This window comes from Crinia signifera, chromosome 2, assembly GCF_055691185.1.
Source record: "Crinia signifera chromosome 2, ASM5569118v1, whole genome shotgun sequence".
In the NCBI taxonomy this organism is placed as follows: domain Eukaryota; kingdom Metazoa; phylum Chordata; class Amphibia; order Anura; family Myobatrachidae; genus Crinia; species Crinia signifera.
In genome coordinates this window covers 10059173-10131261 of record NC_139218.1, presented here as the reverse complement: position 1 = coordinate 10131261, position 72089 = coordinate 10059173, and positions in this window count along the sequence as shown.

Sequence of the window (72089 nt, the reverse complement as noted above, 5' to 3'; positions counted from 1 at the left end):
TCTTATATCAATATATTTGTCATGGTAGAGTCATTTCCTTTACCTCCAGTGACATCTCTCAGCCGTATCAATTACATTAAGTGATACTGTATTATCTGATTCACCGATGACTGCAGCTTTCAGAAAGTGCATGTACCAAGCTGTGACCAGAAGTCATTGCTGACCGGGAACAGATATGGGAGAGATATCCAGGCTGACCCCCAGTACAGGACGGCTCTGGCCCCGGGTGTGGTACAATTCACCGACAGTCGGGATTCCGACAGTCATTACTCAGGTGTCGGAATACCGACTGCACAGCGGGGGGAGCGCAATGAAGCCCCTTGCGGGCTCGCTGCGCTCGCCACGCTACGGGCACGGTGGCGAGCTGAGCTCGCCACCTATTTTATTCTCCCTCTATGGGGGTCGTGGACCCCCGCGAGGGAGCAGTCGGGATTCCGACGTCGGAGAAATGACTGTTGTAATCCCGACTGTCGGGGAGCCATCCGGCACCCCTGGCCCCCATCACAGCAAGATGACGGAATCCCTTCCACTTACAAAATAGTTCATATAGAGAATCATCTTACACCAGGTGATTAGGGCAGAGGTGTCACTAAGGGGGTGTGGCCATCCAGGGAGAAAACCTGCTTATGAGGCAAATACACAGGATATCTGGGCTGGGTGGACATCGATGACCGATATTCACTGACTATCGATGGTTTACTTGTGATGATAGTGTTTTTACCATTTGATGGCATGATGATTCCAATGTTTCCACCATCAAATGGTCATGAACCAATGGTGTTGCGATAGCCTTGTTTCATGGCTGATGCCCTCTACATCGGGCATCATCAGTGATGGATTATCCAAGGGGTGACAGGGGCGGTCGCCCTGGAACCCCCACACAATCGGTGCCCCCCTCCTCCCCTGGTACCTGGCCAGCGTGGAGATCCGGGCAACGGGGTCCATGCAGCACTGGGGAGGCAGTGGGGTCCCCGAGGCAGACGGGAAGTCAGCGGCTGGGTCCCTGAGGCAGATGGGAACTAGTAGCGCCACAGGCCTCCGTCGGGGATGGGGGGTGCTACCACATCATTTTGTTGTCCAGGGCCCCCCACACCCAGCCCTGGGCTGCATAGTGATTGTTGAAGACTGTCTTAAGGTGCCCATACACATTACAATTATTGTATACAATATCGCATCTCATCGCAGCTCGGTTTTGCGATGAGATCAGATGAGATGAGATCTAGTACAAAAAGTATGTGCTGCACATACTTTTTGTACTAGATCTCATCTCATCTGATCTCATTGCAAAACCGAGATCGGATGAGATGCGATATTGTATACAATAATTGTAACGTGTATGGGCATAGTCTGCTTTCAACTAAAGATGGGCAAAGCGACTCACTAAAGAGAGACATGTGCAGAGAGAATTAGATTTGGGTGGGGTTTGTACTTCAAACTGATATCTATATTGCAGTGTAAAAATAACGCAGCCAGTATTTACCCTGCACAGAAACAATAAAACACCCAAATCTAACTCTCTCTGCACATGTTACATCAGCCCCACCTGCAGTGCATATGGTTTTGTCCATTAGAGAGTGATTGTGCCTTTGCGAGTGAACTAGAATAACCCCCAAAGAGAGTAGGTGTGAGGTCACAGGGCCTGAGTAATGGGCTATGAGGATGGCTTTGATGAAGAGGTATATTAAAAATGAAGTGGTGGATGCCCAGAGCAGTGGGGCAGCACAGGAGATATCCTGGATTTGATGGTGAAAGGAGGTGACTGGAGCGGAGGTGATACAGTCAGTGGAGGAGAGGTTGGAAGACATAAGGCTGGAGTAGGCTAGAGGGCTTCACACGTGAGGGTGAGGAGTGTGAGCCTTATGATGACGAGGAAGGGGATCTATTGGTGTAGTTAGCAGATGGGTGAGTTCCCCAAAAAGCAGAGGAAGAGGTAAATGAGAATGGCAGCAGCACTGAGCATAGATTGAAGCAGTGAGAGGAAGATCAGACTGGAGAAGGTTGTAGTAGTCCAGGTGGGAAAGTAGAATTTCTATAGCATCCATGTTAGTAACGGTCTGATTCTAGTGATGGAGAAGACAGATTCTGGAAATAGTGCTGGGCAGTAGAAGTGAGTGGGACGGGAGGATTGTACTGTCAACAAAAAAAGTGGGGAGAGTTATTGAGGAGGGGTCCTGGATGGGGGAATACAATAAGCTTCCATTTGGACATATTTAGTTTGTGATAGCCAGGAGGAGATACAGGTATGAGACAGGATGGAGGGATAGAGGTAAATTTCGGGTGTCGTCAGCTTAGAGGTGGTATAGGGGGTCACAGAGAGATAATATGTGAGGTGTATGGTTTTTCCCTCCACCAGAAATAATTAAAACAATAAATAATTTAGAATCAGAGTCGATAGTTAATTACTGTCAGGCTGTATACTACCCAGGAGACGTGAACACAATTGCGCCGCCCTTACCCAAATTTTTCAATGAGGCCCATTGATGCCCCGCCGGGCGTTCCATTTAAATAGTGCTTATTAAACAAATGAAACAGGTTCTGACCACAACACATTGTTCAATATCTGCTGGTAAATTATTTACTGGAAAATGTAATTACAGTATTTAATTATGGAAAATGTCAGTTTTTTTTAAACATAAGATCGCCGTCGGAATCATTAAATACCCGATCAGCAATAAATCCGTGTGAAATAAGTAGTAACCCTGTTGTGAGTAGCCGGCGATGAGATGGGTGACGGAGAGCGGCAGGCTGCTCGCTGGCACCGCACCAACATGCTGGAGACACAAATATTCCCCCTCTCTCTGCATTTCTCTAATTAGTGATTTTAATTAGAGTTTTGCTGCTTTTTAGTGCTATGTGGAGCTGTAACAGAGCAGCCAATAAGAGGGGAAATAGAAAAGTGTTTTAATGGTTAGCGGAGCCTGAATTTATTTAACCTCTTATCGGCTTTCAGAAACTGTGTGAATTATGTTTCATTCATTTAGGCTGTCTGTTAGCAGGGGCGGGCTGGGCCGGGGGGCAGAGTGCCATATGCCCCCCGGGCCGCTTACCCACCCATTGGCTGCGGGCCGTGCTGCGGCTGGATCAGCTTCTCCAGCCCTCCTGCACTGGCCGCGGCTTACAGAACACGGCCGCGGCTACAGGAAAATGGCCGCCGGCAGGGGCTGGCTGGCAACTTTTAGCCTAGGGGGCAAGTCCAGAGCACTGGCCCATAATCAGCCAAGTCACCGTCGGAAGGAATGCTTTTGCGCGCCGTAGGCGCGCCGAAAAATTAGGGGCGTGGCCTATCATAAGGGGCGTTGCCTGTACCATGATTGTATTGTGTACCTGCAGATTGCACATTTTAGCGAACCTTGTAATACCCATTACACATAAAGCCACATGCCGTAATGCCAATTACACATTATGCTGAACACCATGATGCCAGTTACACATTACGCCCAACACTGCGATGCTAATTACTCAATACACCGCACACTGTGATGCTAATTACACATTATGCTGCACAACTTGATGCCCATTACACCCCATACTGTGATGGCAATTACCCAATGCTCCCCACACCGTAATGTCCATTACGCCCCATACCATGATGCCCATTACACCGCACAATGTGATGTCCACAGTGCCAGATATGCCCCCACAGTGCAAGATATTCCGCCACAGTACCAAATACACATATGCCCCCACAGTGCCAGACACAAATGCCGCCACAGTGCCAGATATTCTGCCACAGTGCCAAATACGCATATTCCTCCACAGTGCCAGATATGCCCCCAGAGTGCCAGAGACACATATGCCCCCACAGTGCCAGAGACACATATGCCCCCACAGTGCCAGAGACACATATGCCCCCACAGTGCCAGAGACACATATGCCCCCACAGTGCCAAATACACATATGCCCCCACAGTGCCAGACACATATGCCCCCACAGTGCCAGATACACATATGTCCCCACAGTGCCAGATACACATATGCCCCCACAGTGCCAGATACACATATGCCCCCACAGTGCCAGATATGCCCCCACAGTGCCAAATACACATATGCCCCACAGTGCCAGATACACATATGCCCCCACAGTGCCAAATACACATATGCCCCCACAGTGCCAGATACACATATGCCCCCACAGTGCCAAATACACATATGCCCCACTGTGCCAGATACACATATGCCCCCACAGTGCCAAATACATATATGCCCCCACAGTGCCAGATATGCCCCCCACAGTGCCAGATACACATATGCCCCCACACAGTGCCAGATATGCCCCCACACAGTGCCAGATATGCCCCCACACAGTGCCAGATATGCCCCCACAGTGACAGAAACACATATGCTGGGGTGAGGGAGGGGGGGGGGGGGGAGAGCGCTTACCAACTCGCTAGCTGCGGGCCGTGCTGCGGCTGGATCAGCTTCTCCAGCCCTCCTGCGCTGGCCGCGGCTTCCAGAACACGGCCGCGGCTACAGGAAAATGGCCGCCGGCCTCCTGCACTGAGAACATGTCCTCAGTGCAGGGGGCCGGCGGCCATTTTCCTGTAGCCGCGGCCGTGTTCTGTAAGCCGCGGCCAGTGCAGGAGGGCTGGAGAAGCTGATCCAGCCGCAGCACGGCCCGCAGCCAATGGGTGGGTAAGCGGCCCGGGGGGCATATGGCACTCTGCCCCCCGGCCCAGCCCGCCCCTGGGCCCGCCGGCCCCCTGCACTGAGGACATGTTCTCAGTGCAGGAGGCCGGCGGCCATTTTCCTGTAGCCGCGGCCGTGTTCTGGAAGCCGCGGCCAGCGCAGGAGGGCTGGAGAAGCTGATCCAGCTGCAGCACGGCCCGCAGCTAGCGAGTGGGTAAGCGCTCTCCCCCCCCCCCCTCCCTCACCCCAGCATATGTGTTTCTGTCACTGTGGGGGCATATCTGGCACTGTGTGGGGGCATATCTGGCACTGTGTGGGGGCATATCTGGCACTGTGTGGGGGCATATCTGGCACTGTGTGGGGGCATATGTGTATCTGGCACTGTGGGGGGCATATCTGGCACTGTGGGGGCATATATGTATTTGGCACTGTGGGGGCATATGTGTATCTGGCACAGTGGGGCATATGTGTATTTGGCACTGTGGGGGCATATGTGTATCTGGCACTGTGGGGGCATATGTGTATTTGGCACTGTGGGGGCATATGTGTATCTGGCACTGTGGGGCATATGTGTATTTGGCACTGTGGGGGCATATCTGGCACTGTGGGGGCATATGTGTATCTGGCACTGTGGGGGCATATGTGTATCTGGCACTGTGGGGACATATGTGTATCTGGCACTGTGGGGGCATATGTGTCTGGCACTGTGGGGGCATATGTGTATTTGGCACTGTGGGGGCATATGTGTCTCTGGCACTGTGGGGGCATATGTGTCTCTGGCACTGTGGGGGCATATCTGGCACTGTGGGGGCATATGTGTCTTTGGCACTGTGGGGGAATATGTGTCTCTGGCACTGAGGGGGCATATGTGTCTCTGGCACTGTGGGGGCATATGTGTCTCTGGCACTGTGGGGGCATATCTGGCACTGTGGGGGCATATGTGTCTTTGGCACTGTGGGGGAATATGTGTCTCTGGCACTGTGGGGGCATATGTGTCTCTGGCACTGTGGGGGCATATGTGTCTCTGGCACTCTGGGGGCATATCTGGCACTGTGGAGGAATATGCGTATTTGGCACTGTGGCAGAATATCTGGCACTGTGGCGGCATTTGTGTCTGGCACTGTGGGGGCATATGTGTATTTGGTACTGTGGCGGAATATCTTGCACTGTGGGGGCATATCTGGCACTGTGGACATCACATTGTGCGGTGTAATGGGCATCATGGTATGGGGCGTAATGGACATTACGGTGTGGGGAGCATTGGGTAATTGCCATCACAGTATGGGGTGTAATGGGCATCAAGGTGTGCAGCATAATGTGTAATTAGCATCACAGTGTGCGGTGTATTGAGTAATTAGCATCGCAGTGTTGGGCGTAATGTGTAACTGGCATCATGGTGTTCAGCATAATGTGTAATTGGCATTACGGCATGTGGCTTTATGTGTAATGGGTATTACAAGGTTCGCTAAAATGTGCAATCTGCAGGTACACAATACAATCATGGTACAGGCAACGCCCCTTATGATAGGCCACGCCCCTAATTTTTCGGCGCGCCTACGGCGCGCAAAAGCATTCCTTCCGACGGTGACTTGGCTGATTATGGGCCAGTGCTCTGGACTTGCCCCCTAGGCTAAAAGTTGCCAGCCAGCCCCTGTCTGTTAGTGACTGTGTCAGCCACATATGACCCACTGGGTGTGGTATGGGGCTCCGACAGTGGGGATCCCGACAGTCAGTATCCCGACATCGGTATCCCGACTGCCGGTGGTCTGACGAGTGCAAAGGAACCCCCCTCGCTACACTCACCACGCTGCGGCCCCAGTGGCTCGCTATGCTCGCCACAGGTTATATTCTCCCTCTATGGGGGTCGTGGACCCCCACAAGGTAGATAGCCTCTGTGAGTTGGGATCCCCCCCATCGGAGCACCGGCAGTCAGGACTCCGACGTTGGGATACTGACCGTCGGCGCGTCATCCGGCACCTGACCCACTGACACTATTGCCAGCGGCGGATCCTACTTTCTTTTAGAAGGGGGGCTGCAGATTACCCCTAAGCCCCCCCTTCCCTAAGAGGCACCTGCTCAATAGATCCAACAGCCCATAGACGCTGTGAAAGGCAGGAAGTGGCTTCCACTGAGCGGGGTGGCAGATTTTACCTGGTGGGCTGCATTCCTACAACCCTTAGGCATACCTCCCAACTGTCATGATTTTTGTGGGACTGTCCCTCTTTTGCTTTTTTGGGACAATCCCACGTCCTGCCCGGAGCTGGCAGTGTCCCATGATGGGGGGAGGGGGGGGGGGGTTGGTGTCCCCCTGCCCGACACTCTGCCACAGTGATTAGATGCTGTGCACATCCACAGGGGGGGCAGGGGGCATGGCCAGAAGCTCACAGAGGCGTTGGCCATGCCCTCACAGCGGCTAAAATGAGGGTGTGGCCTTGTTAGAGCAACCTTCAGCCTCCGTTCGCCGCATGTATCTATAGAGCCTGCGGTGCCCATTTTGGGACGGATATTTTCAATCGGGCCAGTTGAGACGGGACAAAAGACAAGTATCTGCAGGTCCAGGCAGTGGTAGCCATAGCCCTCGTAGACCCCCAGCACCCACCTATGCCTCCAAACCACCACGGGGTCTGTGGGGCTATTGCTACACCACTGAGACAGATAGATAGATAGATAGATAGATAGATAGATAGATAGATAGATAGATAGATAGATAGATATTAGCATGTGACAATATACAGTATGCGATATCAGCACCTGACTAATGTGACACAACCTCCTGATTCCGTCCATGTCTGCTCAGTCAGGCAATAGATACAGTGTACAGTATAAGGCGGAGGATGGGACACAGGAAATCCCGCGGCTGTGGGATAATGAACTCCAGACACAATGTGTCACCATAGTAACAGCATTCCTTATATTTAGGGTTTACTGCTATTGTCTTGTAACGATGATTGTTCTGGGGAGAAGCAGAACACTAGAGGAAGGGTAACAGAATAATTGCCAATTACCGTCCCTTATACCTGCGACAGAGCTGAATGCAGCACATTAGGGGTCAGGAATGACTCTGAGGCGGCTTTCACCATACAGGCCGATGACTGCAAATAATAAGAGATCATATACTACTGAATGGAGTCATATAGTAACACCTGGGGTGGAGATTGGGATTGGCCAGGTTCCCCCAATCATGTTTAATAACTTCCAGGTACTTAAACAGGTCTCTAATAAGCTCCGAGGACTTTCCAATAAATCTTAGAATTGATCCTTTATTATCGGGAAGTGCCACAGATCTAAATGGTATGATACGTATGATAATGGCTGCTTCAGCCAATCAGCTGCTGCCATGTGCTAAACAATGTCAGGAGCTGATTGGCTGGAGCACCCTTTATCTAATGAGTGATAACAATATAACTCATTGATAAAAACGACCTTTAAAGTTTCCTATGCATTGGATCGACCTCATGACTAAGGGGCAATGGGGGTTTCAGGAGGGGCTGTGAGTCAGTTTTGGGTGATAGTTGGTGGCAGTTGGTGCGGCCCCCACTTTGAACTTTGGGTGCCCCATTCAGTTAAAGGATTTGCATCTGACGTACAGTATGTGGTACACATTTTGATGGTGGCGCAACAGACGATATTACAGTGTATACGGACACTTAAGGTGCCCATACACTGCTGTGATGTCTTGCAGCAGTGAACGGACACCCGATACCCAGGGTGTCTCGCCCAGGACCTTCCAGGCAGCAGGGACGCATTAGGAGGGAGGTCCCAGGACGGGTGGTTGGACGGGCAGCAGGTCCGACCACCTGGTCAGGTCTGATGCGCAAGGGACCGCAGAACGGACCCAACGGCATGTCAGGGGCAGCCGGTTTGGTCTGATTTAACGGGCCGATTGGAAATCGGACCAAGTCAGCTCAGTGTATGGAGGCCTTTAGAGTCCTTGCACTGGCGTCTCAGTCCTTGCACTGGCGTCTCAGTCCTTGCACTGGCGTCTCAGTCCTTGCACTCAAAATTTCACACAAAAGTAGAACTTTCCGCAAACCATCAGTAGTAGGAAAAGCACAGTTACTAACAAAAAATGGTGTGTATTGATGTAGTGTGGTGTATAGGTGTGATAAAGTAGTGTGGTGTGTAGGGGAATCTAGTGTAGCAATGTTCTGTGGCCTGTAGGGAGATGTAGTGTAGTGATGTAGTGAGGTGTGTAGTGGTATGTAGTTTTGTGATGTAGTGTTGTGATGTAGTATGGTGTGTAGGGGCTGTAGTGTAGTGATGTAGTACAGTGTGTAGGGAGATGTAGAGTAGTGATGTAGTGTGGTATGTAGGGGGATGCAGTGTAGTGATGTAGTGCGGCATGTAGTGAGGATGTAGCATAGTGATTTTGTGTGGCATGTCGTGGGGATGTAGCGTAGTGATTTAGTGTGGGTGTAGTGGGGATGTAGTGTAGTGATGTAGTGCGGCATGTAGTGGAGATGTAGTGTAGTGTAGTGATGTAGTGGGATGTAGCATAGTGATTTAGTGCGGCATGCTGTGGGGATGTACCATAGTGATTTAGTGCAGCGTGTAGGGGGATGTAGTGTAGTGATGTAGTGCGGCATGTAGTGGAGATGTAGTGTAGTGATGTAGTGGGGATGTAGCATAGTGATTTAGTGCGGCATGTCGTGGGGATGTAGCATTGTGATTTAGTACAGCTTGTAGGGGGATGTAGTGTAGTGATGTAGTGCGGCATGTAGTGGAGATGTAGTTTAGTGATTTAATCCGACATGTAGTGGGGATGTAGCGTAGTGATTGAATGCGGCGTGTAGTGGGGATACAGCGTAGTAATGTAATGCAACGTGTAGGGAGATGTAGTGTAGTGTAGTGTAGTGTGTTGTGGCATGTAGCGGGGGGTGCCGGACGGCTTCCCGACAGTCAGGATTCCGACAGTCAATACTCTGACGTCGGAATCCCGACTGCTCCCTCATGGGAGATAAGTTGCAGAGCAACAAAAAAGCGTGCGCTAGCTAGGGGTGTGTTGCGAAGCAGCTACTTAAGAGGGGTGAGTGACCTCTCAACAGGAAGATAGGAAAAGGAAAAATAAAAGTAGCACTACTACACCAATTAACATGCAAAATATACCATTTAATAACATATAAAACAATTTAAAACACTTCAATTAAAGTGAGGAGGATCCGTTCCTATGTACACCGCCAATGATGTCCACATAAACTCCAATGTTCCAAATCAGACTCTGGATAGATGAATTAACACAGTCCCCATATGAGGGTGGTAGAATTTTATAGTTACCACAGTGGTTGTCACCTGGAGATTATGTTCCTAATCAGTGGTCGAAGTGGGGCGGTATGGGACGGTATATCATACCGTCACTTTTTCTTCCCCCGACCCGGAAATGCTTTTTTTTTTAATATGTGGCTGCAGGTAAAGTGTGAGGGGAGCAGGAGAAGGCAGCCGCCTCACCCAAGATGGCGGCCTCCTGAGATGAAGGGGGAAATTTACCAATATGGATTCGTAAAAAATAGGTGTATTCGTAGGCAGAAATACACCTATTTTTTACACATTTGTATTTTCGGGATTTACAATCCCAAAAATACAACAATTCGTATTCCTATTGATGGGACATTCGTATTTGTATTTACAAATACGAATGTCTACACCATCGATAGGATACGACAGGAATCACCATTCAAAAGAATGGTGGTTCCTGATGTACTAAGCAGCCGTACTGACAATACGGCTGCTAAGTGGTGTGAAACAGCCATGCAAATATGACAGGAAAATACACCTTCATTGTCCTGTCGTATTTGGCTTTAGCCTGCACGGATCAGTCAGATCCGTGCAGGCTTTAGAGTAAAAAAAAAATAGAAAATTAAATAAATTTTTAAAAAAAAAACGGCGTGGGGTCCCCCCCACAGCCGTAACCAGCACCAGGCTGAAAGAGCCGGGCCGGTAATTAAAAATCAGGGAACCCGGCAAATAGGGGTTCCCCGATTTTTAACAACCAGGCTCCAGGTCCGGGGCTGGTTCCTAAAATATGGGGGACAAAATGACTAGGGGTCCCCCGTATTTTAAGAACCAGCCCCAGGCCAAACCAGCCAGCAGGGTAATGCCACAGCCGGGGGGAGACTTTTTATACAAGTGTCCCCGGCCAAAGCATTAACCCTCTGACCAGTCAGCCTGGCCAGGGGCCCTGGGGGAGTGGGGACCTCCCCAATAAAGGGGTCCCCCCCCTCCAGGACTTACCTGACCAGGCTGAAGCCTGGTGCTGTCCTCGATGCCCCTGGGCATCGAACTGATCTTGGAGTAAAAAAAAGATGAATAAACTATTGTTTTAAACTGTGGAACTATGAGTCCCAGCAAGCCTCCACTGCAAGCTGGGACTTGGAGAACCACAAGTCCCAGCCTGCAGGGCATTAAAGGGCCCGCTGGCACTTGTAGTTCCACAGTAAAAAAAATAGTTAAATAAATACACACTGACACCTGTAAAATAAAAGTTTAATACATACATTACACACACACTGATACTTACCTATCTTGATCCCGTAGGTAGATCCCAGAGTCTTGATCCGGTGCCTTGTCCTGGTTCCGGATCATGTCGTCATTCTTCATCATGTCGATCTTCATGTCGGCGTCAGGTCCGGGTCCGAAGAAATTTATGGTGGACCTGTGGAAGGAAATCCAACTCACCCAGGTCCTCCATGGAAGTTCTTCTGGCTTGGTCCGACGTAGTCCAGGCCTTCTTCCTTCTTCTTCCATCTTCTTGCTTCTTATTCACGCTGCCGGCGACTCCAGCAAAGCTCCCCGACTGTCAGAGCCGCAGAGATCCTTCCTCCTCGGCGTCTGTACTAAGAATGAATTCTGGCCAATCAGGAGCCGCCTAGCGGCCAATCAGGAGCCATGAAAGTCGGCTCCTGATTGGCCAGTACACCTATTGTGTGTTTTATTTCAATGTAATTCATTTCTCACCTTTACCTCTCACTACTTCACCTCTCACTACTTTATCTCTCTTTTTTTACCTCTCACTTAGGGCCTTATTTTGGTTCATTCTTTCTGACAAAATCCTTCTTAGATGGAAAAAACCATGTACACTGCAGGGGGGGCAGATGTAACATGTGCAGAGAGAATTAGATTTGGGTGAGTTATTTTGTTTCTGTGCAGGGAAAATACTGACTGCTTTATTTTAACACTGCAATATAGATCTCACTTTGAAGTAAAACCCCACCCAAATCTAATTCTCTCTGCACATGTTACATCTGCCCCACCTGCAGTGCACATGGTTTTGCCCATCTAAGAAGGATTTTGGCAGAAAGAATGAACCAAAATAAGGCCCTTACTTACCCCTGCTATCTTTAGCAGCCTCTCCAGTGTTGCAAGTAAGGGGGTACGGCGTGGTACGGAGTACCTGTAAAAAATATGTTGCAGGTACGCAGTACCACTTACCCCCTGACCCACTGTCAATTCTATTTTTATTTTAAGTCTAAATATAATGCATCCGCAGCCCGCCCACCCAGCGTTATGATTGGTGCTGTATGCAGCTACCGGCTACTGCTGATTTAGCCTGTCACTCTGACCGGCATCAGCGGCGCCGACAGCATGAAGAGCAGGCTCCACTATTGTAAGCACAAGCTGCCTGGCTCTCCCCCAAGCAAGAGCCAACCCACCCCCAGTCATTCCCAGTTTCTCATTCCCTGACTCCTGATGCCACACCATGTCATTTAGTCACTCCTCTAGCTTTGTGTGACCACGCCCCCTCATGACACATGGCCACGCCCATTTTTGGTGGAGGCTATCAGTACCACCAAGAAAAAAATTCTACTTGCACCACTGAGCCTCTCTCACTAACCTATCCTCACTTTATACCACTATATATTTCTTTCAGTCTTGTGTTGCCCTGGGGTCACTCGGCTGCACCATTTTGGGGTGCCCTGTGCCCAAGATTTGTACCCCCCAAAATGTAAGGGACTTGCCCGACTAATGAGGTCACCTGGACGCGGTGGGCAAGCCGTTACTTATGGCCATAAATAAGCGAAGAACCTTGCTAAAAAATTTAAATTGGGAGTTTGATTTGTGCACCTGCACCTTTGATTTTGTATGCAGCTCCAGAGTCCTATGGTCATTCCTCTGACAAAGCTGCAGGGAAACGCGTCAGGAGCATACCCTGGACACTTCACCCAGCACTTTTATCATACCATCTTTTGGATCCGGACCAGCCGCCCTCAGTGATTTTCTTGCCACCCTTCCAGTCTCCTTACCATCTCTGGACCACATCACCCATGTTTGGAGAATCTCATGCTGCAATGCAATCCAATTAAGAACATAATCTCCAGGTGACAATCACTGTGGTAACTATAAAATCCTACCACCCTCATATGGGGACTGTGTTACTTCATCTATCCAGAGTTTGATTTGGAACATTGGAGTTTTTGTGGACATCATTGGCGGTGTACATAGGAACGGATCCTCCTCACTTTAATTGAAGTGTTTTAAATTGTTTTATATGTTATTAAATGGTATATTTCACATGTTCATTGGTGTAGTAGTGCTACTTTTATTTTTGCTTTTCCTGCTCCCTCATGGGGGTCCACGACCCCCATAGAGGGAGAATAAAATAGGTGGCGAGCGCAGCGAGCCCGCAATGGGCTTCATTGCGCTCCCCCCGATGTGCAGTCGGGATTCCGACGTCTGAGTAATGACTGTCGGAATCCCGACTGTCTGTGAATTATACCACACCCGTAGTGGGGGTGTAGCGTAGTGATGTAGTTCGGCGTGTAGTGTAAATGCAGTGTAGCGATGTGGTTGTGAGGCCATACCCACTTTTCCGGTAGCATGCACTTATCATGATGCCTGCCAGTTTGCTGTGGACCCACCCCCGCTGGTACTGTACATGACTATGGCGCATATGTAACATGGCAGTTAGGAGCAGATTCGCTGGTACTTTACCTTCCTCCTCTTTATCTCTCTAAGGCTTAGTACATCTCCCCCTCTCTATGGGGGTTATTCTGATCGGTGCGGCCAAACGTGCGTACGTTCCATATTAGCGTACGCTCTGCGTACGCGGCCGTTGAGGTTAAGTCCACCCACAAATCAGCCGCATACGTACGGCCAGAAACACCGTCGAAGGGGAGTGGCGTACAATTGAGCGTACGCCAACGTACACGGACGGACCAGCCCTTAGACTCCGACAACTGGCGTACAACAGAGCGTACGCCACCGTTTACGGACGTCTCTCGTCCGTCTTCCCACCGACTTCTTGCGGCTATCTGAGCGTACGCCACCTTGCACGGACGGGTCGCTATTGTTTTCAATGGAAAACTCAGCTTATGTCACCGCTCGTGAGAGTGAGCGTTTGTCCGTGCACGCTGGCATACCCTTCACATATATGGACCTGCAAATCTTGCCTTTCAACTATAATTAAGACAAATAATTAATTATTCTAATTGTTATTCAATTATTGTTTTCTATTAACTCAATTGTCTACCTTAATAAAGACCCTAATAACACAACATTTTAACCCTCATTACATGTATATTTGTTATGTTCTAATGTGGCATTTTAATCACTATCTATGTGTCCCCACATTGCTTTTACTTTTAAATAAATTTATGTTGGTGTTTGTGTGTATGTACTAAATTATGTCCATAATTAGTTTGTCCAAAATGTGTAACATGTATACCTACCCTGATGTTATGTGTGATGTTTTAATCTAACAACAATAAACATTCATGCATTTTCACTATGTGTTATTTAACTCAAAAACACACACATTCACACATCAATCGTTACCCCTCACCTCAAATCTCCTATATATTTGGCTACATCTGTCACTCAAAGTGGGTGTCTGTGTCTATAACGCTCTGTTCCTGGACTCTCCTCTTAATGTGTGATTGCCTTCATCTGTGCTGAACACCTTTCTGAGAAATTAACCTGTTTAAAACAGGTGATGGCAATCATACATTAAGGGGAAGTCTAGAAACAGAGCATTGGGTCATGTTGGGAGGTATGTGACAGAGAACCAGCCCAGTGAGCCCACAGACAGTGCCAGACACCCACTGCCTTCCCATGTTGCCCAGCACTGCTACTCCACAGCCACCAGGTGAGCGCCCCCCTCCCGCGATTTGCGGCAAAACCTCCCCCCCCGCGCCCCCCCCCCCCCCCCTCCTGCGATTCGCGGCAAAAACACCCGCTCCCCCGCAACCCCCCCTCCCGCGATTCGCTGCAAAAAGAACCCCCCCACGACCCCTCCCGCAATTCGCGGCATAACCACCACCCCGCGACCCCCCCCTCCCGCGAATCGCGGCAAACCCTCCCCCGTGACCCCCCCCCCCCCGATTCGCGGAAAACAAAACCCCCGCGACCACACTCCCGCGATTCGCGGCAAAAAGAACCCCCCCGTGACCCCCCCTTGCACGGTTGGCGGCACCCCCCCTGCGACCCCCCTTCCGCGATTCGCGGCACCCCCCCCCCCCCGCAATTCGCAGCAGCCCCAGGATTAAATGGCACATGCAAAACACTGACATGGCTATGGTCGACAATGAAAAAGGTTGACATGAGTTTTTGAAGATTTATTTTAAATTTTTTTAAATTTTTTCATATTCATTGTCATGTGTCGACATGGACACCAATGAAGTGGCACACTTATGTCAACATTTACATGTGCTGACCTTTCTGTGTTAATTTTATCTTGTGGCGATTCGCGTCACACCCCCCCCCCCACAACCCCCACTCCCGCGATTCACGGCACACACACACACACCTCCCCCGCGATTCTCGGCACCCCACCCCGTGACCCCCCCTCCCGTGATTCACGGCACCCCCCGTGACCCCCCACCTCCCGCAATTCGCGGCAACCCCCCACCGGAACCCCTGTGAACCCCGCCCTCCCGCGATTCGCGGCACCCACCCCCGCGACCCCCCCTCCCGCAATTCGCGGCACCCCCCCGTGATTCGCGGCAGCTCCAGAATAAATTGCACATGGAAAACACTGACATGGCTATGGTCGACAATGAAAAAGGTTGACATGAGTTTTTGAAGTTTTTTTGTCATTTTTTTAATATTTTCATATTCATTCTCATGTGTCGACATGGACACCAATGAAGTGCCACACTTATGTCAACATTTACATGTGTTGACCTTTCTGTGTTGATTTTTTTCTTGTGGCGATTCGCGTCACACCCCCCGCAACCCCCCCTCCGGCGATTCGCGGCACCCCGGCACCCCCCCGCGACCCCCCCCCTCCCGCAATTCGCGGCAACCCCCCACCGGAACCCCCATGAACCCCGCTCTCCCGCGATTCGCGGCACCCACCCCCCGCAACCCCCCCCCCCTCCCGCAAATCGCGGCACCCCCCGCGATTCGCGGCAGCCCCAGGATTAAATGGCACATGCAAAACACTGGCACGGCTATGGTCGACAATGAAAAAGGTTGACATGAGTTTTTGAAAATTTATTTCATTTTTTGAATGTTTTCATATTCATTGTCATGTGTCAACATGGACACCAATGAAGTGCCACACTTATGTCAACATTTACATGTGTTGACCTTTCTTTGTTGATTTTTTTCTTGTGGCGATTCGCGTCACACCCCCCCCGCAACCCCCCCTCCCGCGATTCGCGGCACCCCCCGTGACCCCCCACCTCCCGCAATTCGCGGCAACCCCCCACCGGAACCCCTGTGAACCCCGCCCTCCCGCGATTCGCGGCACCCAACCCCGCGACCCCCCCCTCCTGCAATTCGCGGCACCCCCCGTGATTCGCGGCAGCTCCAGAATTAAATTGCACATGGAAAACACTGACATGGCTATGGTCGACAATGAAAAAGGTTGACATGAGTTTTTGAAGTTTTTTTTTTTCATTTTTTTAATATTTTCATATTCATTCTCATGTGTCGACATGGACACCAATGAAGTGCCACACTTATGTCAACATTTACATGTGTTGACCTTTCTGTGTTGATTTTTTCTTGTGGCGATTTGCGTCACACCCCCCCCCCCCCCACTCCCGCGATTCACGGCACACACACACACACCTCCCCCGCGATTCTCGGCACCCCACCCCGTGACCCCCCCTCCCGTGATTCACGGCACACCCCCGCGACCCCCCCTCCCATGATTCGCCGCAACCCCCGCCCCATAACTCCCGCGATTCGCGGCACCCACCCCCGCGACCCCCCCTCCCGCAATTCGCGGCACCCCCCACGATTCGCGGCAGCTCCAGAATTAAATTGCACATGGAAAACACTGACATGGCTATGGTCGACAATGAAAAAGGTTGACATGAGTTTTTGAAGTTTTTTTTTTCATTTTTTGAATGTTTTCATATTCATTCTCATGTGTCGACATGGACACCAATGAAGTGCCACACTTATGTCAACATTTACATGTGTTGACCTTTCTGTGTTGATTTTTTCTTGTGGCGATTCGCGTCACACCCCCCCCACCCCCCCCGCGATTCTCGGCACCCCACCCCGTGACCCCCCCTCCCGTGATTCACGGCACACCCCCCGCGACCCCCCCTACCATGATTCGCCGCAACCCCGCCCCCGTAACCCCCCTCCCGCGATTTGCGGCAACCCACCCCGCGACCCCCCTCCCGCGATTCTCTGCAATCCCTCCCCTCCCGCGATTCGCAGCATCCACCCCCTCACAACCCCCCCTCCTGCAATTCGCGGCACCCCCCGCGACCCCCCCTCCTGCAATTCGCAGCACCCTCCGCGACCCCCCCTCCCGCGATTCGCGGACACCTAAGTTGCAATACAGGGCATCTTTCATACAATTCTAACCATATTTCTCATATACAAACGTTCACAAATTATGGGGGCGCAGCCCCTTACGACGGTGTGAAGAGCGCCGTAGGGCGCGATGAATCACCTAGTTACAAATATAAGTGATATTACACATCTGTATGTACCTGCCTTTACAAACCCTCAAATATATTTATGAATAACAACACAGGAAACTTCTAACTGTAAAAAAACTTGTATTTTTTTCAACAACAATTTAAAACAAAAAAAATTATTAAATGAGGGCCTCCAGTTGTCCAAAAAGAATGGAGAGATATAGGAGGGTCAGGAAGATTTCCCTCATTATCCGGTCCACCTCCTCCTGGTGCTGTTCAGTGTCTGTAGTGAAGGGAAAAAAACATTATATTTAATATATAATATACACAAATGTTTGTTGTATTTGTACATAATAAGAAGTTGTGAGTTAAGTGTGAAGGCCACATACATTTTTAAACTACATTGAAGATGGGTATGCTGTAAACACGGTCCTAAATACTATTCTGTTGACACACATACTGTACATATTACATAACATTAAATAAATTACTCCTTCTTGGATGAATGTATGCTGTATCCCAATTGGTAGTTTTGTTTTGGGGGACTCACCTCTAACCTCACAATTAGGCTGTGCTATTTAAGGGTTATGACATTGTTGCGGCTTAAGCACTCCTTACTATTTTACATTTAGGACATTGCTGTACAAATTATAGGCCTAAAGCTATGTTTATAAAGCATGCATCCGCATGGCCTCACACACTATTAACAAAACAATCTATAAATTTATGTTGCACATCATGCTGTGAAGTGGAGTTACACAACACCTGGACCCACATAACTACAACACCACTAATGTCGGATATGTCATTGGATGTACTGTTATGCCACACCTCATGGTCGCCAAGCAGTGATATGTTGCAACTAATGTTGATGTTGGATACACATATGTGGTTGTTGTGATTGTTTATGTGTAGAAATGTGTAGGTAAACATTAGACACATTATTTACTTACGGCTAGTTGAGCCATCCTGCTCGCCGCTGGTTGGGTGTCCAGTGGTTGGGGGGGTCAGGAGCAAGGGGGATGGGATTAGACTTGGGAAACAGGTAGTGGGTTGGAGTGGGGATTGGAGAGGTTTGGGGGTGGGTGGTGGGGAGGTGTAGGGGGGTTGGAAATGGGGTGGGGAGGGGGTGTTGGTGGGTGTAGGGGTGTGGGGGTGGGTAGGGGTGGGGGTGTGGGTGGGGGTAGGGGAGTGGCTGGTGGAAGGGGATGTAGAAATGGGGTGGTCACCAGCAGGTCCCAATGTCTCCTCCTCTTCCTCCTCCTCTTCCTCCTCCCGGGCTTTCTCCTCCCGGGCTGCCTCCTCCCGGGCTGCCTCCTCCTGGGCTGCCTCCTCCCGGGCTTCCATGCGTGCCCTTGCGCGTCCTGAAATGTTCATGTTGATGGCATAGAAATCGAAGGTTTGGTTTCATAAAAATGGGGGAATGAAAAATTCACATTAGTCATGCTCATAACCTTACAAATTATCATTTCTGTTATATTTCATACATTTATCATGCTAACTAATTGATATGCTACACCCAAAAACAGAGCTACTACATATACCCCCCTATACACCCCCTATACACCCCTTATACACCTCCTATACACCCCTTATACACCCTCTATACACCCCTATACACCCACATACCCATGAACATATTTATAAAAAGTACAGAAATCATTGCTAAATACGCAGACATACTAGTAAATAAAAACTTACATCGGGCAATATGGCGGCGAATTGAGCATAGCATCACTGGCTGCCGCCGGCGCAGGTCAGACCAGCGCCGCTCCACTTGGGCCAGGCTTCTGCGGATGCCGGTCCGGGCGTATATTAGCCGGCGGGCAGCATTATATGCCCGCCGCTTGTCCATGTTGGACACATATGGGCCCCTGGACCCCAGGCGCCTGTCCATCACCTCAACCAGGGCCACCAGCTCCTGGTTCGAAAAGGCGTTAGCCCTGGTTGAAGACATATTGGCAATGGCGCAGTTATTAATTGCAGGTACATATATAACTTTTGGTGCTTGCTGATTGGTCTAAAAACTTGTTTGTTTAGTATTAACTTTATTAATCCTTCTTACATTAACAAACTGGATGCGAATAGAAACTTACGCGGACCGTTCTGATATACACACACCATAACCAACAGTATGCTTTCAATTTATAGAGAGCCGTACTGTATATACAGTGTGCTGAAAATAATACACGCAACCGTCTACTAATAAATACGCTGCTAAAAAAGGCACAATACAACATGTTGGTGTATGACAATTTCATACTCATTACATATGTAAGGAAAGCATTATAACGTGATGTTTTGAAATGTGATTCAGAAAGCATACACAAACTCCAACAGATACCACCTGACAACACTCATCATTGGAATGACAGGTGCACACATTTCACCATGTAGCACACAATGGTCCACAACCTGTGTATGTGCATGTACAGGTGAATGTTCAGGTGCGTTGAGACCTGCGTAATTTAAGCGGGAATTATCGCCGGGAAATATCGGCGTAAATTAGCTACTACATTGCGGGAAAAATATACGCCCCCTTGTTCATGGCGGGAGATTACCATATAAATATTCAGGCAGATGCAGGCCAGAATTGCTGCAAACATGTCTAGCTCAGATGATTCCGCAGCTGAGGACGCTCTACAGAGAGCAAGAGCAGAATCCTTGCTTGAAAGGTTGAGGCACAGGGAGCAGGAGAGGACAAGGAGGACCCAAGATCAAGGGGGCCCCTCACTAACAGCCACTACTGCAATGCCACCAGCTACACAAGGGCCAAGCAACCAGCCAGAACAAGAGGTTGCATCTCTCCAAACAGGTGTGACCCAGCAGGTGCATGGTGAGAGAACTGGGGCCACCAGAAAACGAGCTGCAACATCTAGGGCGAGGACTGAGCAGGATACCACCACCAAAAAGAGAAACCCTGCATTTGTAGAGGCAGAATTGAGAATTTTAGTGCCCAGGGCACCCGAATGGATCGAATTGCCAACCAGGAAGCCGGGTGCCAGTGCAAAGAGAAACCTTTGGGACAAGATCACAGAGGAAGTGAACCAGGTGTCACCAGTGGTCAGAGATTGGCTAGCAGTGAAGAAAAGGCAAGTGTGTTTCTCCCCCTGATAATGTCATATGTGTGTACATATGTTACATGTATGTTTTGAGAATAATAGAAAGGTGTGTTTGTAGATAGTGCTACACTTCAATGTCACATGTGAACACAACCATGTCTAATAACCCACATTTATATATGAAACATGCACCATTGGTGTGATGTGAGGTTATGGGCACAGTTCTGCTCATGTGAAGTATGTGATGGGACAACAGAAAGTGTGTTGTTGAAAAAGAGTTGTTGTAACATGTTCCATATGATGCTACTGAAACAAGAATGACCAAACTGTGCACATGTAGCTGGTGAGAAACTACACATCCCAGTATGCCTTCCCATAGTTAAATTACTCCATAATAACCACACTGTCAAGCTATGGTGGAATGTGTAGTTTCACAACAGGTGGAGGTGCATAATTTGGCCATGGATGATGTCATTTCTGCGTGATCTATGTATGTGCATTTAGTGGCCTAATGAATGAGATGAGACACCGAAATGCCTCATAATGGAGACATTAATGTGTGTGTGGGACACATATGGCTAAAAAACATAAGATCACCCACACTAGGAAATGTAACGTAGTCATGATGTTCACTAGCACAGTGGTGCACATATCTCATGGTGATATTTGTATTTTTTAACTTGTAGGTGGTCAGACTTCAAAACTACACTGAAGAGGAAGATGACTGACCGGTACAACCACAGCATGTCCACCGGGAGGGGGCCTATGCCAGATCATTTGGAATATACCCCCCTGGAGCAGGACGCCTTGGATGTTATTGATGTGGCCGAGGTCAGGGGGATATCCAATGTGGATAGTGAGCTCCCGGTGGAGGTCTTTGCTGATGATTTTGATGGTAAGTCACAGTAATGCATTGTATTTGGAAAGATATTTTTTAGTGCGTATGTGATGGTGACATTGTTTTCAATTATTATCCTAGAAGAAGCAGAAACACAGGATGAACCGGCAGCATCTTCCTCTGCAGAGCCACAGGTGGAGCAAGTGGTCCAGCCTCCACCAACACGACACCCCCAGCCACAGGACACATGGGATGCCAGGTGGAAGGTGATACTGGAGAGGATGGAGCAGCGAGGGGAGGAGTCTGCGGTCTGTCAGCAGAAGGTTATGGAATTTCTGGCAGATTGGAAGACCACAAAGACACAGCAGTGTGAGGCCTTAAACCGGATCAATGACACTCTGGCGGCTGGCATGCAAAGCATTGTCCAGCAATTCAGCCGCCAGAATGACATTCTGGTGGAGCTGCTCACCCCCGCCAGGTCCCTAAGGGACAATCCCCCATCTGCTGGCCCACCCCAAGCTGCTCCCCAACCTTCCACCTCTGCTGACCCTCCTGTGTCCAGTAGGGGAAGGCCGCGCAAGCCATCAGAGCCAAAGGCCCCTGTCCCCAAGGCCCCATCTAAAAAGGGGAAAAAAGGGCCCAAATAATGACACCTGGTTCACTTCCTCTGTGGTTGGACCCCAAATGTTTAAATTGCACTGGACATCCACTTCCTGAGTTGGCCATCGATCCATTTTCGTGCCATGGGCATTAAAGTTCTTATTTTGACCTCTAGAAATGCAGGATAAATTTTTGGTGGTGTGTATCATGCTTAGTATTCACCCTGGTTGTTGCAGTACGTATTCTGGTGTCCACATTTCTTTCACCATTGCATTTGCAGGGTAACACATGTTATATGCAACCTCTTGTTCTGGCCGATTTTTATTTTTGTGTATATTTTATATTTTATTTTTATTTATGACATTAAAGTGGCAAATAAGCTGTGATGCTGAACAGCAAATAAATTAATTTTCCCAATTACAACACAATTGTTGTATGTGTAATTTCTTGTGTGAAACAAATAATACATTTATGTGTACTTACTGACCAGGGTATTTTTGAGCATTTCTTGAAGTGTGGTAGAAGTTTACCATGTGTAACCCTCTCCATGGCCATTCACATGTTCATATCCAACTTTTCCCTGCTAATTAGTTTGTGTCAGCACATGTGCAGAGCAACTTAATAGGTGAGAAAGCAGTTTGTGTGCAGGTGAGGTAGCTCCTACATTAGTAGGTAAAAGCAGGTCCAGAACAATGATTTCCTCATGGAGTGGGTGAAGTACACAAACAAGGGTCAAAAGGGACATTTGTGTAGGAATGCATATGTTAAAACATTGCTGAAACATCCTTTGTAGGTGTTAGATGTGGTTTATGTTATTGTATCATAAATACGAAACCTATGTTTGTATTAGAGTGAACACGTTGACACATGTCGACTTGTGTAGATTGAGTGTGCTACTGTGTAAAGTCTATGAAAGCACGTAGTGAATGTGTATAACTGTTTAACAAATACCTACCTTAGCATATATAAGCAGGTCTTACAAAGATTCTTACCTTAAATTAAACAAACCTTTAAATGTCGAGAAGTATAGAAAGATAAGCTTCCAATGTGTTTGAGTGCTGTGTGTGGCTTGCAGGTAGTGAAATCATGGTTTTGACTTAATAGACTGCAGCATTGCTTATTACATTCAGGTGTATGTGTTTGAGTAGTAATCAGCGTAAATTAGCAAACCCAGGCGCACGCTGTCATGCGGTATCTGTAGGGGTGGTCTGAGGTGGCGGTTGGCGGCCGCCTGTTTTGTGTCCGAAATGAACGGTGCTTTAGCCGATCGAGCGGTAGTAGCACCGTTCATTTTTGGTGCACACCCCCGTGTACGCCCATGTTTACGCCCATTTTCCCTCATTATTTCGGCCGCTCCCCTCAACACGCCCCTATGCCGCCCCCAATGACCGTACTCTCGCGTACAGGTTTTTTCGCACGGAGAGACCCGTCCGTAAGCGTTGTGGAGTGTTCGCGCCTGCGCATTGGAGATGGTACGCATACGCAGATCATTAAAAACCCCGGAACGTACGCGTACGGCCGGCCCGCACCAACCAGAATAAGGCCCTATGTAACAAGTCACTACTGGGACAGAGCTGATATCGGTGGTTGTGTGGGTCGGGATAACATATGTATAGAGGACACATAACGCCAACTGCAAGTGATTCCTGGTACTTCCATTTCTCATCCTGGCGCGTTATAAGCCTGGTAACACATGCCAGCTATACGCCGGGACTGGCACTGGATTCCGACCATATGGCGAAGCTGCCTGCACCAAAGCTATGAGTTCCAAATCAATCGCACTGTGCAGTCTATGGGGTAACAAACAAAGCTTCTAAAAATGAAGAGTTGCAGTTGCCCATAGCAACCAATCAGGTTTTGTCTATCATTTCTGTTTTGCATCCTAGAAAACGTTAGAAGCGTTAGTAAATTTACCTCATACTATGCGTACTTTTTATGATGATCCAGGTCATGTTAATATTCCAGGTAGTGATCATGGCTTCCAGTGAGCAGACCCTGAGACCTGTGCGAGCCGTAATAGTATGTAAATCCGTGAATTAAAGCCACCCGTCATAGGCACCGGCAGCTTCTAAGGCCAATGATAAGCGTTTCCACGGCGACCAGCATCCACGCCACCTTCCTGCTGCCTGCATCACTGACCCGTTACCATGGAAACAAATGGATGCCACAAAAATACTAATGACACCCAAGAAGAGTCGCCTGGTGATATTAGCGCAGCCTCTACGTCGTTGTGGAATGTTTTTACATTGCCGGAGCAGTTTATCGCACACACATGGCCCCCACTGCACACATGGCCCCCCGCCGCACACATGGCCCCCGCTGCACACATCGCCCCCCGCCGCACACATGGCCTCCCGCCGCACTTTATACTGTGTCCTCAAAGCTTCAGAAATCAATAATACAAACAAAACACCCCCAGATTGTGCACTCACACCAATAAATACACGGGATAAGACCTGAAAAGAGTGAGTCACCGTGTGCAAGAATCAAGGACAGTGCTTAGGAGACGTGTATTGGAGAGAAGGGGGGTGAGGACAGGGTTGAAAAATATACATATACAGTAGATATATATATATATATATATATATATATACACTAAGCATGCAGAAAGGGCTGTACTAGTGTCCTGTAAATCATATTTATGGCTCAATATACTAATGAGACCTTTAGAGTAGATTACGTTGATACGGAGTGAGGTAAGCGGAGCGATGAAATCACGTGTACGCTCATACTGTATATCATCAACTTCTGCGCACGCTTTTATATTTCGTTATGGTACATAACAATCTGCTGTGATAAGAGAGAGCGAGGGCTGCCTAGGCATGAGGGAATATAAGAGTCTGTGCAGTGTGGGATGGTATGACAAAGATAGAAATCAGAGTGTCACTTACCCATAGAGGTGCAGTGTAGATGGGGTAGCCAATCAGGTGTAGAAGGGGTGGTAGCTTAGGTGGAGGTATATAAGAGGTAGTCAGGTGACACATCTTCCTCTTGAGTCTGGATTTCTACAGCAGCAAGGCAACGGTTAAGTACAACATTTTACATACACCTCAGTTTCTAGCGTTACTTCTTTAATAGTGCTCCACCGTTTGCCTTACTGCCCAGGATGCGTAGATCACAGCCCCCCCCCCCCCTCCCAGACGGCTGGCAGATGCCTCCCGTCTTCTCTGCCGAAGCCTCACGTGGGGGTGGGCGGCAGGCGGGCGCTGTGCCCTTAAGCCAAGTCCCGGCTCCTAGCATGTTCCCCTCCCCGGCTCTGGCCTCCAGCGAGGCTGCGGGGCGGGGAATACATACAGCGGCATCCGCGATCGGGTCCCCTCCTCTCGCCACTCTAGAGCTGCCGGCGTCTGGCTGCGTCAGTCAGGCGGGCGGCGCGCTCGGTCACGCCACAAACCGGCACCTCGCCCGGCAACCCATACGGATCCCCCAGCACATCCATCCCCCTCCTCAGCCCCACCGCGGCCGAAAGTACTGTGTCTCGGGCGGCGGCTGGGGGGGAACAGGTGCACAGCGCAGTGGGCGGCACCAGTGATTTCCTCTCACGGCCCCCCCCCTTCCCAGACTGGCACCCTGGAGGGGGATTATTACATGCCCATTATAACTGGGGGAGCCAGGAACCGCCGTGACAAGGGGTTACTGCAGCCCTCCAGGGGACCAGGCACAGCAGCAGGGGAGCACTGCCTCCCCCTGCAGGCTGTTTTTACCCAGCATCCATGCCACAGACACCTGGGGGTTTCACTTTTGGGGGTTTCCCTTCTGGGCATGGGTTCCAGCATACCCTCATTCTGCCAGCCGGGGGCTCTCAATACCAGCTACCCCGGCTGGCCCCCTCCGGACAAAGTGCAGGGTGGGCTCCCCAGCAGGGCCCCATAACGCAGTACGGCGCACTCCCCACCCGTTACCAGGGTTTCACACAAGGTTCACAGCAAGGTGTTCAATCTGTGGGTGGCCGGCACACGCCTGCAGCGTGGCCATACCCCTTACAGCCTGCGCCCAACATGGCATTGTATTACCCCGCTCGTCAGCGGTCCCCCCATTTCCGGGTCAAGGCCTGGGGGGCCCGCCGTTTATGGGGGTGGGTGGTCAGCCATACGGCCAATCCTGAGTAGCATCACAGCAGCTACAGGGTTATGGCCAATGTTCCCTCTAATTTTACGAAGGCTGTGTGCGGCAAAAGATTTTGGCTGTGCAACTTTGGAAGGAAATTTAAATTTTTGTGTGTCACTTATATATAACTGGAAAATGACGTTCAGCATTTGTGTTAACTTTACTTCAAAATGATATTGAAGATTTAAACATTCAAAACACAGCACACAATGTAGTTAATGGGTGGAACACACATTAATTGAGTCCACAACTGCAAAAGGGACCACTGCTGCTTTGTGCGCTCTGTTGTAATGTCTGTGCGCACGCTCATCGAGTTGTGTGCGCGCGCACGTGCGCACAGCTTAGAGGGAACACTGGTTACGGCTCGCAAGTGGGTTCCTTAGTCAGAGTTTTCCCCTATTGCTCCACACCCTCAGGCCCCAGTCCTTCCCGCCCCCCCCCCACCCCTTCTCTGCCCAGGTATAACATGCACAGCACAGTCTCTCAATTACCGGGGGCGGGTGTTGTACCAAGGGTATCTGGGGATTTCGCTAACCATCCCGCATGTTTCCCTCGAGGTATCAGCGGTAGCCCATCGGGCGGTTCCGGAGGAGGAGCGTCCTGCACGAGAAGACATCTCAAGGTGGTCGGTCCATCTGGTACTGCTGGTGGTTCAGGCATACCGTCCAAAGGTCATCCCGGACAGAGTTCTGAACAGGGGACGCAGGCACAGCGACTCTGGCTCCAACAACGGCCGAGCAGGTAGAGGCATCTATCGGGGGTGTCCTTGGACACGCTGCGACACAGCTATCAAGGGAGATCCCTCCGGTTGAAACCCAGGAGACGGAGGCGACATCGGCAAGGGCACAATCTTATGCGCTTGTCCATACTTCGGTGGAAGTCGCCCCAGAAGCGGACCCTGTATGGGCGGGGACATCCCAGGGAAGCGGGTGGCCTCTATGGCACTGGTGAGCATGATGACAATCTTCTGTTCTCCCTCTTGCTATTCCTCCGCTAGCAGCGACAAATTGGGTACCACTAGGCGCCCGCGCAAGTTTGCTAGGCTAGTGGCACGCTCTGTAGCAAAGCAAGTGGGAGAGGGCAAGCGCACTAGGAAGAATAGGGCCAGCGCTGGGCCCCTCCATCATCAGACATGGTTCTCTGGATTAATACCACAGTTGCCATGGGTCTTCGTAAAGGGATAAAGGGCAATATTGTGAAGGGGAAGTTTGTTTACGGTCACAGGTGACATTAGAATAGAGTGCCACTGGGCCTTAAGCAAGTGGAGATATGGCCGGAGGCCATCGGCAAGGGCCAGCCCAAAAGTAATTTCCAGGGTGAGAAGGGTGCGAGGTGTTTTGCGTTCAATGATGCTAAGGGCGACAAGGGCGCAAGGTGTCATTGGCTACACAAATGGCGGGCTCGCGGAGCGGTGCACCCCACCATGACGTGCCCGGTGAAGCCAGCACTAGCACTGAGTAAGGCCCCCTCAATCTTTGTACATTTCGAGTGGGCGCGCCGTTGGCGCAGTTGCCCAAACAGGGAGAGCCTAGTTTTCTTGTTGCAGGGTTTTAGTTGCGGTCTCAGTTTACCCATACCTAAGTCCGTTAGGGTGGTTACCCGCAGGAATTTGAAGTTAGCTGAGGTTTTTCACGAGGTGGTTCGATAGTAGGTGCAGGCCTAAGTTGAGTTGACAGGATGGCTGGCCCTTTCCCCCTGAGCCCTTGCCCAATATGTGCTTTCCCCCTTCGGGAGTGTTGCCTGAGAGGGCTCAGGGTAATACTCCGGGGCCCTGGGTTTGCCGCGGACAAGACTGAGGGCCCCACATGTGTCCTCTCAGACCCAGGCATAGAAATCGACACGGCCGTCGGCTGCTGACGCCTGCTGGCGGACAAGATTTATAAGCCCTGGGGCCTCATTTGGGGGGCTTACAAGGTAAGAGGGCCAGGCTGCATCATGTCCAGTCCCGGCTAGGTTTCATCAATTTCGCATGCTGAGTCATCCCCATATGGTGGGTTGTTGCCGCGGGTCGGAGCGGGCTACCGCTGGCGTCAAGTACCCCATTGCACTGTTAGCCTGTCCCGTGAGATCCGTGACGACCTGGTCGTCTAGTGTACTTTAACCGTAAGCTACTGTGTGCCATCCTCTAAGGCTAGGCTGCAGCTGGTGCAGATGCCACTGCCTCAACGGGTTCTGGGCTATATGCCGGGCGAATGGTACTCGGCCACGTGGCCCCAGTCATGGGTTTACCGGGGTTCACGGCCAACTTGATACTGTTGAGCCTTTCCCCATAATCGAGGCATAGGAATTGTGGTTCACCTGGCTAGAAAACCAGATGACAGTGTTTTGGGGAGATAATCTGGATGTGGTGCATGCCATTAGCAACCAGCGCAACTCATCCCCTCAGGCTTTTGTATTTGCTTAGGCACCTTGTATTGCATTGTTTGCGCAGCAACATACACTTCATGGCTTGGCATGTTCCCGGGGTGGACAGTGGCATGGCATACCCCTGGTCACGGTTTAACTTTGAAAAATGTCATGAGTTGACACCGGGCGCCTCGCCCCTGGGGGCTCACTTGTCTAGGTTTCTTTGTGGCAGATTGTGGAGCAGACAGGAGGGAGTTAGCCTTTTTAGCCTTTGGGATCCCTGGCTCCTTCCACCCATATGTGGCCGCTCAGCGGGATTGGGTGGCTGTTCGGACGTCCCCGGAGAGCAGCAGTAAGTCGGTCGATGACCGTTTGCTGGCTTTCGTGTGGGGGCACTATGGTGCTGGCCAGTCTGAATCTGCCATGGCTGCGGCATTAGCCGGGATATAATTCCATGCTAAATTACGGGGTGAACGGGACCCCACCAAATTCTTTGTGCTAGCGGCGGCTTTGCTGGGTTGGGCGAGAGAGCAGCCAATGGCAGCGAAGTCTCGCAGGCACATCGATCTGCAGATGCTGCAGAAATTGATAGCCTGTGTTCAGGGTATAGCGGAGAGCGTAGAAGAGACGTCACTGCTTCGGGTGGCGTTCTCTTTTGCGTTCTTTGGGGATTTTAGGGCCAGCGAGCTGGTAGCGGCCAGCAAGAGTGCCACTAATTCAGGTGCGGTTCGAAAACATGGTCTTCCAGGACGGGTCGTCCTTTGTAAGCTCCGCCGGTCTGAGACCGATCCGTTAGGCGAGAAGCCGCTGGGTATCCCTAAAGTCCCAGCCGGAAGGGGATATATGCCCCGTGCAGTTGGCCACGGCGTATCTGCCTCAGAGGCCTGCTGCTCTGGCACAGTTCCTTGCGCATGCTGATGCATCGCCGTTAACGCGTTTCCAGTTCACTGCTGGGTTGAAGCGTTGTGTGGCTGCGTTGGGTTTGGAGGTCGCCGTTTGCTGGACGCATTCGTACTGTATTGGTGCGACCACCAGCGCAGCTGCGGCAGGACTTCCGGTGAATGCCATACAAAGCTCGGCCGCTGGAAGTCCTCCGCGTATAAATCTTACATATGTTTAGCTAAGGTTTAGCATGCGCCTGTGGCGCGGATCCAAAAACATTGTTTACACTCGGTTTTGGAACGACAGCGTTCCGGAATCGAGGGTGTGAAGGGAATTTTTTACTTTTTCCTCCAATAGTGGGCTGATTACAATTGGCTTCCCCCCTCAAGTCCACCGGAGGTTTTTTAAGGTTTTCCCCTTCACTTGGATTCTAGTGTACTAATTTATGTTGTGCATTATATGTCTAACCCCACGTTGTGCATTGTACAGTTTAAGTTTGAATGCTAACTGGTTAGGGTTTTCTTTTTCAGCCCTTCCCCCCCCTTCAACGACTCATGCCACTGTCTGGTTCGTCGGGCATTCATACATTTTCTGGGCATCCAATCATCAGTTAGCTGTCAGGGCCCGGGCAGAGCTAGGGGCGAAGGCAGTACATTGGTTCGGTGTCAGGGGTCTCCGGTGGAATAGTCTTTTACCATTGTTGTCAGACAAAGAGCGTCGTTGGGGTCGCCCGGATGTTTTGGTGGTACACCTAGGGGGTAACGACTTAGGCCAGGAAACCAGCATAGGCCTTATTTTGAGGATCGAGGCTGATTTTAAGACTCTGGTGGGCCTTTGGCCTGGATTGCGGATAGTTTGGTCCGACATAGTGCCTCGGTTCAACTGGAGAGGCTGCTGGAACCCTAAGGTTAACTTTGCGGTCTCCAAGGTGGTCACGTCCATGGGAGGCACAGCGGTTAGACACCCCTCTTTAGCACTGGAGACCCCATCTTTCTACAGAAGTGATGGTGTCCATTTGTCAGAATCAGACATGGCCGTTCTCCTTCAGGACTTGTTTAGTTGTTGCAGATAGGGGATTAGGTTTGTTTTACTCTGGTTGCTTTAGTTATTGATAGGGTTGGCGGGCTTGGGTTCTACAGTAATTGTCTTTAAGTGGCAATTTTTGAACCCAGCTGTGGCGGGAGGGCGCTCTCGATCAGCAGTCCTGTTTGAAGTACAGGAGGTCACTGTGAGGTATTGCCACCCTCTGCCAGGAAGGCTGGTGAGTTCTGCCCCCGAGGGAGGACGCAGGACACTTTTAGAACTGTCCTCATCATGCCCTAGGAGGGGCGGCAAGACAGTCACAGCGCAGGCTGGCTTTGAATTCAATGGGGGCGGTTCATCGCCCTGGTTACAAGTTGGGGCGTTGTAGTCGCCGCCATTGCTAACGTTTTATGACTGGCTGGTCTCCAAGCGCTCTCTAGGCCATCCTTTTTCAATAGGGTCATACCACAATAAATACCCTTGACCTTTTAAACTTATGCAGTGGTTGTCCGTGTCGTTATTTCAGGTCATGTGTCCGTGTGAGTTATTTCAGGTCATGTGTCCGTGTGATTTACTTCTAAGGGTAATCAAGGTTTAAGTTGAAAGAAAAGGTTCATCACAATAATGCAGTAGACGCCTTAGAGAGAGCGAGGGCTGCCTAGGCATGAGGGAATATAAGAGTCTGTGCAGTGTGGGATGGTATGACAAAAGATAGAAATCAGAGTGTCACTTACCCATAGAGGTGCAGTGTAGATGGGGTAGCCAATCAGGTGTAGAAGGGGTGGTAGCTTAGGTGGAGGTATATAAGAGGTAGTCAGGTGACACATCTTCCTCTTGAGTCTGGATTCCCACCCTCCCTCCCTTGTGCTAATCTACCACCTGGCCTTTCGGCCTTCACCCAAATTTGGCTCTCATCAATTTAATCTTAATTGGCGGGAGGGCGCTCTCGATCAGCAGTCCAGTTTGAAGTACAGGAGGTCACTGTGAGGTATTGCCACCCTCTGCCAGGAAGGCTGGTGAGTTCTGCCCCCGAGGGAGGACGCAGGACACTTTTAGAACTGTCCTCATCATGCCCTAGGAGGGGCGGCAAGACAGTCACAGCGCAGGCTGGCTTTGAATTCAATGGGGGCGGTTCATCGCCCTGGTTACAAGTTGGGGCGTTGTAGTCGCCGCCATTGCTAACGTTTTATGACTGGCTGGTCTCCAAGCGCTCTCTAGGCCATCCCTTTTCAATAGGGTCATACCACAATAAATACCCTTGACCTTTTAAACTTATACAGTGGTTGTCCGTGTCGTTATTTCAGGTCATGTGTCCGTGTGAATTATTTCAGGTCATGTGTCCGTGTGATTTACTTCTAAGGGTAATCAAGGTTTAAGTTGAAAGAAAAGGTTCATCACAATAATGCAGTAGACGCCTTAATACAGAACTATCTTAACATACAGTAGAGGGGAGTTTCAAAACTAATAGGATCCCCCATCCCTGATAGTTAGGTATCCAATTGTCCTGCACCCAGATACCTGGTGTATATGCAGAATCTGTAGGCCTCGCATCGGTGTATATGCAGCGTCTGTAGGCCTCGCATCGGTGTATATGCAGCATCTGTAGGCCTCGCATCGGTGTATATGCAGCATCTGTAGGCCTCGCATCGGTGTATATGCAGCATCTGTAGGCCTCGCATCGGTGTATATGCAGCATCTGTAGGCCTCGCATCGGTGTATATGCAGCGTCAGTAGGCCTTGCATCGGTGTATATGCAGCGACTGTAGGTCTGGCATCAGTGTAAATGCAGCATCTGTAGGCTTCGCATCAGTGTATATGCAGCGACTGTAGGCCTGGCATCAGTGTATATGCAGCATCTGTAGGCCTCGCATCAGTGTATATGCAGCGTCTGTAGGCCTCGCATCAGTGTATATGCAGCGTCTGTAGGCCTCGCATCAGTGTATACGCAGCGTCTGTAGGCCTCGCATCAGTGTATACGCAGCGTCTGTAGGCCTCGCATCAGTGTATACGCAGCGTCTGTAGGCCTCGCATCAGTGTATACGCAGCGTCTGTAGGCCTCGCATCAGTGTATACGCAGGGTCTGTAGGCCTCGCATCAGTGTATACGCAGCGTCTGTAGGCCTCGCATCAGTGTAAAGGCAGCGTCTGTAGGCCTCGCATCAGTGTATACGCAGCGTCTGTATGCCTCGCATCAGTGTATACGCAGCGTCTGTAGGCCTCGCATCAGTGTATACGCAGCGTCTGTAGGCCTCGCATCAGTGTATACGCAGCGTCTGTATGTAGGCCTCGCATCAGTGTATACGCAGCGTCTGTATGCCTCGCATCAGTGTATACGCAGCGTCTGTAGGCCTCGCATCAGTGTATACGCAGCGCCTGTAGGCCTGGGATCAGTGTATACGCAGCGTCTGTAGGCCTGGCATCAGTGAATATGCAGCGTCTGTAGGCCTCGCATTAGTGTATATGCAGCATCTGTAGGCCTGCATCAGTGTATATGCAGCGTCTGTAGGCCTCGCATCAGTGTATACGCAGCGTCTGTAGGCCTCGCATCAGTGTATACGCAGCGTCTGTAGGCCTTGCATCAGTGTATATGCAGCGTCTGTAGGCCTCACATCAGTGTATATGCAGCGTCTGTAGGCCTCCCATCAGTGTATATGCAGCGTCTGTATGCCTCGCATCAGTGTATAAGCAGCGTCTGTAGGCCTGGCATCAGTGTATACGCAGCGACTTTATGCCTCGCATCAGTGTATACGCAGCGTCTGTAGGCCTCGCATCAGTGCATATGCAGCGTCTGTAGGCTGCGCATCAGTGCATATGCAGCGCCTGTAGGCCTCGCATCAGTGTATATACAGCGCCTGTAGGCCTCGCATCAGTGTATATGCAGCGCCTGTACGTCTCACATCAGTGTATATGCAGCGCCTGTAGGCCTCGCATCAGTGTATATGCAGCGCCTGTACGTCTCGCATCAGTGTATATGCAGCGTCTGTATGCCTCGCATCAGTGTATATGCAGCATCTGTAGGCCTCGCATCAGTGTATACGCAGCGTCTGTAGGCCTCGCATCAGTGTATACGCAGCATCTGTAGGCCTCGCATCAGTGTATATGCAGCGTCTGTAGGCCTGGCATCAGTGTATACGCAGCGTCTGTAGGCCTCGCATCAGTGTATATGCAGCGTCTGTAGGCCTCGCATTAGTGTATATGCAGCGTCTGTAGGCCTCGCATCAGTGCATATGCAGCGTGTGTATGCCTCGCATCAGTGCATATGCAGCGTGTGTAGGCCGCGCATCAGTGCATATGCAGCGTCTGTAGGCTGCGCATCAGTGCATATGCAGCGTCTGTAGGACGCGCATCAGTGCATATGCAGCGTCTGTAGGCCTCGCATCAGTGTATATGCAGCGTCTGTAGGCCTGGCATCAGTGTATATGCAGCGTCTGTAGGCCTCGCATCAGTGTATATGCAGCGTCTGTAGGCCTCGCATCAGTGTAAATGCTGCGTCTGTAGGCCTCGCATCAGTGTATATGCAGCATCTGTAGGCCTCACATCAGTGTATATGCAGCATCTGTATATACCTCACATCAGTGTATATACAGCATCTGTATGCCTCACACATACCTCCCAACTTTTGGAGGTCAGCCGTCGGGACGCTCCTGCCGCGCGCCGGAGGCGTCCCGAAATTTTCGGGGGGCGTGGCCTATACTCGCGGCTCTTCCGCGAGGCCACGCCCCCATTCTGCCGCTATGGGGGCATGACCCAGAGGCTCTGTGAGCCTCTAGCCATGCCCCCAGCCCCCTGGCTGCGGGAATAGACGCTGTGCGCATGCGCACAGCGTTTATTCCCCGCTGCTTAGCAGGTGACAGGGGGGACTCCCAACAGCCCCCCCACACCGCGGGACACTGCCGCCCGCGGGTGGGACAGCGGGACAGGCCCTGACAATCGGGACTGTCCCGATAAAATCGTGACTGTTGGTGTATATGCAGCGTCTGTAGGCCTCGCATCAGTGTATATGCAGCGTCTGTAGGCCTCGCATTAGTGTATATGCAGCGTCTGTAGGCCTTGCATCAGTGCATATGCAGCGTGTGTATGCCTCGCATCAGTGCATACAGTATGCAGCGTGTGTATGCCTCGCATCAGTGCATATGCAGCGTGTGTAGGCTGCGCATCAGTGCATATGCAGCGTCTGTAGGACGCGCATCAGTGTATATGCAGCATCTGTAGGCCTCGCATCAGTGTATATGCAGCATCTGTAGGCCTCGCATCAGTGTATATGCAGCGTCTGTAGGCCTCGCATCAGTGTATATGCAGCATCTGTAGGCCTCGCATCAGTGCATATGCAGCGTCTGTAGGCCTCACATCAGTGTATATGCAGCGTCTGTATGCCTCGCATCAGTGTATATGCAGCATCTGTAGGCCTCGCATCAGTGTAAATGCTGCGTCTGTATATACCTCACATCAGTGTATATGCAGCGTCTGTATGCCTCGCATCAGTGTATATGCAGCATCTGTAGGCCTCGCATCAGTGTAAATGCTGCGTCTGTATATACCTCACATCAGTGTATATGCAGCGTCTGTATGCCTCGCATCAGTGTATATGCAGCATCTGTAGGCCTCGCATCAGTGTAAATGCTGCGTCTGAAGGCCTCGCATCAGTGTATATGCAGCATCTGTAGGCCTCACATCAGTGTATATGCAGCATCTGTATATACCTCACATCAGTGTATATACAGCATCTGTATGCCTCACACATACCTACCAACTTTTGAAGTTCAGCCGTCGGGACGCTCCTGCCGCGCGCCGGAGGCGCCCCGAAATTTTCGGGGGGCGTGGTCTATACCCGCGACTCTTCCGCGAGGCCACGCCCCCATTCTGCCGCTATGGGGGCATGACCCAGAGGCTCTGTGAGCCTCTAGCCATGCCCCCAGCCCCCTGGCTGCGGGAATAGACGCTGTGCGCATGCGCACAGCGTTTATTCCCCGCTGCTTAGCAGGTGACAGGGGGGACTCCCAACAGCCCCCCCACACCGCGGGACACTGCCGCCCGCGGGTGGGACAGCGGGACAGGCCCTGACAATCGGGACTGTCCCGATAAAATCGTGACTGTTGGTGTATATGCAGCGTCTGTAGGCCTCGCATCAGTGTATATGCAGCGTCTGTAGGCCTCGCATCAGTGTATATGCAGCGTCTGTAGGCCTCGCATCAGTGTATATGCAGCGTCTGTAGGCCTCGCATTAGTGTATATGCAGCGTCTGTAGGCCTCGCATCAGTGCATATGCAGCGTGTGTATGCCTCGCATCAGTGCATATGCAGCGTGTGTATGCCTCGCATCAGTGCATATGCAGCGTCTGTAGGCTGCGCATCAGTGCATATGCAGCGTCTGTAGGACGCGCATCAGTGTATATGCAGCATCTGTAGGCCTCGCATCAGTGTATATGCAGCATCTGTAGGCCTCGCATCAGTGTATATGCAGCGTCTGTAGGCCTCGCATTAGTGTATATGCAGCATCTGTAGGCCTCGCATCAGTGCATATGCAGCGTCTGTAGGCCTCACATCAGTGTATATGCAGCGTCTGTATGCCTCGCATCAGTGTATATGCAGCATCTGTAGGCCTCGCATCAGTGTAAATGCTGCGTCTGTAGGCCTCGCATCAGTGTATATGCAGCATCTGTAGGCCTCACATCAGTGTATATGCAGCATCTGTATATACCTCACATCAGTGTATATACAGCATCTGTATGCCTCACACATACCTACCAACTTTTGAAGTTCAGCCGTCGGGACGCTCCTGCCGCGCGCCGGAGGCGCCCCGAAATTTTCGGGGGGCGTGGTCTATACCCGCGACTCTTCCGCGAGGCCACGCCCCCATTCTGCCGCTATGGGGGCATGACCCAGAGGCTCTGTGAGCCTCTAGCCATGCCCCCAGCCCCCTGGCTGCGGGAATAGACGCTGTGCGCATGCGCACAGCGTTTATTCCCCGCTGCTTAGCAGGTGACAGGGGGGACTCCCAACAGCCCCCCCACACCGCGGGACACTGCCGCCCGCGGGTGGGACAGCGGGACAGGCCCTGACAATCGGGACTGTCCTGATAAAATCGTGACTGTTGGGAGGTATGCTCACATCAGTGTATATACAGCATCTGTATGCCTTACATCAGTGTGTATACAGTTTTTGTATGCCTCACATTAGTGTATATGCAGCATCTATATATTCCTTGCATCAGTGTGTATACAGCTTATGCATGCCTCACATCAGTGTATATACAGCGTATGTATGCCTCACATCATTGTATATACAGCGTATGTATGCCTCACATCAGTGTATATACAGCGTAAGTATGCCTCACATCAGTGTATATACAGCGTATGTATGCCTCACATCAGTGTATATACAGCGTATGTATGCCTCACATCAGTGTATATACAGCGTATGTATGCCTCACATCAGTGTATATACAGCGTATGTATGCCTCACATCAGTGTAAATACAGCGTATGTTTGCCTCACATCAGTGTATATACAGCGTAAGTATGCCTCACATCAGTGTATATACAGCGTATGTATGCCTCACATCAGTGTATATACAGCGTAAGTATGCCTCACATCAGTGTATATACAGCGTATGTATGCCTCACATCAGTGTAAATACAGCAGTCCCCCCAGCAGCTGCACATGCACAATAGGACTCCTGGGTTGTACACACAGAAGTCCACATACCCCCACACTTTCTCCACAGTACCTCATACCCCCCCCCCCACACACACACACACACACACACACACATTCTCTTTAGGTATATGGATTGGATACTTTGGCCGCCAGTATCGCCTCTATGCTAATGATACTTAGATCTACCTTTCCCAGCCGATGCCCCGGACACACAATACAAGATGAACAAACGCTGTAGCGAAACCACAGATTCAGGACTAGAAATATGAATTATTTATTTGCAAGAACACTTCAGAGCTTTAGTTACAAAAATGGTTACAAGGATGCTTAAATATATTTTAAAGATACACACAGTATAATACAATCTCAAGAAAAGGAAAGAAAAAGGATACAGAAACCTAACACACTTACTCCAATAATCTAAAGCCCCATACACACGGAGGAGATATATTGCTCAGTTTCTCCTTTTCATCAGCGACCAGAGATGGTCGCTGATGAAAAAGAAACTGCCGGGGGAGCCTGGCAGTGGAAATCAGCTGGTCGCAGGAGCATGTTCCTGCGACCAGCGATCACTACAGGGGTAAAAACATGAGCGCGGACCCGGCGATATATCGCCGGTGCACACTCCCATTGCGGGCAATATGGTCGCTCAGCGACCATATTTCCTGCGATATTACACAAAATCGCCCCTGTGTGTACGCACCATTAGGTAGTTCTGTTGTGAGGGACCTTCACAGAGTTGGAGGAATGGTCATTCCCTGCATATAGCTGAGGTACGCAAGAAATGTACCCAGATTGATGTGGGAGAAGGGTACATATACCTCCCTGCAGCCCCCCCCCCCCCCCTCATCCCCCCCACCCTCTGGCGTTTTTAACTAGTTTCATGCTGGACACTAACAAATTTCCTCTCACTCCCAAGTGATTGACTCTGTACATGAGGGAGGTGGGTTATGTCCACAGTACCCACAGTCTGCAGAGGGAAATGGCAGGCAGCCCCCTCAGCCCTCTTTGGGTCACAGTAAGTTCACAAGCAGAACACAAGAAATAACATTTATAATACACACAATGGCCCTTATTCAAGTGTACTCGGATGGATGCCTATTTTTGGACGGCCACCGAGTGTTCTTAGCCCCGCCTACCGTACGGATCGCTCACACCGACCAAATGCAGTGACGCCGAACGAATGGACCGCGAGTGGATGTTTCATGTGAACACCTCCCCCATCTGTGGGAACCTGCCCCATCCTCCGATGGTCGCCGACCATCGAATGATGGACCGAGCGGTCAGGCAGCACCGAGTGCTCGGACATTTCTCCGTATGAAAGCAGTGATATGGGCGGGCAGCTGGCATCCGGCTATGTCAGCTGTCCGCCCCCCACACGTGCGTCACGGCCAGATTACCATACGTACGCCCAGTGTTTCCAAGGGAACGCCCATGAAACGCGGGGCATACACATATGGTAATGAGCCCAAACAGCCCTTCACGCCCCTCTCCACCCCCTGCTCGGATGGTTCCGACCGATCATTTTTTGCACGGAATTCACGCCATTTTTGGACGTACGAGGCGTTCGCACATACGCAGAAATGCCTCTGCACATGTGCAAACACAATACATCGGTCTTCCGACCAAACACGCAGCCGTCCGACTGAATCAGAATAAGGGCCAATGATAGGAAACATCATGTCTGCGATCCGATCATGTGATGATCGTGACACTTTCTAACATGCCTAACAGCTGATCCTCTTCCCACCCTGACACATAACCTCACCTCCCACAATCTTATTATCCATTGACAGTACCCGGATCATCTCCTCTAGCCCCATGTCCTGTCTCCTCCCTCTCCTTCACACCACATACCCTGCACCTCTCACAGTTCTGCCGCTCCCACCTCAGAGATATCTCCATTCAGTACTATTGCTCCGGCTCGCACGTGTGCACATCTCCTCTAGCCCCATGTCTTGGAGTTATCCTGTCTCCTCCCTCTCCTTCACACCACACACCCTGCACCTCTCACAGTTCTGCCGCTCCCACCTTTCACAGTTCTGCCGCTCCCACCTCAGAGATATCTCCATTCAGTACTATTGCTCCGGCTCGCACGTGTGCACATCTCCTCTAGCCCCATGTCCTGGAGTTATCCTGTCTCCTCCCTCTCCTTCACACCACACATCCTGCACCTCTCACAGTTCTGCCGCTCCCACCTCAGAGATATCTCCATTCAGTACTATTGCTCCGGCTCGCACGTGTGCACATCTCCTCTAGTCCCATGTCCTGGAGTTATCCTATCTCCTCCCTCTCCTTCACACCACACATCCTGCACCTCTCACAGTTCTGCCGCTCCCACCTCAGAGAGATCTCCATTCAGTACTATTGCTCCGGCTCGCATGTGTGCACATCTCCTCTAGCCCCCATGTCCTGGAGTTATCCTGTCTCCTCCCTCTCCTTCACACCACACATCCTGCACCTCTCACAGTTCTGCCGCTCCCACCTCTCCCAGTTCTGCCGCTCCCACCTCTCACAGTTCTGCCGCTCCCACCTCTCACAGTTCTGCCGCTCCCACCTCAGAGAGATCTCCATTCAGTACTATTGCTCCGGCTCACACATGTGCACATCTCTGAGAATAAAGATTTCTTATTGCCCCTAATTGTTGCCATAAGGAATCTTTATTTTCAGGTGCTGAAAATGACAATGATTAGAGCCTTGACGTTTTCTTTAATACAGCTCAGAGACACTGTAGATAACATTGTGAGCGATAGCGTACCAGCCAATCAGCTTCTGCCTTACATGTTAGAAGCGGTGTTTGAAGAATGACAGGAGTGGATTGATTGATACCTTGGAGTTTATTCTAGTAGATTCGCAAGGCTGCAAACCACACCTTGGGGTTTTTCTTCAATATTTATTTATTTTCTGTATTTTACACATCGCATGGATCTGACAGATACAGTATGACTAATCTGACTGATATTACTGATGTGACGGATATGACTGATCTGACTGATATTACTGATCTGACAGATATGACTGATATTACTGATCTGACAGATATGACTGATCTGACTGATATTACTGATCTGACAGATACAGTATGACTAATCTGACTGATATTACTGATGTGACGGATATGTCTGATCTGACTGATATTACTGATCTGATGGATATGACTGATCTGACTGATATTACTGATCTGATGGATATGACTGATATTACTGATCTGACTGATCTGATGGATATGACTGATCTGACAGATACAGTATGACTAATCTGACTGATATTACTGATGAGACGGATATGACTGATCTGACTGATATTACTGATCTGACAGATATGACTGATATTACTGATCTGACAGATATGACTGATCTGACTGATATTACTGATCTGACAGATACAGTATGACTAATCTGACTGATATTACTGATGTGACGGATATGTCTGATCTGACTGATATTACTGATCTGATGGATATGACTGATCTGACTGATATTACTGATCTGATGGATATGACTGATATTACTGATCTGACTGATCTGATGGATATGACTGATCTGACAGATACAGTATGACTAATCTGACTGATATTACTGATCTGACGGATATGACTGATCTGACTGATATTACTGATCTGACGGATATGACTGATCTGACTGATATTACTGATCTGACGGATCTGACTGATATTACTGATCTGACGGATATGGCTGATCTGACGGATATGGCTGATCTGACAGATATGACTTATATTACTGATCTGATGGATATCACTGATCTGACTGATATGACTGATCTGACGGATATGACTGATCTGACGGATATTACTGATCTGGCGGATATGACTGATCTGACAGATATGACTGATATTACTGATCTGACGGATATGACTGATCTGACGGATATGGCTGATCTGACAGATATGACTGATATTACTGATCTGATGGATATCACTGATCTGACTGATATGACTGATCTGACGGATATGACTGATCTGATGGATATTACTGATCTGACGGATATGACTGATCTGACGGATATGACTGATCCGTGCAGGCTTCAGCCAAATACGTCTGGAAAAGGAGGAGTATTTTCCAGCTGTTTTTTTATGCTGAATTACCGGCCGAATCCAGCGTTACGAATGTTAGTAAATGAGCCGAGCACCAAAGAAATTATGACCATATACGACCAAGTTCTATCGATGGTGTATTCAATCATATAGCAGAATTGGGCTGAGCTTGCCATATATAAATACGGTAAATCAGCCACATTTGGCTGATATTATATTAGCTGGGGCTAATTTACCAGCCGTATGTGACATCGAATGGGTACGAATACGAGCATTTGTACCTATTCGATCTTAGTAAAGTCCCCCCACGGTGTCTAATACAGGCGTGGTGAGTTTTGCGGATTTTCGCACACGTCTGTAACCATCGGCTTTGCCTGCGGCACTGAACCTGGCTCATTGCCTACAGAAATATAAATCGCCCTCTTGGTAAAGTTTCTACATATTTAAGGTGGATGCGCCTTTAAAGAGAGAAGAAAAGTGAGGCAATATATAACACTAATGAAGTGCAGGTCCCCCAGTATCCAGGGCAATTAGGAGCTCGGCCGTGCGCCCCCGCTGGTGTGCGACTAATAGAATTCACCGCTTGTGGGCTCGCTCCGTACTCTGACACTGTAACGGCTCGAAAAATGTGTGTGAAATATGAAAAGAAACCTCATTTAAACGTCAGTCACTGAAGCTTTTGTTCACCACAAAGGCAATGGAGTTGTACTGATGAAGGTTTAAGAAGTCATTGACTCACTTGACGGACCACGTCCTGTGGGGATATAACGCACTGCAGCCGTTGCTATTAAAGTATCAGTGTATTCATGTATTTGGATGGTGCTTTGAACTCTCATTTAACCTTATGTTCCCCGATATGGGAAGACAATCCTCACGCAGCCAATCTGTAACAATAAGACTGAATGTCGCAAGTCCTTGTATTCTGATGTTTGGTCACCTGTACGAGAAGTCGTAGGGTTAGAAGTGGAGAGTCCAGTATATAATCCCTGACCAGACATTGAGCAGTATTCCTTTGAGAAAGTTGTCAGCTAGACAATGAAACGTGTCAGAATACCTTTGAGAAAGTTGTCAGCTAGACAACGAAACGTGTCAGAATACCTTTGAGAAAGTTGTCAGCTAGACAACGAAACGTGTCAGGATTTGTTATTTTACTTACCTTTTTTGGACTTTGAAGCACATTGGATGGACACCCCGCTGTAAATACCTCTCTATATTCACCACTTTTAAAATACTTTGCCTAAGGTCCACTGGAATACAGCAATTGGGACACCACCCAATCCTTGGGTTGCTCTTTCTACTGGCCTGTGATTCTGCCCCAATCAATGAGGACAGAGACATTACCACACAGTACCAATAACTCAGTCAGGTTTTATGGATTCCCACCATCATAACTTCCAGTGATATCAAGGAAACAAGGACCAAGCAAACCTCAGGATTTAATACAGACACAAGCGGAAGACCACCCAAGTGTATTGCTCAGTCCAATTTTATCATTTGTTTTATCCATTCAAGTTCACAATTATGGTCAATAATAAGTTAGTATGCTGATTATTCATTTAGAATGTTTAATAAATTTCATATACCTTTGTGATACCCAATTGATCTATTTTTATTTATTTTTAATATAATAATTTTTAATTGGTTGACAGTGCTCCACTCTTTTTCTCTTTTTCATGTTTATACCTCCAACTCTGTGAAGGTCTCCCACAGACAGAAATACCTAAGATTGTTTGAGTTAAAGTGTATCAGGTTTTCTGGTTCTCTTCCCGTTTATTTACTTGAAAATGTATTATACTGTGAGTACTTTTAAAATCTTTGTAACTGGTTTTTTTTTGGAATAAATAATTCATAATTCCTGAATCTGTGTTCTTAGGATTTACGCCAGAGTGCGGTTTTCGCTACAAGCCTTGTTATACATTGTTTTATGTGTTCGGGGTGAATGCAAGCTCCTTTTCTAATCTGGCATTGGTGGCAGTGACCGTATTTATGGGACCTGTGTGTCCAAAGTAAACCGCCAGTCACGGCCGGTGCTGTTCAGTGTGATGTATCTGAAGGAGCAACTGGTGGGTCTGTGACAAGGGGGAAGAGAGGTAAAAAGTTGGAAGACCTTCTGGGACCCCCCAAAAAAGTGACAACTAAATTAGCAGGATTTAGGGCCATATTAAGAGCTAATGGGCCTGGAGCTGAAAATGTTCAAGGGCCTATTATGAGAAGCGGAGGAGGTGAGGCCAATGTCTCCCTAAATATATAAAAGTCCAAAAATTGCTAAATACTTATGATTTATGGCCAACCATGTGGCCAGCTGGTGATCATTATGCTGTCATGATGTTGGGCCTATTTTTATATAGAGGCATGGATCTCCATCCGCCCCAATGTTAATCTAGTTTTGCCAGGGATAAATGTAAGGCTGGTAGTGGGCATAAAGAAATACAAAAGGTTATATTCTGAAAGACGGATTCTGAGTTGGGAGCAGTGGTGAATCCAGGGGTGGGGAGCTGCAGCACAGTCCAAAATTAAAAATGGGAGCCACACCACCTGCCAGTGAGCCCCAGACAGACATATTTGACAGGTTATGTCGAAACACAGATCTACATTGTTTTATAGGATAAAGCTGTTTAGCTACTGTTACATTATATGCAAAAGCTGCTAGTAATGCAAACACGCATGCACTCATAATAAATGTAATCCGCCCCTCGCGTTGCAACACGGTTTGCCCCATTTGCACAGGTACACCTTTTTGCTTTGCTCACAGCTCAGAATCATTGAACCCTATAGTTACCTCCCCTCCTGCATTCTGCAGGAGACTCCCTGAAACATTAGCGATCTCCCTGACTCCCTGCAGAGTCAGCAATCTCCCTGATTTCACCTAACCCACATTATGCAGATGTTCCATTTTTTTGTAACATCGTATCACCTATCAGCGTCTTGTCTTCAGCAAGTACAGTAGATCTTACTAACTGCTTTGGGTCTCATCTACATTTGGATGTAAGTAATTGTATGATGCGCCTCTCAGTAAGCAAGTATGTTACACAGCAGCCATTGCTGAGCTCACACCGGTGTCCTGTACACACTCAGCAGAGTCACATTCAGCTAATAGTAAGTCACTTGTATTTGCTGTGGATCATAAGCCATTCCGATGTGTCAGCGATATATCATCCAGTGTGCGTATAAATGCACAGCGCATCACGGAACCAGAGGCAAGTAACAGTCATTAAAATTCAAAGTGCGTTAGTGTAACGCAGCAAACGTCACAAAGTCTCCACTCCGTCCCTTTACAGCGCAGATCGTTAGCGTTCCCTGCAGCGTAACACAACTGCGCACCTGCTACATCTTTTTTGGCAGTTGGCTTGGAAAAGAAATAAAAACTTGAGAGAGAGCGAGAGAGAGAGCGAGAGAGAGAGAGAGAGGATTTATTAGAATTCAAGGTAGATCCGCTGACAGAGACGGACCTACTGTATTTGTGAGCAGGTTTGGTATATATGACACTGACATAGCCCACATTATATTGCTCTGTATAGAAGCGACTGACAGCGACTCTCCTTAGAGGCTGAAAACAGACTTCTGCAAATTTAAGAAGGTGACTTTGAAGGTGACAAGACGAGACGTTGAGAAGGAGGTATAATCAGCCCAAACGGGCTGACTGTGATGAGACATATTTTAAAGGGGGATTTGACATTTTTTCTAATGGATGAAGATAAATCAGCCTCACTGAGCCACGTATGTGTGAATATAACACACACTTTAAAGGATTAAAACTCATCTATATTCACATGTAGGTGCTGACTGTGCAGATTTATGGTGCTATTGTCTCTGTAATCAGCCGGCTGCACTCTGCGCCCCAGTTTAGAGGATTGCATGTGTCAGGCCGTTGTGGCTGTATATTAATACCCCGTGTCTGTGTGCCGGGGATACAGTGATTGGGGACCGTGATTCGCTACCTGCGAAATCTAAATACTTTCAATTTGAAAGCATTTGTCGCAAATGTCCTCCATGCGGCAGCTTGTTCTTACACTTCTATTAAGTGGATTTAGTTGTTTTGATTGGATGTGTTCATCGTCCCGGAGGTCATCATGCCAGCGTTCACTATTCAGGCGCCTTAGTGCGATTTGGGCCCTTTTCATTCAATTTTGATATATCGGGGCGAGAAATCGGATGAAAAGTATCAAGTTGCATGTGTTTTAGCTCCAATTCGTTGCGTGGTTCTGTGCGCATCAGATCTGAGCCAGAGATCACAGATCTGAGCCGGTGGTCTCCCCTTGTAAAAGTTGCATAGTGTATGGGGGCCATTAGGGATAGGCACCTAGAAGGCGGGGTTAGGATTAGGCTGCAGGGGGGGGGGGGGGGAGTTAGTGCACAGTATGGGAGGGTTCAGGGGTCAGATAAGTGTACTTATTACCTCATTTGGGATCCTGTATCCACCCCCTGCTCCTGCTGGGTCGCTGCCCGGCTCTCTGATAGCCGGCATCCCCCCACTGCCATCCCCTGGTCCCCTCACCGGCATCCACCGCCTGCAGCTCCATGGGGAACTCACCGGCATCCACTGCCTGCAGCTCCCTGGGGAACTGCATGTGATAAATCGCAGGCGATTTATCACATGCCCAACTTGGCACATCAAGTGTCAAATCATGTGTGCCCCCCCCCCAAGGGAGCTGTCAGGATGATTAGGGCCGACTTGTCCTTCGAAGTCTAAGTCCAAGTCAGCCTTATGCATGGGGGCCTTTACCTTTTCCCGCAGATCCTTTGACAATTCTTTTGCTTTCCCTATGACTCAGAATCCAGACACATCAGTGCAGCACTGGATGAAAGATGCAAGGGTCTCTCAGGAGACCAGAAACTCACTGACCATTTATACACACACTGATTACAAGCAAACAGATCACAGGTGAGGATGGGTACCTTTAGTAGCCAGTCAAACCCATTTGTGTCAACTTGTGTGCATGTTATCAGTCCAAAATCTCCAGGGTATGTAAACTTTTGATCAGGGTCATTTGGGCAGTTTCTGTTGTCATTATGATTTTAAAAGAGTAAACACAGTTTTCTGACAATAAATGGCTTCACCCAACCACTAACCATGAGTGACAGAAAAGTGTGTGAGTTTGCGAGGTATGTAAACTTATGAGCACAACTGTAAGTGTATACTTGCTCCCTTGCTGTTATGGAAATGCCCAGCAAAGGTCAATTTGCCAGTGCCAAGATCCAGGAACAGATAGTGCTTAGCAAGTTGAAGAGCAGTGGTGACCTATATGGGTCAAGGTCAGTTGGGCTGGTAAGGTCTCATTTACTCAAGCCCAATGTAGTAGTAGTCGGTGTCTATAGACAGTAACACCCATTCCTTCTGACATGTCTGAATTATGGACGCAGTTACAGTATCACCCCTATCCTGCGTGGCTGCACCATAAATCAGCATATGATAAGCTGCTATAAATGAAGGAAACATCATCTAGAGATAATTTAACAAACTGACACCTTCGATGAACAGTAAATGCCCTGATCGCGTTTATCGTATTTTCACTACATCACTTGCATTGCATCTTGTCGCGTTACTGTAATAATCTTGCTGGATTCACCTAAATACTGTTTGACACTCGTTTAAAAACTGTCCTGTCTGCTGTAATTCAAAGTGAAATCCTATCTCCCCGTCGTTGGAACTGATAATGCCACAGATGTGTTTATGAATGCATTATTTTCCCACAGTAACGAGAGATAAGTTGCGCACACAAAGGTCTTACTACAGTATATATCTTCTGCATGCTGCAGGCACTGTTATATACGCATATTGTAGTGTTTATGGCTTGTACCGTATTTTACTGTTACACGTCTTCTAGCACTTTCACTGAAGCAATAACTCATGGAATTCTTCTTCTTCCTTCTTTGAATAGCATGATAAGCAGCTTTGAAGCGATGCATCGGAGCTGATCTGCAAACCGTTATCTCCTTTTCAAAATCTCTCTGGAGGCAAAACAAGTATGGCCTCCAGATGCAGACTACTGATCATTACTGTTCAGTGCCATCATAAGGGTCATCCTAATAGACATCCAAGTACTGATATTATCAAGGGCTACATTTATAGAGTACATCTGAAGCAATTTAAGACCCGCATGAAATTCTCTAATATGACATCATGCTAATGTTGGTGCATCTTGAAGGGATCTGCCTTGGTGCAAAGAGGAGATGACCCTACATAGAAACATAGAAACATAGAATTTGACCCTTGCAGTGGACATCCCATAACTTAGTCATATGATGGCTTTTCTGTGCTCCTCAGCATAGCCAGGGTACAATTCTCTCTCGCTGAAAGACCACATGTAGGCTAATGCTGTGGCGATTTATGAGTTAATATTTTTCCAAGTTTATCAATAAAAAAACTTTTATCCTATTGGTTCCCATTGATATGGGCATGCCCAACCATGGTCATCAAGGCACAAAAACAGTGCAGGTTTTAGTGCACAGGTGACTTAAATAGTACCTACAGTAAGTTATTTTGAGTTAACCATCTGTGCTAAAGCCAGGATATCATTAAACCCTGCACTGTGGGTGTGCCTTGAGGACTGTGTTCTGAGTAACGGAAAGGTGTCTGCCAGTAAATCAAATTTATTACAATGGTGCTGAGGTTGGCAGTATTATTAAGGGCGATGGTGTTACTAATGGTGACGACCCTTCAGCTTTTCCCATTTTGTAAATGGAAGCACATTGCCTCTCCAATGCTATAGGCAGGCCTCACATCATGGGTTGCTCGCATTTCTCTTTTAACTCAGTGCCCCAATTCCCCTGGCCCCCTTCTGTTGCTCCAGATAGTTTCTCTAATGACTGGACTCTTGGCCGAGTAGGCCTACTACTTCCTGGATTCTGCTAGGGATGGCCACCGACCATAGAGAGTTACAACCATCAAATGGTTAAACATTGATGGGTTTGCAATTGATGCCGGAGATCCAATGCCTCTCCGCCGTTGATGTCAAAGAGCCCTACAGTGGTGTGTTTTTCTTTTCTTCCATGGAGCGTAGCTTTGCTCCCAACGTGACCCCTTCTCTGATTGGCCTGCTGCTTGGTGAGTAACAGAGGAATGATGACTATCAGTGGGCAAAACCATTGTGTCAGGAATTGCGGTGATCTCGCTTACCGGCGTGCTGGTGTGTTCTGCTCCGCAGACCTTCCGTTGACGCTGCCCACAGTTACACTCCATGGCATGATGTCCCAGTGTCACCTCTCCAACTGGCCAGTTGTCGCCCGGTGTCCCCCGCAGAGTTCATTAGACATGGGCGCTACCATGACACCCGTGTCAGCTGACTCCTGGACAACTGTCCACTGTCCAACAAAGGTCACATGATCCAGGTAACCTCAGGCAAAGACACTTCCTGGTTCAGTCCAAAGTGCTGCAGCTTGCAACCAATCAGCAACCACCAGGGGGGATATAAGCAGGCCTTCCAGAATCCTCCAGAGTCTTGTTTCCAAGGCTCCTGGCTTATACCTGTGTCCTGAATACCGGGCTCCTGCTGCTGCACCTTGGTCCTGACTTCCATCTGCTGCTAGATTCTCTGCTGTTCTCATCTCCATCTTCTCCAGAGGTATCAGCTATACAGGGTCACCAGCACAGAATAACCATTGGCTCCCAGACTCCCGATTATACCACCGGCTTCCAGACCACACCATCATTCCCAGGCCAAAATCCAAGTCACCATCAATTCCCACACTGACCATCGGTTCCCGGGCCGATAACCAAGTTACCATCGGATCCCAGACCGACCATTGGTTTCCAGGCAGCAAGCCATGCGAGGGGATGCAGTACACTTATACGGTGTCCATATCGACACCCCAAAAACGTGAAAAAATAATGTCCACTTTATTCATATTGACCATGTCTATGTCGACCATAAGCTTGTGTTGACCTTTTGTCAATGTCCACCTTGGGTATGACCATTTTAAAGTGTCGACCTAGTAACTGTTGACCTAGACATGGTCTACCATACTTACCGTAACCTTCTTTAAAGCAAAACAAGTAAGTTCTTAGTGTCAGGAACAGACCATGTTGCAATACAAAGGCAGCAGATGCATTTCTTTTATTTCTGTGCAGGGTAAATACTGGCTGCTTTTGCATGTAACCTGCAGATGTTAGACAGCTTTAACCTTACACTGCAGTTTCAATTTCAGTTTGAAGACCCCATACCCAAATCTAACTCTCTCTTCACAAGTTACATCTGCCCCACCTGCAGAGCAGCATGGTTTTACCCATTTGCACGCTTTAGTGAATCAGTCCCCACATTTGGAAAATGTGTATCCTCAGTGGTACTGCAGCTTTACAGAACAACTTGGATGACGGCCATTGGATACCGGTCACAGCTTCATTCTTATTCTTCGCTGTGATTTCACTTCTTTTATTGGAAGAAGTTGTCTTTATTTCCATAAGAAAATGTCATGGAACTGATACAAAGACTTCCGGAGGTGCCGAGTCATTATTTTCAGAATGTGGGATTTCTCTGCTTACGCCGCGTGTGTGTGTGTGGGGGGGGGGTGGGGGGGGGGGGGGGGGGGGTTTCGCACCCTGACCATTTATCCTGCTGCTAATGAGGGCTAAAAGCTCCATAATGGATCATGTCTCCTGGTGTAAGGAATGGAAGTCGCTGTGTAAAGTGCGTTTCAGGCTGTGAGCCGGGACCAGGAGTCGCTTAGATCCATTTTACTGAACTTCAGAGCGTTTCGGATTCCATCTCGCTACTAATGACTGGAAAGTGTGGTGACCGCAGCACGCGGGGGGCGGCCGGAACGGGATCCCATTAACCCTGGCACATTGCCGGAGCCAGACGTACATCCACGAAGCCTACAGGCCCACAGCTATTGGGGGTCTATGCACAGAGAGAGATGAAGTATGGACCAACCAGCTCCAAACTGTCATTTTTCAAAGACAGCGTATAATATGTGGTAGCTGGGGCCAGGAGCGCCAATTTACCTTTTTTCCGGTGGGTGCTCAAGGAGGGTGAAACCCTCCTTGACATTTGGGACAAATACTTGAAAAAATCATGTCTACTTATTGACTGTTGACCTCCCATTGTCAAACTAATGCTGGCGTTGACCTTAGCCATGCCGACCTATTTCAGATGTCGACCTAAGCCCTGTCAACCTATAGTGGTCAACCCAATGACCCATGCCCAGTATATACAATGTACTTACCTAATTTTATAAACTCCTCTCTAGGAGAAGCCTGGAGCTGAGAAGAATCTGGGCACTTTGGGGTATGTGGCCTTATAACGCCCCAATTGCCACAATTTGGGGGTCAGTGGTGAGGAGGCGGGGCTAAATAGCGCACATTTACATAATAAGCCCCACCCCGCTACGCAGCAATTGTCACCTAGGAAGCAAGTGGGATGCGGGAGAAGTGCTCGTTCGTCCAGCTGTGCAGGGTGCCACCTGGAAAATCTGGAGTCTCGCGCAAAGTCCGGGAGCTTAGGTAAGATTGCAGTACAGTCATTTATAGGATGCGGACAGTTATTGGGTCAACAGGCCTAAGGTCGACACACAAAAAGGTCAACATGCATTAGGTCTACATAGACAAAAGAAAAGGTCGGAAAAAAGACATGTTCGTACCATCGCAGCGGACATGGAGGGGGAATATAATAGTGCGCTGAGCGCAGTGAGTCATGGGAGGAGACACGGTACACTTACGGTGCCTATGTTGACATTTGTCGACAGCGATAAGTAAAAACCCCGCACGTCGACTATTTCCACAACAACCTTTTTGCCTGTGTCAGTCTTTTGTCTGTGTCATACCGTGTACTTTTCCTGATTTGCATTTGTACAGTAAAGTCACACATATATGGATGTGAGTATTCGGACTCTCGTGGCTGTGCATCACTGTTTGGCACCAGAAGTCTCAGCATAGCAGCACCTCCAATTATTTGTAAAATGAGGGTGTGCAGCCCAAGTCCCCGCTTTATACACCTAGGTTGAGTTGTGGGGCCTAATTCAGATTGACTCGCTAACTCGTTGACTCGTATCCCATCGCTAACACATCCCCTGGCATACGGCCGATAGCAGGAGGAATCATACGATGGTCGTCTACCATCGAACGATTGCTCCTGTCTAATAAGCTGACCTTTATTTCCTCCGCAGATCGCCGGGCGCTGACATCATGCGGCGACGGACGCCCCAGACTGCACCCGGTATAAATTCCACATCGCATCTGCTCATCTCCACACCGACACCTGACTCCGGACCAGTATTTAAATGTCATTGAATGGAAATTAGCATCTCAGGTCACCCTCAGCCTTCCGCATCAAGGAACCGCTGGAGCCGCAGATTTACCGCCACGTCTGCCGGGGTCGCGCTAATTAGGCGACATTTCCATGTGTTTAATGTTACCCTATTGCACGTTCTGTAAAATAAATGAAAATAATTAGCCCTGATGTTCATATTTACAACATTACTGCAAAAAATTAGGGAGAAATGTTGTTTTCTTTTTCTTAAGGAATTAAACCCAGTCACCTCTACCGTCACCCAGATTGCTGGGAGCTGAGGAGTTATGAGATGTCCCTTAAATGTAATATATTGGTTATTATGCCAGACACCAGGACGGAGGTCACAGAGGTCTGTCTGTTCCTTCCCCTAAAACAATTTAATTGTGTTATCTGTGATACAGGAAGACTGGAATACAGATGTAACTGGCTTCCTCTGCTATAAAGGAGAAGTGTAGTGGGGGGGGGGGGGGGGGGGGGAGTAGTGTATGGGGGGGGGGGGGGGTGGTTGCATTGTAATTTTATATCAGATACAATTTAGCCTGGGTCATGTGTGGTGATGTGGGCCTGGGGGGCAGTAAAGGCTGACAGAGGTCACAACCATCCAATCCTCGGCCAGCCCAGATAACTTGTTCTTAGATGGGGGCAGTAAATCATCCCACAGCTGAAGACACTGATTTAAAAATGCTCCAGTAACATTTCCTTTGTATGGGAACTTGGCTCGTAAAAGTCTATTAACAGAATTACAGATGACCTAATTCCCAGCCACCAGCCACATTCCATTAAAGGCGGGCACCGCGCCAGTGGCGGCGACAAGGAGCGACGTTGGGTTATCTATAGGATCAAGGATCTCATCTACATGTATGCGCAAAGCCCAGTGGATTCGTCTCCCCAGCTGCCGGGGATAATACACCAATCACACACGTCCTCCCCACTTACCGCAGCTATTATAAGGGTCGTTATTTGAGGGCTGCCAACGACCTGTCTTCGAGATGATTATTTTATTAACGCTCAAGACTCTCTAGCCACTGACCTCTGTAATTTGCTGCACGTTCATATACAGGTGCAGCAGAGATATTTATTATCTTCTCACTCAGCGCAGTATACATGATTCATGTGGTGCCTATGCAATAAATTCCAAATGCAATTTTACCTTGTGTGAATTCATCCCTAAGTGTATACATTTGGAGCGCCTGTTAGACAGCTTGAGGTCCCCTCTTCAGCACGGCGGTGGGGAGTGGATTCCCTGCCCATCGCCACTTCAGGGAGACGAGCAGGGTTAGTGGGAACCGGCAGAGGGCGGCGGCAGGCTCTGACAGAATGGGGCGCGCAAGCATCTTGTGCGCACATGCCCCTTCTGTCGTATACCGGAACAAGACAGTTGGCGGTGCTATCACCAGGAGCAGCTCAAATGAGAACTGCTCCACCTGTAAGTATATTTTCGTGTATTGAGTGCTATTTTATTGCCTCTTGTAGGCATGACTTATATATATATTGGATGTATTGCTTTCCATACAATTATCTTAGCCAAATCAGAATGGACACCAGATACTCTAATGAAACAAATGAGTTTAATTCATGAAAGATTACTATCAAAGCTTTATCCTCCCTTATTCTAAGTCACAGTTTACTAGCAGCAGCATGCTATGGATGATTGCACACCAGCGCAGAATATATAAGAAGACCCTATCATGTGCAGATGTCTCTCCTGTCAGGGGTTCCACAAGTGGCGATAGTGAAAAGTCATCAGAAGGGACTCCTGGGTAGCTTCTGTAACTCAAAGTGATTGCAGAAAATCATTGTCCTTGCAAAGAAACTCCTTAGTGGCACCCGTGGCAGAATCTGGAGAATCCAGGAGATTTCACATACAATACCGGGCAGCAGGAGATTTCTGACTGAAACTGCAGCCTTCTGCACGATGCGGGAGGTTTGGCAACTTTGGTCCTTTTGTCCCATTTCCTTTGTAGTGGCTCCCAATGCAGCTGTTTATTTGCTGATATTTCACAGGAGTGAAGCAGGTTTTTGACTTTGTTTGCATATTAGTATAAGTGCCCTATTCCTGTATCCTCACCCTGTGCTGTAAATGTCACCTCTGACGGCTGGAACCGCGCAGACCTTTCAGTTTGTCAGACACTCACCCCTCTCCTGTGAGTAGTACAGGGAATGATTACTTGATTGAACTGCGTCTCCTTAGCACCAGGCTGCATTGATCAGATTATAGGTCAGCTGAGAGTCAACATTCTTCAAATACTGTTCTGAGCATCTAATAGAAGAGTCTTAACGCCTGCAGTTCCTGCGACGGGATTGATGTTACGGCACGCACTTACAGGACTATGTGTAACAGAGAAGGGCTTTGAAGAACAATGGATAACTCTACCCACAGGTGATAGTTACTGGGGTCAGAGGTCACCAGCAGGCAGCTGAGCTGGGAATAGGGGGCACTAGTTTCTGTACCTCTGATTGTCATCCGCAGCAGAGAATATAATTACAGCCAGGAAGGGCGCAGAGCGTTTCTGCGGACAAAGTGCCTGATTCAGTGATGTACGCAATGCCAATATTTACGTAAATTAAGCGATTATTGGTCACATGCATCACTGTCGCATTGCGCCTCCCTGTTGATTCACTAGCAACAACAGTCGCAGATAAGAGGGGGCCAAACGTATTAAGCCTTAACAAGCGAAAACGCGGAGAGTGATAAAGTACCAGCCAGTTGGCTCCTAACTGCCATGATTTGGGTGGTGCTTGGTAGTGGCAGTTAGCAGCAGACTGGCTGATACTTTATCACTGTTCCCACTTGTTAAGGCTTAATGCAATTGGCCGTGGGAGTGGTGGAAAAAAACGCAGGTGAATCAAGGTCGGAGTGAACATTGTCAACACAAGTCGATACAGGTTTTTCATGATTTTTTTTATTTAAACCGACTTGTTCATACTTTTACCATCCCAGTGGTCACAGAGGGAGAATATAATAGTGCCCGATGCACGCACACCTGGAGTACCCTTATACCGTGTCCATGTCGACATATGTCAACACCAGAATTTGAACATTTCACGTCAACCTTTTCCTGTGTTGGCCATGTTCATTCCAACCTTATGCTTAAGTCGACCTAGAGTATGTTGACCTTTCTTAGGTGACGATCCACTCCCTGTTGAACATCCGTGGTCATCCTAGACACCGTCAACCATTTATGCTATTACATGCGTGAGATGAGATCTATTATTCGTACTGGAGCAGAGTATATCTCGGTTACAGTATTATTTGTACTGGAGCAGAGTATATCTCGGTTACTGTATTATTTGTACTGGAGCGGAGTATATCTCGGTTACTGTATTATTTGTACCGGAGCAGAGTATATCTCGGTTACTGTATTATTTGTACTGGAGCAGAGTATATCTCGGTTACTGTATTATTTGTACTGGAGCAGAGTATATCTCGGTTACTGTATTATTTGTACTGGAGCAAAGTATATCTCGGTTACTGTATTATTTGTACTGGAGCAGAGTATATCTCGGTTACTGTATTATTTGTACTGGAGCGGAGTATATCTCGGTTACTGTATTATTTGTACTGGAGCGGAGTATATCTCGGTTACTGTATTATTTGTACTGGAGCGGAGTATATCTCGGTTACTGTATTATTTGTACTGGAGCGGAGTATATCTCGGTTACTGTATTATTTGTACTGGAGCGGAGTATATCTCGGTTACTGTATTATTTGTACTGGAGCGGAGTATATCTCGTTTACTGTATTATTTGTACTGGAGCGGGGTATATCTCGGTTACTGTATTATTTGTACTGGATCGGAGTATATCTCGGTTACTGTATTATTTGTACTGGAGCGGAGTATATCTCGGTCACTGTATTATTTGTACTGGAGCGGAGTATATCTCGGTTACTGTATTATTTGTACTGGATCGGAGTATATCTCGGTTACTGTATTATTTGTACTGGAGCGGATTATATCTCAGTTACTGTATTATTTGTACTGGAGCGGAGTATGGGCCTTATTTTGGTTCATTCTTTCTGACAAAATCCTTCTTAGATGGGCAAAACCATGTGCACTGCAGGTGGGGCAGATGTAACATGTGCAGAGAGAATTAGATTTGGGTGGGGTTTTACTTCAAAATGAGATCTATATTGCAGTGTAAAAATAAAGCAGTCAGTATTTTCCCTGCACAGAAACAAAATTACTCACCCAAATCAAATTCTCTCTGCACATGTTACATCTGCCCCACCTGCAGTGCACATGGTTTTGCCCATCTAAGAAGGATTTTGTCAGAAAGAATGAACCAAAATAAGGCCCTATATCTCCGTTACTGTATTATTTGTACTGGAGCTGAGTATATCTCGGTCACTGTATTATTCGTACTGGAGCAGAGTATATATCGGTTACTGCATTATTCGTACTGGAGCAGAGTATATATCGGTTACTGTATTATTTGTACTGGAGCAGAGTATATCTCGGTTACTGTATTATTTGTACTAGAGCAGAGTATATCTCGGTTACTCTATTATTTGTACTGGAGCAGAGTATATCTCGGTTACTGCATTATTCGTACTGGAGCAGAGTATATATCGGTTACTGTATTATTTGTACTGGAGCAGAGTATATCTCGGTTACTGTATTATTTGTACTGGAGCAGAGTATATCTCGGTTACTGTATTATTTGTACTGGAGCAGAGTATATCTCGGTTACTGCATTATTTGTACTGGAGCAGAGAATATCTTGGTTACTGTATTATTTGTACTGGAGCGGAGTATATCTCGGTTACTGTATTATTTGTACTGGAGCGGAGAATATCTTGGTTACTGTATTCTTTGAACTGGAGCAGAGTATATCTCGGTTACTGTATTATTTGTACTGGAGCGGAGTATATCTCGGTTACTGTATTATTTGTACTGGAGCAGAGTATATCTCGGTTACTGTATTATTTGTACTGGAGCGGAGTATATCTCGGTTACTGTATTATTTGTACTGGAGCGGAGTATATCTCGGTTACTGTATTATTTGTACTGGAGCGGAGTATATCTCGGTTACTGTATTATTTGTACTGGAGCAGAATATATCTCGGTTACTGTATTATTTGTACTGGAGCGGAGTATATCTCGTTTACTGTATTATTTGTACTGGAGCGGAGTATATCTCGGTTACTGTATTATTTGTACTGGAGCGGAGTATATCTTGGTTACTGTATTATTTGTACTGGAGCAGAATATATCTCGGTTACTGTATTATTTGTACTGGAGCGGAGTATATCTCGGTTACTGTATTATTTGTACTGGAGCAGAGTATATCTCGGTTACTGTATTATTTGTACTGGAGCAGGGTATATCTCGGTTACTGTATTATTTGTACTGGAGCGGAGTATATCTCGGTTACTGTATTATTTGTACTGGAGCGGAGTATATCTCGGCTTCTGTATTATTTGTACTGGAGCAGAGTATATCTCGGTTACTGTATTATTTGTACTGGAGCGGAGTATATCTCGGTTACTGTATTATTTGTACTGGAGCAGAGTATATCTCAGTTACTGTATTATTTGTACTGGAGCAGAGTATATCTCGGTTACTGCATTATTTGTACTGGAGCAGAGAATATCTTGGTTACTGTATTATTTGTACTGGAGCGGAGTATATCTCGGTTACTGTATTATTTGTACTGGAGCGGAGAATATCTTGGTTACTGTATTCTTTGAACTGGAGCAGAGTATATCTCGGTTACTGTATTATTTGTACTGGAGCGGAGTATATCTCGGTTACTGTATTATTTGTACTGGAGCAGAGTATATCTCGGTTACTGTATTATTTGTACTGGAGCGGAGTATATCTCGGTTACTGTATTATTTGTACTGGAGCGGAGTATATCTCGGTTACTGTATTATTTGTACTGGAGCGGAGTATATCTCGGTTACTGTATTATTTGTACTGGAGCAGAATATATCTCGGTTACTGTATTATTTGTACTGGAGCGGAGTATATCTCGTTTACTGTATTATTTGTACTGGAGCGGAGTATATCTCGGTTACTGTATTATTTGTACTGGAGCGGAGTATATCTTGGTTACTGTATTATTTGTACTGGAGCAGAATATATCTCGGTTACTGTATTATTTGTACTGGAGCGGAGTATATCTCGGTTACTGTATTATTTGTACTGGAGCAGAGTATATCTCGGTTACTGTATTATTTGTACTGGAGCAGGGTATATCTCGGTTACTGTATTATTTGTACTGGAGCGGAGTATATCTCGGTTACTGTATTATTTGTACTGGAGCGGAGTATATCTCGGCTTCTGTATTATTTGTACTGGAGCAGAGTATATCTCGGTTACTGTATTATTTGTACTGGAGCGGAGTATATCTCGGTTACTGTATTATTTGTACTGGAGCAGAGTATATCTCAGTTACTGTATTATTTGTACTGGAGCTGAGTTTATCTCAGTTACTGTATTATTTGTACTGGAGCTGAGTATATCTCAGTTACTGTATTATTTGTACTGGAGCAGAGTATATCTCGGTTACTGTATTATTTGTACTGGAGCTGAGTTTATCTCAGTTACTGTATTATTTGTACTGGAGCGGAGTATATCTCGGTTACTGTATTATTTGTACTGGAGCAGAATATATCTCGGTTACTGTATTATTTGTACTGGAATGGAGTATATCTCGGTTACTGTATTATTTGTACTGGAGCAGAGTTTATCTCGGTTACTGTATTATTTGTACTGGAGCTGAGTTTATCTCAGTTACTGTATTATTTGTACTGGAGCGGAGTATATCTCGGTTACTGTATTATTTGTACTGGAGCAGAGTATATCTCGGTTACTGTATTATTTGTACTGGAGCGGAGTATATCTCAGTTACTGTATTATATGTACTGGAGCGGAGTATATCTCGGTTACTGTATTATTTGTACTGGAGCAGGGTATATCTCGGTTACTGTATTATTTGTACTGGAGCGGAGTATATCTCGGTTACTGTATTATTTGTACTGGAGCGGAGTATATCTCGGCTTCTGTATTATTTGTACTGGAGCAGAGTATATCTCGGTTACTGTATTATTTGTACTGGAGCGGAGTATATCTCGGTTACTGTATTATTTGTACTGGAGCAGAGTATATCTCAGTTACTGTATTATTTGTACTGGAGCTGAGTTTATCTCAGTTACTGTATTATTTGTACTGGAGCTGAGTATATCTCAGTTACTGTATTATTTGTACTGGAGCTGAGTATATCTCGGTTACTGTATTATTTGTACTGGAGCTGAGTTTATCTCAGTTACTGTATTATTTGTACTGGAGCGGAGTATATCTCGGTTACTGTATTATTTGTACTGGAGCAGAATATATCTCGGTTACTGTATTATTTGTACTGGAATGGAGTATATCTCGGTTACTGTATTATTTGTACTGGAGCAGAGTATATCTCGGTTACTGTATTATTTGTACTGGAGCGGAGTATATCTCGGTTACTGTATTATTTGTACTGGAGCAGAGTATATCTCGGTTACTGTATTATTTGTACTGGAGCGGAGTATATCTCCGTTACTGTATTATTTGTACTGGAGCGGAGTATATCTCGGTTACTGTATTATTTGTACTGGAGCAGAGTATATCTCGGTTACTGTATTATTTGTACTGGAGCAGAGTATATCTCGGTTACTGTATTATTTGTACTGGAGCGGAGTATATCTCGGTTACTGTATTATTTGTACTGGAGCGGAGTATATCTCGGTTACTGTATTATTTGTACTGGAGCGGAGTATATCTCGGTTACTGTATTATATGTACTGGAGCGGAGTATATCTTGGTTACTGTATTATATGTACTGGAGCGGAGTATATCTTGGTTACTGTATTATTTGTACTGGAGCAGAGTATATCTCGGTTACTGTATTATTTGTACTGGAGCAGAGTATATCTTGGTTACTGTATTATTTGTACTGGAGCAGAGTATATTTCGGTTACTGTATTATTTGTACTGGAGCAGAGTATATCTCGGTTACTGTTTTATTTGTACTGGAGCAGAGTATATCTCGGTTACTGTATTATTTGTACTGGAGCAGAGTATATCTCGGTTACTGTATTATTTGTACTGGAGCAGAGTATATCTCGGTTACTGTATTATTTGTACTGGAGCAGGGTATATCTCGGTTACTGTATTATTTGTACTGGAGCAGAGTATATCTCGGTTACTGTATTATTTGTACTGGAGCAGGGTATATCTTGGTTACTGTATTATTTGTACTGGAGCGGAGTATATCTCGGTTACTGTATTATTTGTACTGGAGCGGGGTATATCTCGGTTACTGTATTATTTGTACTGGAGCTGAGTATATCTCGGTTACTGTATTATTTGTACTGGAGCGGAGTATATCTCGGTTACTGTATTATTTGTACTGGAGCGGAGTATATCTCGGTTACTGTATTATTGTGCTGCTGAAAGTTCTGTACAAGTCATTCAGCTTTGGGACATGAAAGGGAGATATGCGCCGAGGGAATTATGGCGTTTGGTATCAGCGAGAAGAAAGGAAGGGTACGGACCTTATTATTATCTCCTCCGCTCTCACGTTCCCAGCGAGTTCCCAGCGCTCTGTGCGAGAGGCTGGAAGACGACTTTGCACTTTCTGGAGCTCGAACAGAAAATCTCTTTCTAGGGATTAGCGAGGCAGACGCGGCGCTGTGTCTGAGCGATTAACCCTGATGTCGCCCGCACCGCAGAACTCCTGCAGAACCTTCCGGTGTGAGAGCTGACATTGCAATGTAACAATAGTTGACATTCCTCCTGTAATGGCCCCTCCCAGTGTTATCATTTATCATTGTTTGATTAGAAATCCTCATTTGGCGATTGGAAAAGTAATATAATAATGAAATAAGCCCCAACCAATGACATTTCATGTAATCTTTGATGGACATTGCAATGAGGGGGGGGGGGGGGTGGCGGGGGTGCAGTATAGGATGATGAGATTTAGCAAGAAACACACAAATTTTGCACTACCGTGTCCGAAACATCCCCACCCATACATTCATTTTATTTTTTTACCTGCATGCTCGTTGCCAGGGGTTTCTTGCTCGCTGCCAAGAATTACATGCGTGTTGCCAGGTGTTTCATGCTTGTTTCCAGGCATGTCATGCTTGTTGCCAAGGGGTTATATGCTGACTGACAGTTATTACATGCTCGTTGCCACAATGTTCACAACATGCAAGCACTTCCAGAATCTGGCACTTCCGGGTAATGCGCTCCCGTGACACATGCTAGTGGTCCAGTAGGACCTCTAGCACTTGTCTCATCCAAGGTGGAAGACATTTTTGGTGGGCAGCTTTTAAGCAGATACCATGGGGATGGCCAGACCGTGTGAAATCTGCTGAAAGACGGACATGCACGCCCGTGGCGCTGGCCCACCCCCCGCCAGGGCTTGGGCTGCGGTGGCATTGCTAGAAGTATAATTTATAGAATGATAGGTAAAAGCTGATTGGTTGCCATGGGAAACACATCTCCAATCTTTAGAAAATTTCACACATCTGGTGAATACCATGCGAGAAATATTACATACAGGCCCTGCACTGCAGGTGGGGTAGATGTAACATGTATAGAGAGCGTTAGATTTGGGTGAGTTATTTTGTTTCTGTGCAGGGTAAATACTGGCTGCATTATTTTTACACTGCAATTTAGATCTCAGTTGAACACACCCCACCCAAATCTAACTCTCTCTCTCTCTGCACATGTTACATCTGCCCCACCTGCAGTGCACATGGTTTTGCCCATTTTGAGAACAAATTTGTACTGCGAGCAGATCTGAATAAGGGCCACAGGGTATAATTGCATATTTCACTCAGGTTAGTTTACAACATCAGGAAACCCATTTATACCATACCTCCCAACTTTTGTACCTTGGTCCGGTCCAAGAAGGGGGTGGGGCTTCATGCCCGGTGGGTGTGATCTTCAGTAGAGGGGTGTGGTCCAGCACCACGACCCCTGTTTTTTTTCATTTGCACCTGGCTCCCTCCCTGATACGGTATCTATATACCAATCACCAGCTGCTCTGATCTCCAGCTCCCCCCCGCCTGCCCCCCCCCCCCCCCACCTGCGGGACACTGCCACCTGCAAGAAGGACAGCAAGACTGCAATCCAAAAACCCGGTCTCAATCGCATTTAAAACTATGTGCCTGATTCAGACCCGCTCGCTAGGTGAGCTGCTCGCTAGGTGAGCTGCTTAGTGAGCAGGTTCACGCTGCCCCGTAAGTAACCACTTACTTTTTAGTTGAACAGTGATGGCGGAATTGAAGGCGGGCTCTGACGTCATGTGACATCATCAGCCCGCCCCGAGCAGGCAGGGGCACACCTGCTTTTGCTAGGGTCCGCCCATCGTTTCTATGGGCGCGCCCACCATTTTTGTGGGTACGCCCATGAAACGCTGGGTGCCCACCACAAAACGCCCCCTGCCTGTTAATCCTCTCGCTACAGAGCCCTTATTGCTTGTGCCCATGCACAGACCCCCAACCATCGAGGACGGGGCAAAATTCGGACCTGTGCGAACAGATCTGGATTGTGCCCTCTGGGCACAGACCCCCAGCCAACAAAAATCACTGATTTGTGTCTGACATCGGCGGCGCTACCGAAAACAGGCCGTTTTAGTGGGGAGAACAATGTTTCCTGGCTCCCCAATACATAATGACAGGGCCGCCGACAGGGGGGTGCCAGAGGTACAGCACCCCACACCACCACCCCCCTCCCCCGCACAGTATCCCCCACCCGGCGCCGGCGGCCAGGCGCGCAAAATACACAGTGCAGCCTGCATTGCGCCGAGCCTAGGATACAGAGCCGAGTCCCAGAGGGAGAAGATGCTGCGGTGCCGCCACCGCTGGTAAGTAATGGGGGGGCGGGGTGCCGGCGCGCGAGGGGGGGGGGCGCCGCAGGGGGCCTGGGCTGAAGGTCAGTCTCGGGCCCCAACATTACTAGTGGCGGCCCTGCATAATGATTACCCCTTATATCACCCATCAGATTTCTGCTGTAGAATGAAAACTTGTGGGTTAGAAACTAACAGGGGGATTTAATTGTTTTTCCACACGTGGCACGGCTACCTCTAGGAGGCGCAAAATGAAGCTATTCAAATATCGCTCTGTTTAGCTGCCGACGGGGGAGACCAATGGCGTATCTATAATTGGGGCAGCGTATCTCCCGTGTCCAGTGGGGGGCGGCAGGAGCACTGTTGAAATCCCCGCAAAAATGGCTCTAGTGCTCAGATTCCACAACGCTGTCATAAAAAAAAATTGAGATTTGCGCTTGCACAGTAGAGGCTGAGCGCATTATTGCACAGACCCTACTGCTCCCAGCGCTCCCAGCAGAGAGGAGGGGGAGGGGTTCATATACTTACCTGACCCCTGCCGGATGGTATCGATTTTCTGAACTCCGCCTTCCCCACCGCCGGACATCGGTATGTTTCCTGTAAATATATAAACAAATATATAAGATAGCTGCGTGTTATAACTTTCCAGTGCGTTACGATGTCTGCACACTGAGGATGTCATAATTCACAGTCTAAATAACTCGTCGCGGCATCGCTGTGCGCAATTATGCATTCCAGTCTAATCAGCGCAGTCTCATTACTAATGGTGGACCTCCCCCACAAATAGCTTCACTGTGCTCGCTCTCTCTCTCTCTCACCTTCTCCTGCGTACACCCGAATTTACATCATGACAAGATCACCATGGCAACCAGAGTGCGAGCAGCTGGCTGGTAACTGGAACGCTTGCCAGGAATTAGAACACGAGCAAAGGATGAACTTACAGGAAGAGTTTAGATCAAGGAGTCATGTTCCTGCCCCACGGGGGACAATTAATTCAGTGATCGCTGCCGACTGCTGGTTGCGGGACATATTTTGGATGAAGTGGTAAAGTCGTGGCGCTCTGTTACTCAGTGACAAATGCACCTGAGGAATAATAGAGATTAGGCAGCACAATTACCCACTGGGGCTAAGCCGGAAGCATCACCGGTGGTGATTATTACCATTACCACTTATTTATATGGTGCCACGAGGGTTCCGCAGCGCCTAACAGAAAACATAAATGAGCAAAAACAAGAAAACAACTGTCAGAAACCGCGGTGCGTGTTTACATCTGCGCATGCGCCCCGTTACCTGCTCACTGGTGTGTCTTGCGGCGCAGGCCCCTGTCCTGTAACATCCCCGGGTACTCTCCATGGCAGGATCTGAGTGGCATTACCCTGAACTCTTGCCAGTGTCCCTCGCTGGTCCCGGGCCAGGCGGCCCACGCCACATGAGCGCCGCCATGACACTTTCAATCACATGACTCTGTTGTCCAATGATTTCCCTGTGACCTTGCTACTCTGACCTGTGCACTGACCCATGTGACCAAAGGTGTGCACAGGACTTCCTGGACTTAATTGCTGCTGCGGCTTGCAGCCAATCACAGGCCAGCAGGAGGGATATAGCTGAGGCCTCTGGCCCATTACCCCTGTCTTAAACAACTTGTCTGATCCCTGTGTGTATCCAGTCCTCAGTGGTCCAAGGCTCCAGGATCCTGTTCAAAGTCCCTATGGTTACCCTGAGCAACCTGCTGCTGCCATCTGCTGCTGATAATCAAGCCCCCTGGCTCTCCTCACCTGCCAGGTTACCTTCCTCACTGTCTACCATCTCCAGCCCCCAAGGGAAGAGGATAGAGCACTACAGCATCCCTCAGCAGCAAACAAAAGTTTGCTGCTGCCCTTAAAGGGCCATACCATCTGAGACTCCCAAGTCGACACAGGTGTCAACTCTGCAGTTCCTGTATTTCCAGTGTCAGTTCCCAAGCAGTCAACTTCCATGTTGACTCCCAGGTCGTCAACAAGCTCCTGTCAACTCCCAGGTTGTCAAGACCCCTCCCTCTCCCAGGCCCTCGACTTCCCTCCGGCTCCCAGGCCGTCTACAGTACCTTGTCGAGTCCCAGGTTGTCAACATTTCTACCGGCTCCCAGGCCGTCTACAGTCCGTGTCGACTCCCAGATCATCAACACTCCTCCGGCTCCCAGGCTGATGACCTCCCTCCAGCTCCTAGGCCATCAACACTTTGTGTCGGCTCCCAGTCCGTCAACTACTCACCGGCTCCCAAGCCACGTCATCTCTCCAGCCTCCCAGGCCAACGCAGACCAAGTTCCAAGCTCACTGCCACTAGGCACTATCCATCTCCTGTGACTGGTCAGTAAGCTGTGGGGAACTCAGGTCAGAGGGCCACGACCTCGCCACCGAATGCAGCGGAGTCCAAACCTCCTTGCGGGGGTCCCTGGTGAAAACCGTCGGTGGCGTTAGACTCCGCGCCTCTGACCAGAGTCTAGTCAACTCCCCCCACCTAGCTGTGCCAGTCAACCTCCTATGAACTTGGGGCGGGATGTTATATCATCCGTAGCCCCCCTTCGGCCGCCCATCGCTGACATAATTATGGCAAAGGACAGCTCTTGCGTTAAGAGCTGTACGTTGCGGTGAGTCAGTGGGTCCCATCGGCTCTCACCTCCCTCCCTTATCCTGCTGTGGGGGGCTGGCTCTCCTCCTCCCTGCACCCAGAAGAGGATTACAGTGCAGGGAGGAGGTCACAGAACTGTGCTGCCCGGACACAGGTGAGGGGGGGTCGGTGCGGGGCGGTGGTGGGTTCCAGTAGAGCCCATAGGCTGGCGATGCCCCCCATTGCAGTAACCCGGTAGGGGATGTTTATAGCATCCCAAAATGCTGTAAAATCCCTGATAATGGGGTTTTTACCGCATTTTTAGTTTAGAGAATCTCCCCCCTAATCTGAAGCCTCCCACCTCTGGGCCACAGCCGGGAACACCAGAGACCCGAGCCCTGACAACAACTACTTACAGTACAAGACAATTTAGGACAAGTACAGGGGAAATACAGACAGTTGCATCAGGGGACTCTGCGGGAGAGAGCAGCCAGCTCAGGAAGTAGGGGGGCTGGGTCGGAGAACGTGGCATGAAAGGAGCGGAGCCAGCAATTGCACATGCAGAACATCGACTCTTCCACCAGTCACATGGCAACTACTGTTTCCCCTTCAAAGATAAAACTGGTTAAAGTGGGACGGTCTCTGAGTATTATAATTAGGAACGGAGCTTTATGTAATAAACTGATATACAGTGAGGAGGTAAAAAAAACCACACTGCTCCCCGATATTGTACAAAAACATAATGGGTCAGATTCAATGTTTTATCATGCCAGATCTCCTGTCTAAAGCAATGGGATATCGTGGTCGATATTCAAATGATGTTTGATGCCCATTAAGGTCAGATTTAGGAGCGCAAAGTGGTTCCTTCCACCATTTGCAGCACGCCCTCTGCATATGCTGGAAGGGTCACCCACAGTCCAGTACCTGATTTTAATAATGAAGGTGTCAATGTTGTACACCAGGAGGAGGATATTGATGTAGCTGGCGCTGAGGAGGAAGTTGACAAGGAGGATGCTGCTGATGGTGATGTGGTTTGCTTAAATGAGGCACCAGGCGAGACAGTTGTTGTCCGTGGGATGCAAAAGGCCATCACCATGCCTGGGCAGAAGACCAAAATATTCAGCTCTTTGGTCTGGAATTATTTTAATCAGTGAGCGGCGTAGGAGGTTGCTTCCACAAAATGTGGAGAAGATGATGTTCATCAAAATTAATTATCAATTCTTCAACGGAGACCAGCAATTGCCCCTAGAGACTACAGAGCTGTGATGGTGGAGTCCAGTGGGGATGAATTGATAATCTGTGAGGATGAGGATGCACACACTGAAGGGGGTGAGGAATCGGAGGATGAGGATGAAGATGACATCTTGCCTCTGTTTGCACAGGAAGAGAGGTGAATTGCTTCTTCTTTTTGTGGGAGCCCAAACTAATAATTTCAGCCACAGTCGTGTCGCTGATTGGTTGATTGTTAAAGACAAACTACTTATGCAACATTAGGGTGGATGGGAGGGCCCAAGGACAATTCCATTTTGCACCTCTTTTTTGCCATTATATGCTCTTTGGGGCCTAGTTTTTCAAACTGCCATCCTGTCTGCCACTGCAGTGCCACTCCTAGATGTGCCACATGTTTGTGTCACCCACTTGTGTCACTTATCATAGTCATCCAGCTACCTCGGTGCAACCTTTTGGCCTAAAACAATATTGTGAGGTGTGAGGTGTTCAGGATAGACTGGAAATGAGTGGAAACTAATGTTATTGAGGCTAATATAGCGTAGGAGCAAAAAAAAAAACTCTGCGATTTTAGCGTTTATTATGTTTTTTATTTTTTAAAATCAGATACGAAACACAAAAATGGTGGTGTTTTGGAACAGATCCAGACCCAAAACACGGCCGGAGATACAGAGCCAAAACCCAAATCACGAAAAGTGCCCGGTGCACACCACTATTAAAGATATGCCAAAAACATGAGGATTGGAGCTGAGAACCCTGGTTCTAGAGCCAGATCCGTGATCGGAAACACAGTCCTATAACGCAGTCACAACAAGCCGTAGAGAGGCGATTCTGAGACGGTGCCAGCGCTGCCAATTCCGCATCTTTACGCTAATGCCACGTATCTGCAGGGAAAGCTTGGGTATAACGTCTGCCTACTTACACTTATGCTATCACCCTGGAACAACTGCCTAGGGTGCCCTGGATAGCTAAATTCAGCCATTTGTAAATTAGACGATCCGATAGAACTCTATGGACCCTTGCGGTTGAGTTCTACCAATGGGCTATTTACACGTACAGCCGAATTTTGCTGTTTGTACATTTGCCAGCGACCGGATCCCGACCGTGATTGTGATCGAATGGGTGCATTTCATGCTCATTCGATCTTAGTAAATTTCCCTGATAGAATGTTGGAATCTATGAGTTAAATCTCAGTGAGTTTATTTATGGCAGATATTTCTATGAAGTAAAATGCTTACTACGTGGGGACCTAATTGAATAGGTCTGAGCTGACAATTAGCTGCAGGGTAGACCCAACGGCTAATTGGATAAGCCCCTTAGTCATCGTTCTTGTTAATCTCCATTCGTACTGTATCCTACAGCAGTTAGATCATTAAATCAGGGTGCCGGAGTAATGATTTCTACAGCGTCCTTCTGTAAGAACAGCTGAAAATAAAACAATTATCAATGATTTCCTATGTCCATCACCGGATCCGCGTCTCGCTGTCTCTCTTCTTGCAGCCTTTCGTGCAACATAGATGTATACACATCACTTATATCACTACTAGTAGTATTATCATCATCATTAGCAATTGCTAATATAGTGACATAAAATGACGCTGTGTAATGGGAAATGGAAAATAATACAAAAAAACACAGAGGTCGGAATGCACAAAGGGAAAATGTGGTAAAAACAGTTTTCTTTTTTTTTTTTACCACATTTTTGAATGCACTTATGCCCACACACTGGGGCTCCGCTGCAGAGGGAAACGCCAGCAAAATCCGGCCTACAGTATGTGCTTCTCTCCACAGCGCTGTGTGAGGGTTCCATCGCGGAGCGCGCCCAGCATGCCCTGCGGCCTGGCCCAGGAACTCTGCGCATGTAAAGAGGGACTCCTGGGGCTCGCATCCGGATGTCCAGCCCTGGAGCTCTTATCGGTAGAGATGTCCTTTGTGTTAATAATCGCATATGCGGTTATTAACAAGGCGGTACCCGGCGAATGCTGGCGATGTAGGGCGGCAGATGTTAGCGCACCCCACCCAAAATGAGAGTGTAAAATGCAGAATCCGTAAAAGGCAAGGTTCCGAACCAACGTAGGGCCTGATTCAGAGCATGCATGCACGAGGGGAAATAGTGACAAAAAAAGCGTACGGGTCATATTTGTAACCCCTTCGCAATTTAACTGACAGGAAGTCAGCATTGTGGGTGGTAACTGGACGTATTCTGGGAGTGCCAGAAAAATGCAAACGTACCCGAGCCCTTCCACCTGTGACGTCCCTATAATTCCACAGTACTTCTATTACATTTATAAGTACACTCATGCCAGTGGATCGATGCAATGACGGTGACATTTGCACCCGTTTACTTCTAGCCTACCGCAGGATTTTTAACTTAAGCGTGAACAAAGACCAAAAGACCACTGGCCAGATTGTAATGGCAGCCGTCTCACCCTAATTAACGGGGTCCGTGGCCCCTGACTATCTTGCAGTTATAGCTAATATTTTTTTTAAATAGTCCGTCAGTGATGCTGATTTCCTAGCAGTCATTTATAGCTACCTGTATACTGTATACAGGAACATAATCTCCCCCCGCATGATAACGATGCTGTATACAGGTTTCTGGCAGATGATCACCACCAGGATCCCCCTGCGGTCAGTGTGCCTTATCACTGAGTCTCTCCTCAGCTTTAGCACTAAAGCAGCGCTCAGCGATGGCCTAGTGCCCCCATCTGGGATTATAGCAATAGGAAACATAAATAAATAGTTATATCGGTTTAGAAACTGCTCCGAGACGCGACAGCAAGGCTGCTGCACCTTGAGTGACCAATGGACAAGCAGGTTGATTTTTTTTTACAAAAATTGGCTGGTGCTTTATCTCTCTATAGTTTACCACTCAGTTTATCGATGCTGCGAGTAGTATTACAGTCAGCCAATAATAGATTAATATTCAGCTAGACATCGGATCCGGGCATTATAAAGCAGCGATGGTGCGCAAAGACTGACAAATGACAGATTTCTAGCCAATTCTTCCTCTGTTTTCTACACCTCGCTCATCAAAGTGACACAAATGAAACATGTCCGCATCACAAACTCCCACACGCCCGCCCACACCTTCCAAGATAAAGGACACGGCAGAAAATAATCGTTTCCCAACCACGTGTCTGCAGCACAATATTTGGACAGCTTCAGGGAATATTCCCGCTGCCTTTAGCATGAGACGACGGATTTCTCATCTTGCATTTATACAACGCAGAATCCTATTGTCTGCAGAGACGTCTCGCCGTATTGTGCGTTACCTGCGCCGTATGATAACGGTATCAGGATTAATGAACACAATAAATAAGCACTCTGATAATAAATGTGTTCAGGAATAATCCGCGGTGCGTTGTACGTTGTGCTAATGGTAAACGACGGGCGTTTGAGGCCTGCGGTCGCACACAGAGAGGCGCAGGTAGGGGCCCCAAGGTACAGAGCAAAGACAATTAATTTCTCTATCTGGCGCCTAGGCATAAGTTCAGGGGTCAGTCACCTGCTATAATGACAGCGTTTATATCTAAGGGTTTTCATTACGCGTCCCCGTACCCAGGCCGCAGCAGGGCAGCTAATGGGGGTCTTCTGTCTGTTTCATGGCTCCAGGGATATTAGGCTGTGGTGGAGCCAGTGCAATATAGAACACGTGTGAGGGAGAGAGGGACATTCATGACAGAGGAATACCCCCTGGTAGAGCTCACCAACAGCCGCTGTAGTAGCAGACTCTAGTGTCCCTGCAGTGGTAAGGTGCTGGTGCCCACATCCTGCATACCCCCTGGGAGAGCTCAACAACAGCCGCTGTAGTAGCAGACCCTAGTGTCCCTGCAGTGGTACGGTGCTGGTGCCCACATCCTGCATACCCCCTGGAAGAGCTCACCAACAGCCGCTGTAGTAGCAGACCCTAGTGTCCCTGCAGTGGTACGGTGCTGGTGCCCACATCCTGCATACCCCCTGGCAGAGCTCACCAATAGCCGCTGTAGTAGCAGACCCTAGTGTCCCTGCAGTGGTACGGTGCTGGTGCCCACATCCTGCATACCCCTGGCAGAGCTCACCAATAGCCGCTGTAGTAGCAGACCCTAGTGTCCCTGCAGTGGTACGGTGTTGGTGCCCACATCCTGCATACCCCCTGGCAGAGCTCACCAATAGCCACTGTAGTAGCAGACTCTAGTGTCCCTGCAGTGGTACGGTGCCCACATCCTGCATACCCCTGGCAGAGCTCACCAATAGCTGCTGTAGTAGCAGACCCTCGTGTCCCTGCAGTGGTACGGTGCTGGTGCCCACATCCTGCATACCCCTGGCAGAGCTCACCAATAGCCGCTGTAGTAGCAGACTCTAGTGTCCCTGCAGTGGTACGGTGTTGGTGCCCACATCCTGCATACCCCCTGGCAGAGCTCACCAACAGCCACTGTAGTAGCAGACCCTAGTGTCCCTGCAGTGGTGAGGTGCTGGTGCCCACATCCTGCATACCCCCTGGCAGAGCTCACCAACAGCCGCTGTAGTAGCAGACCCTAGTGTCCCTGCAGTGGTATAGTGCTGGTGCCCACATCCTGCATACCCCTGACAGAGCTCACCAATAGCTGCTGTAGTAGCAGACCCTAGTGTCCCTGCAGTGGTACGGTGCTGGTGCCCACATCCTGCATAACCCTGGCAGAGCTCACCAATAGCCGCTGTAGTAGCAGACCCTAGTGTCCCTGCAGTGGTACGGTGCCGGTGCCCACATCCTGCATACCCCCTGGCAGAGCTGACAAATAGCTGCTTTAGTAGCAGACCCTAGTGTCCCTGCAGTGGTACGGTGCTGGTGCCCACATCCTGCATACCCCCTGGTAGAGCTCACCAACAGCCGCTGTAGTAGCAGACTCTAGTGTCCCTGCAGTGGTGAGGTGCTGGTGCCCACATCCTGCATACCCCTGGCAGAGCTCACCAACAGCCACTGTAGTAGCAGACTCTAGTGTCCCTGCAGTGGTACGGTGATGGTGCCCACAATCTGCATACCCCCTGGCAGAGCTCACCAACAGCCACTGTAGTAGCAGACCCTAGTGTCCCTGCAGTGGTGAGGTGCTGGTGCCCACATCCTGCATACCCCTGGCAGAGCTCACCAATTGCTGCTGTAGTAGCAGACCCTAGTGTCCCTGCAGTGGTACGGTGTTGGTGCCCACATCCTGCATACCCCCTGGCAGAGCTCACCAATAGCCACTGTAGTAGCAGACTCTAGTGTCCCTGCAGTGGTACGGTGCCCACATCCTTAATACCAATGGCAGAGCTCACCAATAGCTGCTGTAGTAGCAGACCCTCGTGTCCCTGCAGTGGTACGGTGCTGGTGCCCACATCCTGCATACCCCTGGCAGAGCTCACCAATAGCCGCTGTAGTAGCAGACTCTAGTGTCCCTGCAGTGGTACGGTGTTGGTGCCCACATCCTGCATACCCCCTGGCAGAGCTCACCAACAGCCACTGTAGTAGCAGACCCTAGTGTCCCTGCAGTGGTGAGGTGCTGGTGCCCACATCCTGCATACCCCCTGGCAGAGCTCACCAACAGCCGCTGTAGTAGCAGACTCTAGTGTCCCTGCAGTGGTACGGTGCTGGTGCCCACATCCTGCATACCCCCTGGCAGAGCTCACCAATAGCCGCTGTAGTAGCAGACCCTAGTGTCCCTGCAGTGGTATAGTGCTGGTGCCCACATCCTGCATACCCCTGACAGAGCTCACCAATAGCTGCTGTAGTAGCAGACCCTAGTGTCCCTGCAGTGGTACGGTGCTGGTGCCCACATCCTGCATAACCCTGGCAGAGCTCACCAATAGCCGCTGTAGTAGCAGACCCTAGTGTCCCTGCAGTGGTACGGTGCCGGTGCCCACATCCTGCATACCCCCTGGCAGAGCTCACAAATAGCTGCTTTAGTAGCAGACCCTAGTGTCCCTGCAGTGGTACGGTGCTGGTGCCCACATCCTGCATACCCCCTGGTAGAGCTCACCAACAGCCGCTGTAGTAGCAGACTCTAGTGTCCCTGCAGTGGTGAGGTGCTGGTGCCCACATCCTGCATACCCCTGGCAGAGCTCACCAACAGCCGCTGTAGTAGCAGACCCTAGTGTCCCTGCAGTGGTACGGTGTTGGTGCCCACATCCTGCATACCCCCTGGCAGAGCTCACTAATAGCCACTGTAGTAGCTGACTCTAGTGGCCCTGCAGTGATACGATGCTG